At 39.8% G+C, this 72,089-nt stretch overlaps 1 protein-coding gene and 1 pseudogene across 1 annotated transcript; one reads left to right on the top strand and one right to left on the bottom strand.

The window, feature by feature from the left end:
- The first annotated feature begins 29,428 nt into the window (after positions 1-29,428).
- Positions 29,429-61,495, top strand: LOC115844898 (vomeronasal type-2 receptor 1-like). The gene is given in 10 exon segments (XM_030842396.2): positions 29,429-29,667; positions 34,247-34,538; positions 37,105-37,157; positions 37,159-37,946; positions 37,949-37,968; positions 43,936-44,163; positions 58,448-58,571; positions 60,417-60,457; positions 60,459-60,747; positions 60,750-61,495. Coding segments are annotated over 10 exon segments (2,820 nt in total).
- LOC115844894 (RNA-binding protein with serine-rich domain 1-like) lies at positions 41,976-42,986 on the bottom strand (annotated as a pseudogene).
- Positions 61,496-72,089: the final 10,594 nt, after the last annotated feature.

Raw genomic sequence — 72,089 nt, 5'->3', positions numbered from 1 at the left:
GAGAAATAACTTTTTGTTAAACTTGTTAAAATAGTTTGATTTGTTAAGAATTAATTTGATAGCATTCACAAGATTATTAGGTTTCCTACTCTGTTATTTTAAAATTCATCTATTTTGCAATTTGAATTGACCTTTGAGCCATGTATAATTTTATAACATCATGCATTGGTCATTTGGAGAATATTGGCTTGCTGTTATACAGTTCTTCTGAATGTGGCATGTTGCCATATACAATTAAAAAAATCATATTTGTTAATATCACCACTGATCTCATCAGAAAAGCCTTTGAGGGTTGGGAAGCTGTCAAGTTCGTGGTGGCCATCATAAGTTTCCAAAGATTTTAATGTCATCTTTAAAACTTGAATTTTATTATTAGCGACAAACACTGTAAGGTGTTTTCTTTGAAGTGACAGGCTCGCTTCGTTCATTTTTGAGAAAATGTCTACCAAACCCAAATATGAATAACCTAGTTTATCTGTCAGCTATCCTTTCAAGTAAAAATGGTGTTCCATGCAAAAAGCAGTTCAGCTTGCAAATGAAACAGCTGCACAAGTGCTTTCTCTGAAACAACTATCAGACGTGGGTGTGAGGCAGAAGGACTCTATGTGTATTCTCCATTTCATGCCACAAAATATGTAAGAGACATCTGCTCAAGTAAGATAAAATGCAATTGTTTTTACTGCTTCATCAAGGACATTCACAAGTGACCTGGCTCCTTCCCCCATGCCCCAGCCCCTGCAAGTGCGTGGAGGTGAAGAATGCAATAGCTACTAGCATAGTTGGTGCCACTGTCCTGATTCATGCTAAAAAGCCAACATTTTACCCACTATTGCTTTTGCACCATCAGTGCAAATGTCAACACCCTTTAAAAATGCAAAAAATGTTAGTGTTATTGTGAAAGTAGTTTTGACCTCATGAAATTCTTGAAAGGATCTTGGTCCTCCCAGGGATCTGCAAACCACATTTTGAGAACTATTCTTCTAGTGGAGAAAGCAAAAACCAGAGTGAGCCTCTATCAAACAATATGTTTTCAAATCAGTAACACACAAATGATGGGCTACAGTGCTATATAAAGTAGATATATTGAAATCTTCTGAACACACAAAACGGAAAAAGTCTACAAAAGTCACCTTATAGCCATGAAAATATCAACTTAAGTAGAATTTTTAAAGAAAAAATCAAAACTTCTTGCCTTATCAGTAGATTGCAACACATTCAGCAATCAGAATTACAGATGGCACATGACATGTCTTATATAGGACGTGTTTTAGAGTTAAGCCTCTCAAGACATGTTGAGTCTTAAAGAATCATGTAGTAAAAGACTAAGGAGCTGCCCTGTTTCATGAGGATATTTCAGAACTCAACTTCAGCCTGAATTTTCCTGGGTCCAGGCTACTGCCAACCAAAAATCAGGTTAGTATTTAAAATTTTTTTAAATTATTTAATATTTTATTTATATACAAATGTATACAACACAGATGTAAGTTATAAGGCGTAATAATGAAATGAACGCTGATGAATTCACAACCTAATTTAAGAGTTAGAGCTTTGCCAATGCCATTTAACCCGTCGGTTCTCCTCCTCTTTTCTATCCCTTGCCTACCAGAGGTAGATGTTATCCTACATTTCATTTTTTTAAGTAAATAGTTTTATCACATATATCACTAAATCATATTTTATTTTTGTGCTTTATAAAATTGTTTTTAAACTGCATGTAGTCTTTTAAAACATGGCTTTTTTTCAGTCAGCTTTATATTTCTAAGATTCATTCATGTTGCATGTAGCTGTCATCCATTAATTTTTATCTCTGTATAGCTTTCCATCGTATGAATACACCATAATTTACTCATCCATTCTCTTGTCAGTGGTCCTTTGGGTGTTCCAAGTGCTTTTCTATCTTGAACAATGCTTGTGTAAAAATAGTTGTACATGTCTCCTGGTTCATATGTGTAAGAGTTTCTCATGGGTGTATAACAAGGTGTGGGATTGCTGGGTTGTAAGAGTCACACATACTTACCTTTACATGATAATGTCAAATTATCTTCTAAAGTTTCTGTACCAGTTTATAGTTCCATATAGGGTTTAGGAGTGTGGGTATGTGTGAATATATATATATATATATATATCCACTGATCTATTCCTTTCCAATACTTGCTATTGTCAGACAATGTAGTGAGTATACAATGGTGTCTTATTTATTTTCTATTTCCTTGAGAAGATTGAACATCTTTCTATATTTATATTCACCATTCTTGCTTCCTCATCCTTGAAGTACCTGCTGATGTCTTTTGCACATTTTTCTATTGTATCCTTTTTTATTGATTTGTAGGAGTTCTTATATTCTTGGTATTGATTCTTTGTTAGATATATGTGTTGCTAATATCTTCTCTCAGGTTGTGGCTTGTCTTTTCAGTTTCAAAGTTATCAATGTTTTGTTTTACGGGCAGCACTTTTTTGTATTGCTTACATCCCTATCCTGAAGTCATAGAGTGTTCTCCTGTTAATCCATCTGGCTGAGGCCTGCAATTCAGAGTTGAATTGAAACAACTATTGAGGAGTGTCTTAGTCTGCTGGGGCTGCCATAACAAAATACCACAGACTGGGTGGCTTAAACAACAGAAATTAATTTTCTTACAGTTCTGGAGGCTGGAATTCTCAGGTAGAGATGCCAGCAGGTTTGTTTTCTGATGAGGCCTCCTTTCCTGGCTTTCAGATGGCCATCTTCTTGCTGTGTCGTCACATGGTCTCTTCTCTGTGCATGATGATGTTTATAAGAGCAGCATCAGTTCTGTCAGATTAGGGCCCTAACCTTATAGCATCACTTAACTTTTATTACATCCTTACAGGCCTTATCCCCAAATGCAGTCACATTGGGGGTTAGGGCTTCAACATATGAATTCTGGGGGGGATGTAATTCATAACAGAGGGTGTCTTAATCTTTTTCTTGACTTTAAAGGGAATACTTTTATCATTGAGAATTATGTTTGCTCTTGTTCTTCAGTCTTTATGTGTATTTTATCAAGGTAAGCAAGGTTCCTTTTTTTTTAAGAGGTTTGGGGTTTTTTTGGCCACACTGTGTGGCTTGTGGGATGTTCCCTGACCAGGGATTGAACTTTGGCCACCACAGTGAAAGCCTGGAATCCTAACCACTGGGCCACTAGGGAACTCAGCAAGGTTCCTTTGATTCCTAGTTTGGTAAGAGGGTTTTGTTGTTGTTAAATCATGATTACATATTGAATCTTATAAAATGTTTTTTATGCATCTATTGAAATGATTATATGTATGGTTTTTCTTTTTTAATCTATTAACATGATAAATGCATTTACAGATTTTATACAGTTTAACTATCCTTGCATTTCTGGTATTAACCCAACTTGGTCAAGATGTACAGTTGACCCTTGAACAACATGGGTTTGAACTGCACAGGTCCACTTATAAACAGATTTTTTTCAGTAAATATATTAGAGTACTACACAATCCAAGGTTGGTTGAATTCACAGATGTATAATGGTAGATACATAGGGCTGACTATAAAGTTATACACAGAATTTTTATTTCTGAGGAGGTGGACAACATCCCAACCCCCAAATTGTTCAAAGGTCAACTATATTATCATTTTTATGGGTATGTTTTGTTAATGCTTTGTTTAAGATTTTTGCATTTATGTTCATGAGTGGTTTTATGTTCATGAGTGGGTAATAATACTTTCCCATGTGCTACTTGTCTGATTTGATCTTGAGTTTATACTTACTTCATAGAATGGATTGGAGAAGTGCATCCTCTTTTTCTGTTCTCTAGAAGAGGCACTGTAGTGAAGTGGTAAAGGACATGGATTCCTCAGGTGCCAGACTATGTGTGGATGAGTTACGTAGCTGTCATTGCCAGGTACTGTGAGAATAACTTGGTGATGAGGCCAGTGGGACTGTTAATACCCAAACTCAAATTCCTTTTCAGAAATCCCCAAGTGATAAGGTCTATTAAGTTAAAAGCTAGAAAAAATAATATGCTTATAAGCCTTAAAAAAAAAAAGCAGGTGCTACTTACTGTTGAGTGATGTTACTGGCTATCATCCTAAAGTCCTACATTTTCTCAGTGTTTCCACTTTAATCACAAGTTTAGAATATTATAAATGTTAGAAATGTCAGTGTCAAACTGTAGACATGATTCAGTATCCTTATAAAATGGCTATGGAATGTTAAAATACTTACTGTAGCAACTGGATGCCCACAGGGTACTCTTTCTTTCCAGGAAGCCAGGTGGGATGTAAAGAAGAATTTTCAGAGATACAAATAAAAGAAAGAAACCCATAGATATTCACGTGGATTTCCCTTGTGTGTGCTCTGTATTTCTCTAGCTGTCTAAGAGTAACCAAACCTTTGTTTGTTGGCGAGACTGTCTTCAGAGCTTTAGGACAAAACAGATGCTAGGGAGAGTATTGTAAGATAAGTTACTAGTGTTCTAGTGCTTTGTTTTCACTATGCCGCTGGTCCTCTATTTCAGCTCAGAAGGTGACAAATGCAACAGCAAGGGGAAACCTCACTTCTCTGCTGGCAGGAACAGATGTTGGAGTGTTCAGAGCTGTAATTGGCAGTTGTTTTTTCAGATTCTTCCATCTCATAATTTTGAATGCTGCTCAAAGGGAAGCTGCCCTATAACGATGACATTTGGAAACTCAAGGATTCCAAATGGAGAGTTTTCTGTTCTTAAAATTTACATTATTTAAATTAAAGCCTCCAATAATAAAACTCTTGCCATACTTCAAGCACGGAGATTCTTTCCTCAGCTGTGCTCAGCCTACTACTAATAAGCCCATCGGAGGCATTCTTTATTCTGTTACAGTGGTTTTCATCTCTAGCATTTCTTTTGGATTCTCTTAGAATTTCCATCTCTCTGCTTACTTTACCCATCTGTTCTTGCATGTCGTCTGTTTTTCCCATTAAGGTCCTTAGCATATTCATCACAGACGTTTCAAATTCATGGTCTGGCAATTCTAACATCCCTGCCATATCTGAGTCTGGTTTTGATTCTCGCTCTGTCTCTTCAAACTGAGTTTTTTGCCTTTTGGTGCATCTTGTAATTTTGTTGAAAGCCAGACAGGATGCACTGAGTGAAAGGAACTCCAACAGATGAGGCTTTGGCGGTGTGCTGGTGAAGAACCTAGGGAAGTGCTCCTAGTCTGTGATTGACTAGGTCTCCGTCTGTTAGTGAGCCTGTGGCCCAGGCCTGTGACATTCTCAAGTGCCACTCAGCCCACCGCCAACTCCCCACCCCCTTAGGTGGGATGGAATGGCTATCTGTGAGCTGGAGTTGCTATTTCCCTTCCCCCAGGCTAGTTAGCCTCTGATAAAACCGCAGTAGAGAATGGACTTGAGGATATGGGGAGGGGGAAGGGTAAGCTGGGACAAAGTGAGAGAGTGGCATGGACATATATACACTACCAAACATAAAGTAGATAGCTAGTGGGAAGCGGCTGGGAGTGGGAGATCAGCTGGGTGCTTTGTGACCACCTAGAGGGGTGGGATAGGGAGGGTGGGAGGGAGGGAGACGCAAGAGGGAGGGGATATGGGGATATATGTATACATATAGCCGATTCACTTTGTGATAGAGCAGAAACATACCATTGTAAAGCAATTATACTCCATTAAAGATGTTAACATAAAAATAAAATAAAATAAATTTTAAAAAAAACCTAGTAGATAAGGCTGTGGTAAAATTGTTTCTCTGGAGGGCTGGCCTTGTTGCAAAGAATAGAATGTTCGGCTGCATTTCCAAATGGTTGCATCTCTCTTCCCCCTGCTGGAATCATAAGAGGGTTTTCCTCTGATATGCGCTGTGAGAACCTGGTTTAGCGCCAGGAGGTGAAACTCACAAAAGCGTGGGGAACCCCCGCACCCCCTGGGGTTTTAACTCTCAGAGTTGTCCACACGGAGCCTCCAGCTGTGCATCAGTTACAGTTCTGGTTCTTCCCACCTTGGCACTGGTTCCTGCGGAGGTGTCTGCTCTCCTGCTTCCGCTCTGGTAAGTTGTGATTCTCTGTATCTGCCTGTCTATCTCTACAATTTGGGGGGTAGCAGTTTACCCTGTGACCTCTCTTTTCTGATGGCTCTAAGAAAAATTGTTGATTTTTCCATTTGTTCAGCGTTTTTTTTTAAAGTTTAACTGATTTTATTAAGAGCAGTCTTTTTTAAAAAAAAATTTAATCAATTAATTTATTTTTTATTTTATTTATTTTTGGCCGCTTTGGGTCTTAGTTGTGGCATGCAGGATCTTTCATTGCAGCGTGCAGGCTTCTCTCTCTCTAGTTGGGGTGCGGGGGCACCAGAGCACGTGGGCTCTGTAGTTTGTGGCACAGCAGGCGCTCTAGTTGAGGTGCGCGGGCTTAGTTGCCCCACGGCATGTGGGATCTTAGTTCCCCGACCAGGGATCGAACCCATGTCCCCTGCATTGGAAGGTGGATTCTTTACCACTGGACCACCAAGGAAGTTTAGTTCAGCTTTTTATTTGTTAGCAAAAAGTGGTGACTTCTAAGCACCTTACATGCCACACTGGAAAGTAGAAGCTGGTACATGAGAGAACTCTTTAAAATTAAAACTTTTAATTTAACTTACTCCTAAATTCTCAAAGTGCTTTTCAGGGACATTAAGTGGTATGCTTAGTAGGCTGGGGAAAAGATTACTTGGTGTTAGGAGACAGAGGTAACATAATAGTAATTGTATTTATTAAAAGATAATTTCAAAACCACAAAACAAAAAATCACTGACTGCTTTTAAGACAATTAGTGAGAAAATATAAAGCATTCTGAATTGTTTGGAAGAAAAATGTCTAAAATGCAAGTATCATGAATTTGTTGTAGTAAATTTTATCTGTCAGCTTAGGCTCCGTTATGCTGTGGCGGCAAGCAGCCCCAAGATCTCAGTGGCTTATGACAAAGACCTGTTTTTCACTCATGCTGCATTTCCGTTGCTGAGGCTTCGCTCCATGTCATTTTTACTGTGTGACTGAGGTTGAAGGAGCAGGCTCTTCCTGTGACATGCCAGTCAAAGGAAAAGAGGATTTTGTTCCAAAGAGGCACACAGCACCTCTCTTCACACGTCTTTGCCAAAGCAAGTCACGTGGCTACTCCTGCATTCAAAAAGGTGGGCTCCAGCAAAGGGTACTACAAGTCACATGGCCACGTATGATATCAGCACAGTGGAAGGTGTAATCTTCCTACAGAAAGGGTGTCAGATATTTTGAATATTAATGCAATTTACCCTAGTTTCTACCAAGTTCTTCTCTAGTTTATTGTGAGTTAGCCAACTAGAATTCTCTTATCCAAGTTGTTCCAGGACTGTGCTTTTTGCTACTGTGCAAAATTTCAATTGGCCATCTCCATACCTACTTTGAAGTTGAGTTGTTTGGTTTTTTTTTTTTTACGTTCACTTGCTAGAGGATGAGGGGACAAAGGAATCCTCAGTTAAACACTTCTGTGAGGAGCTCCTGGGCATTGAGTGGGAGTAAAGACACAGCACTTGTTTTCAAGTGCTGTTATTTACAAAACAGTTCTCTCCAGCCAGTCCTTGGTGTAGGCACATATGTTCCTGCAATCTGCATTGTGAGACAGATGGTAGAAAGCTCCTCTTTTATGCCACATCAGAGTTTGGTTCTTGAGAAGCATGTGGCTACCCCTGTTGCCATCATGTTGCATTTGTGTACTGATAAGGAAATAAGTTGAGTGATGGTTGGTTATTTCTTCTATACAGAGATGGGGATAAAAACTACTAAATTGGGAGAATTAGGAACAGGTTAGGAATAGGTAAGCTCTGTTAAATAAATGGGTAGAGAAAATGCAAAGCAGTGAAAACAAAAATTGCTTGTTCTGACAATAACTAGAGTACAAAGCTACAAAGGTCAGGTCAAAGTATTAAAGAGAAAATCTGTGACTCAAAGGTCACAAACTGGCAGCTCACAAGGATGAGTCTGGGCTCCTATATATGTTTGGGGGAGGCCACAGTATGTTTTAAATATCAGGCAATATTACATAGAAAGAATACAGATTTATGGCTTCTCTTGAAAGTGAAAATATTTTCCATTTTTGTTGATATTCCTGGACTTGGTAAAGTTGGCTAGAGCTGCATTGCTATCATCCCCTTGGGAGCTAGCATGAATCTCCAGTTCTCCACATGGAATCTAGGTGGATTAAAGACCTTAATATGAAAAGTAAAACTTTAAGGTGTAGGAAAGAAAATGCAAGAGAATATTTTTGTCATGTTGTTTGAGAACAGATTCCATAAATAAGACTCCAGATAGTCTACAGTATACATTAAAAATTATTTTTTATCAAAATTAAGGATTCCTATTCAACAATGGCCATCATAGACAAGCAACCTGTAGGAAAAGAGATTGGAAAAGCTATTTTCAATGTATAATACCAACAAAGAATTAATATCTAGAATATTCAAGGAATTCTTGAACATAATTTTAACTCATAGCAAGTAAAGTCAGAAAACAAAGACTGCTAATAAGTAATTAATAGAGAAGGAAACGTATAATCATTAAATATCTTAAGTGAATATAATCAGAAAAATGCAATTTAAAATAAAATAACTCTATTTTCCAACAATGCAGTTGGCAAGAATTATGAAATCAGGTATCATCAAATACTGACCAAAGATGTGGGGACATGAGAATCCTCCTATGTTGCTGGTGGAAATATAAACAGCTGTTCCAGTGAGCTATCATGGCAGTGCAGAGTGAAATTAAGGATATGTATGTACTATGCTTAGAAATTCCATGCCTAGAGAAACTTCAGCATCCAGAGAACCACTTGCATGGTTTTACAAAAAAGATGTCCTCAGAAAAACATATGAGAATGTTCATGGCAGTATTACGTGTTCTAACAAAGGTCAGAAATCACATAGGTGTCTATCTACGTCTAAATGTCTAAATGAAATGTGATACATGAATTTAATGGATACTATGCAACAGGCAAAGACTTGATATAAACAAGATTTACATATCATAATATAGATATACATATATCTAAATAAATCTGTATGAAAGATAGCTCGAAAGACCAAACTTTAAATGTACCAGAGTGGTTGTTTATACTACCTGGGAAGAGATTGGGACTGGGAATGGGAAATAAAGAGATTTAAAATAAAACAAACTGAAATAGAATATAATAGCCTTGTCGGTGCCACTGATGATAGCATACTGTGAATTGAGGAATATGGTCCATTCAATTCTGTAAAACCTGAAGTTATAAAAGACATCAACAAAAAAGAGTTACTATTCCTTTATGTTTCAGTCAAAGATAATTCTTTTATTATTTTTTTTGAATTTGTAAAGGTGGAATAAATTCTGTGGTTTGTCCTGACTTAAGCAGCTCCACTGCCAAACATTAATCTAGTTGTTGCAATTTCTTATTATCCAGGCATACATTTGTGATCTTCCTATTTTGTTGTTTTCTGTGTGTTTGTTCATTTACCTGCACTCAATAAAGTCCTCCATGGGACTTCCCTGGTGGCGCAGTGGTTAAGAATCTGCCTGCCAATGCAGGGGACCCAGGTTTGAGCCTTGGTCCAGGAAGATCCCACATGCCACAGAGCAGCTAAGCCTGTGCACTGCAACTACTGAGCCTGTGCCCTAGAGCCCACAAGACATAAGTACTGAGCCTGGGTGCCACAACTACTGAAGCCCTCAGGCCTAGAGCCCGTGCTCTGCAACAAAAAGAAGCCACTGCAATGAAGAGTAGCCCCTGCTCGCCGCAACTAGAAAAAGCCCCCGCGCAGCAACAGACCCCACACAGCCAAAAATAAATAAATAATTTATATTAAAAAAAAATAAAAGTCCTCCTGTGTATAACTGCCAGGTGACCTACTCCACCTTTGCCTAAGCAGTGTTTTTCTAGAAACCAGAAGGAAAATTTCTGCAAATTAAAATACCTTAGTGCTGCTGGATTTGAAGTGGCAGATGGTGGTTGGATTTTACAAGTCCCCTTTGCCCTCTTCCTTCATTTTCTGCCTGCTTTTATATTAATCCTCCCTGTGTAGATCTGGCTAAGTGTGTGAAGCACACTCCAAGGAACTCTGTTAATGATTAAGCCCAAAGCTAGGTCTCCAAAAAGCCATACGGCCTTTCATTTGCAGGGTCTGGGAAGCCCCTTCCGGCCCTTACCATATTAAATTTTGCAGCAACTGTGATATTTAGAGAGAACACACATGCAGGATGGGGTTGGAGGGTATGCCCATCTTCTCAGCACAGGGCCTCCCAGCAGACTGGATTTATTGGATTTCTCACTTTCTTTCACCATTTGGATTTCCAAATACTTTTTATTAGTTCAGTCTTTAAAGTTGAGAAATTAAGCCAAATTGTAATGAAACACTGTAGCCTTAGTCCCCTGGGGCCTAAGAACAACTGATGAACTCTTCCAACTTGGCTGCACAGCAGCCTCCTGTGCTTGCCTCCTCAACCAAAGGGACACATCACACTTGCCGTGCCAGGATTTATGATTTATGAATCTTATACATCAGTTTTTTCAAAATCCTATACTTCAAGTTAATGTTTCTAGTTTAGGAGTAACTGAAGTGATTCCACAATGCTTACCAGAGCAAGATTTGTTCCTTAGTTTTGAGTCCTTCATTCATTCAATACGTATTTTCCGAGTATATGTGTAAAGTATATGGCTCTAACACTCACCAGGTAATGGTTAGGTTGTCCTTTTCCTTTGGTGATGAGCTGTTGTATTATTTTTTTTGGACTACTCTGATCATACTTCTGTGAGATGAGTAAATGCTGGAAATTAAGTTTCCATTCTCTTGTTAATTTGCTACATGGGTCTTCAAATTATTAAATAAGGAGTTGAAGTTCTTGGAAGCAGAAGGAAGAAATGGGGTGCCTTACACCTCTGACTTAAATTCTCACTCAGCAGTAATCTTTACTGTTAGGTTTTAGTAAACATCAGCTACTTTCCACACTGTGCTGGAGTGAGACATAGTATGGTATGGTATAGTATTTTATAGTATAGTACATTACAGTACAGTATGGTGGGTAGACCTCAGATTCACATAATATCTCAAGCATCAACTTTGCTATTATCTAGCCTTGTGATCTGGGTAAGTGTCTTAAATTTCTGTGCCTCACTTTACTTAAAATTATAGGAGTGTTTGTGCTTGGAGTTATTGAAAAAAATTAGGTGAGGAACTGTAGGCTCACAGCACATAGTAGATGCTCATTAAACGTCAGCCTCTCCTACAGCCATCTAAGAGGAACATAAAGGAGGTAGAAGGCCCAGACCTAGTTCTCAGGGACTAAGAGTCTAGTCAGGAAGATGAGACGTAGACTCTATGTAAAACCACCAGGGAAAATGCCTCTCAGAAGAAACCTAAATAGCTTAAGTTAATTAACTCTGTCCCCTCATTACCACCAATTCTGGAAATGAAAGACAGACTTTTCTCATCAAAGCGTGTTTACACTTGATGTGTATAATTGTTGTCCAGAAAGCTTTCTATAAACTAACAACCCTTCTTCTTGGGGGAAATGAAGCACTTGGGTTTTAAATTTGACTCAAACACACACTCACACACTCGCATGAACATTATAGTGACTTAGGGTTCCATCAGGACTTTCATCTGAAAGTTGTGCAAATGTTTCATCCATCTGGTGACTGCTCATAGAACATGTTATTTCTAGTGTTTGCAAATAATTATCTAAATAGATGTCTGCTTGAAAAGGTTCTATTCAATGTGTATATTCTGAAAAATAATTTCCTTTGCCATTTTATATATTAAAAGAATTGAAAACCTTCCTTACATTTACATGTCCTCATGCTGTTTGAGGTGCAGGTCATGGCTGTAGAGTTTGAATGTGTCATTTGATAGTGCTAGGTCCATGTGGGTGTGCCTCTATCCGGGGCCTCTTTCTGAAGTGGTTGTTTAAAATCCTCAGTGGTCTTATGCCAGCAGGTTCCATGGAAAAAGCAAGGGCCTTGAAGCTAATGAGACTTAGGTTCTATCCCACGTCCCTTGGAATGAGGTATTCAAAATTTGCAGGGATGGTGGTAGTCACATTTGTATAGGAGGTGCATGGAACCTTCTGGAATCAAGGATTGATGCTTTTCCTTTTCATGTTAACTGCTATTAAAAGATCTCTGATGATTAGAATCGTTCCAAGTGGTGAGCAGTGTAAGAAAGGCCACACGGGATCTCCCCAAGGGGCACTTCCTAGGAAGGTGAACTCCAGCCCCATGACAGTGCCTCAGTTATCTTGGGGAAGGAGATGGTTCTGGACATAGTTTGTGTCTGAAGTTGGAACTTGAATGCTTACTCTTTGACAGTGAGCTTAGCAACACTGGAGGAACTCTTAATAACCTGCTGCATGTCTACTGACTTTACATCTCACAAAGTTGCTGGTGTCACATGCAGGGGCAGTGTAGCTGCAGGTTCTTCAGTGATCAGTTTCTGGAGGTGACTGTGCTATTCTGAAGCCTCGAGGTGGCGCCTGTGAGCTTCAGTTGCATTAGTGAACTTGTAGGATGGGGGGTGTCGTGGAGGTACAAGGGTGGAGGGTTGGGAATAAAGTAACTCTGGGTGTGGTGACAGCCAGGGAAGGGGACTGACTGACTCCTGTAGGGTTAGGGACTGGGCGCACCTAATTACTCCCCCTTGGAGAAGTAACTAACGAATTAAGAGCAGAGCTGGGACTTGAATGCAGGTCTTGTTCAGCCTCCCGTCCTCATTGTCTCTCCAGTCTGGCCATCCTTAATGAAATGATGTAGGGATCTAGAGGAGACAGGAGTAGCTTATTTGGCTAAACCTTTTCCTTGATGCAGGAATGCCCAGGGCTCAGGCGTCAGTGGCCACTATTCCTGAACCCATGCACAACTTAATTGGGGGTGCTTCTACATCCCCCAGTGCATTTTTTTTTTTTTTTTTTTTTTTTTTGTGGTACGCGGGCCTCTCACTGTTGTGGCCTCTCCCATTGCGGAGCGCAGGCTCCGGACGTGCAGGCTCAGCGGCCATGGCTCACGGGCCCAGCCGCTCCGCAGCATGTGGGATCTTCCCGGACCGGGGCACGAACCCGTGTCGCCTGCATCGGCAGGCAGACTCTCAACCACTGCGCCACCAGGGAAGCCCCCCCAGTGCTTTTTTTGACGGGGTAAATTTAAGCTTCTGGCTCTTTCCTTGACTACTTTTCCTGTGTTATTCTCAGGAGTGAAGAATTCAGAGCTCTACATAGCATTGTTCACAACTCCTTGAATGAACTTGCACAAGCCTCAACCTCAGTGAGTGTTGGGGACAAAAACACTTATCTTACTTGCTTTACATGTTTGATGCTAGATTAAAGAGAAAAAATGTGTATGCAGTGCATTGCAACAAGACTGTATTAGAAATGGAAGAATACAAAGCATGCAACAAGAAGCATTTTTAAGGGTTCCTAGAAGATCAGAATGAAATTTAATATTCCCTTAAAGGAAATAAGTTTTTCCCTGTTAAAGCCCATCAACAAAAGATCATTAGGAACACACTTATTAGAGTAAAAAGAAATTCAGTTTATTTTTCTCGCTGTAACAAGACTGAAGCACTCCAAAGGAACCATGAGGAGTTGGGAGATGCTTCTTACAGGATATGGGTTTGTGCTGGATGATTCAAGGTGAGTTTAAGGGAGTGGAGGCCAATTCTGGATGACATATTTCAGGCGGCAGGAGCAATTTTGTGATTGTGTATCTTAACAATATTTATTGATCAGATAGGAGAAACACAGTGGGATGGGCCTCTCCTTGGTGAGGTAAAGGAGCAGCAGTCATTCCTGTTAGGCAGAAGAGAGGGATGCTTCACCGTTTTTGTGGTTGCAGAGTGGCCTTATTCTGTCTCGTTCTAAATATTGTCATGGAGTGGCCTGGTTTAGACATTGTTTCTGTTCTGTGAGTATGGTTTATATTCAACTGGGAACATCGTGGCCTAGCTGCCAGCAGGACTGCTTTCTCACCTGGTTTTAGGTGTATTTATTTGTTCCCTTTTCTGGAAGGCAAAGAAGGAAGTCATATTCTAGAGGGGTGCCAAGGCTTAACACTAGGGTAGAGGGTCTCCAACTGGCTGTATAAAGAACAATTAAGTTACAGAACCAAAACGGGGAACAAAATCACCACCAAAAACCAAGGAGCAGGGCATATCAAGGAGGGTGAATGGATGTGGGGTGGTCTTGAAGCAATTCCAGAGGTGGAATGCAGCTTCTCCTTTAAGTATGTGTCCCCTCATGGCTACAAGTGAGGAGTTGGGCGGGATTCCTGTTTCCTGACTTGACATCCAGGGACCAGAATCCCTCCCCAACACCAAGGCAATGTTTTCCGTTTTACCTCCCTCTTACCGTCTTGTGATCTCCTTTCTGTAAGGTCTGGGTCTATATACGTAATCTTCACTTCAGGTAAAAATGGGAGTGGTCAGCTATTAACACTGGTTACTTCTGGGAAGTGATACCTAAGGCTTTAGGGAGAAGTCATCACTCTTTGCTTAATACACTCATGTATTATTGAAATTTTATGAGTCAACTTATTTTTCAATTAAATTATTAAGAACAAAAATGAAACAATATAAGAAATGGCAGTGGTGGTGGAACATGTGTTTTGCCACTGGGGATTCTCCCTGAGGGATGATTTTAGAATTAATATTTCCCTTGTTTTGAAAGGAAATTCAAAATTCACTTTTGTGAAGGGGATAGTATTGGTGTCTTGGACCTGTTCAAAAGATAATTTTGATTAAAAGCTAAAAAATCATGATTCTTATACAAATATAAAATGAAAGGTATCAATGCTTTTAATTGATTCATTAATTAATGGGAGAACCAGTAAGATGTATAACCAGTTCAAGAGAATTCAAAGAGCAGACACACATAGACAACTAGGAATGCTGAACTGAATTTACTTAATAAATGTAAAACCGGTTTCTTGGAGAGAGGGAAATCAATTTGCACCTCTACCTGAGATAATTCATTTACAGTCTATGAATGAGAGACATTTGCTTGCTACCAGTAATCTACATTAACCGAAATAGTTCAAAGACAACGAAAGGCAGACACACCCATAATTATTCACTGGACAGGACACTACTCATCTTACTTGCCTGTTTTAAAGTTTTCACATTTTTTCTTGCCAGCTCAGAATAACATTTGTTAAAAGTCAGGTGTTTCTGCCCAAGACCTGTACTTATGATTATGTGTCTTAAAAGAGAAAAGGGAATTTGTCATAAGTTTATTTTGATATTTATATTTTGGGTGATAAATGACCAACCCAAAAGGACTGTAAAAAATAATTCACTGATTTCAGGAACATGTTAATGACATAATTATCAGTGAATGGTTTTAAATTTGCTTTTATTTTCCATTTTATCTTCTGGAGTGGAGCAGAGAGCAAGTATCTATTATGATAAACAGGATAATTTTAAAATTTCTTTCTACCCTGTATATAAGATTATCCACATCTGTTTGCTTGGGTTTTTAAAGTTGTTTCGTGCACGCACACACAGACACACACACACACACACACACACACACACACACACACACGCGCGCGTACATGGGCACACACATGCCCCATTCCCTAATGGAAGAAAGCTTTAAAAATCTGATTTAATTGTAACCAGGAGTGGGTTAGCTGTGAGTCTGATACCGACCAGGGTTCTTGGCTTTCCCCAATCAGTAGAAATTGATAAGAGGCCAGTTAAGAAATTCAGGCAAGGTTTTACTGGGGGAGGGGGCAAGCTGGTTCCTTATATGGGGTGAGGGTAGGGGTATGTCCATGGGGTCTGGCCTGAGGGGTGGCTTAGGTGTTTTGCCCACCCCTTTGGTGGTGTTGAGTGCAGGGGGCATGCGCAGTACCCTGTTTTTGCTCCTGGCTCTTCAGAAATGGTAGTTGGGTTTTTTGGTCTTTTTGTATCTTGTTGTGCAGGATTTGCCCCAACTGCACATGCACGCAGTTATTTTTAGTCCCTTATAGTTTCTTTGTTGCTCTAGGAGACATTTGTCCAGATGCACGCACTGCAGCCAAGGGGCCCAGGTCCCAGCCTGTCTCAGGAAGGGGAGTGGGACTGTTGAGGAGAAGTTAACAGGAAGGGAGTCATAAAAACATGCTTATGTTCAGCTGATCCCTTTGAACAAAATTAAGGGAGTTTATTTCTCTCACCCCCTTTTCCCATGCTTTCCTTGTCATTTCTTTGCTATTTTTCATGTCACTGCAAGGTTGTGCTTATTGGGTGCTCTAATGTTTGTGTCTATAATGAAAATTAATGGAGTTTTATTTGGAAATGAAAAATTTTAAGTTTGGGAAAAGGATGAGGAAGAGAAGAGAGTTGGAAGAGAGATTTTGTAATTTTTAAAGGGAATAGCACTAGTTACTCTTCTTTCATACCAAACCAAACAAATTTATTACCAAAACAGGGAAAGGAAATTCAGAATTCCTCCTGATTATGGAAATAAGATGAAAATTTAAAATAAAGTAAGAGGGACATTTTGGAGGTAGTATCAGTCAGATTCTTCCCTGTATTTATTTGCTGCACTGGGACAGTATCCTTATGTCCCAGTGGTAGGGGGAGTTGCTATGACTCAAGGAGGGGCAGTAAAGTGTTTTCTGGTCCTCTCCTTTGTTTTGAAAGAATTACCCCCAAAATTTCAAAACATTTTTCTTAGCATATTGTTCACATTTCCTCAAATATAGACTCTGCAAAACCAAAGAAGTAGACTGTGTTAATTATGAAGACAGATACCCTCCAGGGGAGCAGTTCTGCCTCTGGTTCTAAATGCTATAGCATCTCCTTGCTTTAGGCTCCACACATTCTTAATTCCGTAGGGACTAGTCTGAGGTTTGCTTAGCAAGCCCTTTCTTCACAGATGGTGAAAATTAATACTATAAATAAGACTCTGATAGTGTCTAGGGTGGTAGTAATTTATATTCATAAGAGCAGCTATATTCCAGGCAACCTAGAAATATCAATTGGATATTTAGTTAAGTTAAACACATATTTATTATTTAGACTGCTAGGTTTAGAGGAAAATGGAAAAATTATGCTTTCTGGTGTGAGTTATTGAAATTACAAATCTGGCTTATTTTGAAGAGCTCTCTCAACCACAGTTTGGATGAATGAACCAATGAACAAAGGACTATCATATCCCAATTTAAGTTATTATATGTATCTCACTAAATTAAAATATTTTTTGTTCCCCACATCTCTCCATAATGGTAGTTTCTAAAGAATTGCATTTGGTTCAAGGCAGTTATGGGATAACATTTTGTGATTAAATAAAGTTTAATTAGAGAGCATGACTGTGAGCCTAGGAATGTATTAGCTTGTTTCACTGACCTGCATTTGAACAATGAGATAAATGATTTTAGCCAGGTTTCAAAATGCTTCTAGTGCATTCAGAAGTGACTTTGACAATTAAACCACAATAATCAGATATTACTGAACACTTAACAATTGTACACAGAAAACTATGTGCCGATAATAACATTTATTAAAGTATAAAAAGAAACATTTTCAATGCTATAAAATATATAGTATTAAATAGATCATTTAAAATGTGCAAACATCTTTTCTGGTTGGTTTTAATGTGCATGTGTGTGACACACCCTACATTTTCACCTAAGATTTTGTTGGGTTGATTTGAACTACGCCCTTTCTCAGAAAGCCAGAATCTACCACTTTTCAAGGTCTTAATGAATTCTACCCAATGCAACATTGCCATCTAAGGTTAGTCAGGCAGCTCAGCAATGACCTCCTGCAAGGAAATCTAAAACACAGGTAGAATTTTATGGATGTTGTAGGAAATGAAAATAATGGGTATCCTTTGTTTGTTTAGGGTCCCTTTTCTGCTGTTCACAATGTGAATAGTGTTTATGTTGAATTTCTTATATGAAATTTAATAACCTGAGTGAATAACTACCTTAATACCTAAGGGACAGAGAAACATTGTTAATTTCTGATGTTACCTAGGCACTTCGTTGTGTGCCAGTGCCTGTGTTGAGTGCCACACCTGCTATTTCACAGTCATGCTTAATCCTCATAACAAGCTTAGTATTGTCTCTGTTTTTACCCATGAGAAGACAAATATAGAATAGTTAAGTGACTTGCCTAAGGTTATGCATTTAGAGCCAGGCTTCTAAATCCTGGAGAAAGAGCTTCACACTTAACCATTGCTATTGTAAAGAAATAGATTTTTTTGACTTAAACAACAGACATTTATTTCTCACAGTTCCTGAGGCTGGAAGTCCAAGATCAGGGTACCACTGTGATTCAGTTCTGGTGAGGGCCCTTTTCTCACTGTGTGTCCTTACACAGTAGAAGAGGAGAGAGAACAAGTTCTCTGGTGTCTTTTCTTTAAAAGGCACTAATCCTATCATGAAGGCCCCAGCCTCATGACCTCATCTATCCCTAATTACCTCACAAAGGCCCCATCTCCATATATCATCACATTGGGCATCAGGCTTCAACATATGAATTGAGGGGGACACAATTCAGTGGATGGGAAGAGAAGACTTCTCTAAGGAGGAGCCCTTGGAGCAGCTTCCTGGGTAAAATGAGGGAAAAGGGATAAGAAATGGCTATTTAAAAAATAATTCCTAATATACTTGCCTCTTGGTAATTAGTTTTTTTTTCTGAGGTCCTTCTACCATCAGGGCCACATCATAAGGCTTTTTATGCCAAGAAACGGAAAAGATATTCACCTGTAAAAAGAAGCTCATGAGATTGGTAAGAAGGAGGCTATGACATAAAGAAAGTTGTTTCCAGAAGGGAAAGTAAGTAGGAAGTCCTTCTGGTACTAGGAGAAGAGGGGGGCTGAAAAAAAGAGGAGGGCCAGATAAGAGTTTCTTTGCTCTTCCTGTTCTTAGGGTTGAACATGGGTTGGGTGTGGTTAAACATGTAAACAGGTTTGGGTCTGTCAGAGAGTGTCTCGATTAGAGAGACTAAGCTGTGGAGGGAAGCCTGGGTTTGTGATGGTACCTTGTTCAGTGTGGCACCACTGCATGGGCTCAATTCAGAAGTGAATGTTACATGGAGGTGTTTCCATGGATGGGCCTAAAATAGTGTCTCTATTCCCTGTGGCCTGTACCATCACACACTGGAGAGTCACAAGTAGTTGCAGACTGTGTGAAGTGGAGAGGAATTTGGAAGCTGAGAGGACGAATAGATTAGAAGCAGCCTGGAGTCATGGAAAGGAGGTCACAGAGTACAGGGCCTTGTGAATGGAGGCATGACTAGAGGTCTACAACGTTGTTGGTGGGTACCAATATGAAAGCCACAACAATGACAAGTGGGGTGAGGCCCACAAAGACCCAGAAGACGGCACATGGACCAGAGGCTCTTCCCCACCTTGTCGTGAACTTCACTTCAACCAAGAGGGAAGAAGATTTGGTCAGGGAGACTCCTTAAGAGGAAAGGAACCACCATAATGAAGATTCTAAATCTGAAATACACTGGTTCTTTACCTTAACAGAGCATTAAAAATGGAAAGAGATGCTCTTACCTTTATTTGGCAGAGTCAAGTGTTCCTCCCCAACATTATCCCAACTCTATCTCAATGACCATCAGCAGAAATGGAACCAGAGCAAGCTGGAGCACGATGGGAGCAGTTGTGGAAAATAAAGTTATATTTAGTGCACACTTGAATTATTATAAATTCTGATTCTGCTATCATACTGATGTATGACATAAATATTAGAAGTCACTTCTGGCAAGTTGAGCAGTAACCTACTTCCCTTAAAAATAAACTGATCGGCATGACCCCTCAGGCACTAGAAATTCCTTGAGCCTTGAGCAGATGTCATGTCAGTCAGCAATCTCTGGTCACATTTTCATCCTCATTGGAAATCCCCAATGGAGTGGGGGAGCTACTGGTAATGCCTCCCACTTTTTTTTCTTAAAGACAGATAGGCAGTTGGGATATGTGTAATCCCCTGGGCAGGTCACTGACTAGAAAATTCATTGACACTGCTAAGGACTTTGGGACCTTGAGAATATTGGTTAACTTTTCTGAGCTCCAGGTTCTTATGTACAAAATGGAAATAATAGTAAAACAGTATTTGTTGCATATAGTTTTTGCAAGGGTTGGTGAGCAATGAGACAAATATACTGTGGAATATAAAACTATTATTGCTATTGTTAACATTATTACCATTGCTATTACTGTTGTTATTACCTGGTATATTTTGAACTGATAGTTGGGAGATGCTGATGTGGATAAATACCTAAGCACATGCAAAGCTGGGTGTATGGTTTTATCAAATACTACCTCATTATTCTCCTAAAATTCAACATTTTATTGTGTATGATTTCATTTTAAATTTATTTTATTTAGTTTTGTTGATTCTTATCATCTAAATGACCATTTCTAGGCAGGCACTGTATCTTATGGCACATAAATACCCATTTCTGTAACAGAGGTTCTAATATGATATGTCTAGTACATACAAAAGCTATATAAAATATGAACTGGAGGTTAGAAGTACTCATTTTCAACCGATTTATAAGATAGAAAAGTTCTTGAAAACAATGTTGAACAAATAATATAGGAAAAGCTGGATGCATATAAATTAAAAATTAAGAAATCAAATCCAGTAAAGCTCTTAAAATTTCCAAATCCTTCCCTTTATTTTCTTGTTTCATTCATTGCTTAAGATTATTTTATTGCCTTTCTCCCTTATTATTACAAAAATAATGCAGCCTTAGGCTCATTGCGGATAAAAAAATTAGCATAAAGAATACCCATTATCTGTTCGTGTCCACCCAGGAACACCAAAAAACAAACAAACAAAAACCCCACAATAAAAACCCAGAACAAAAAAAAACCAACAAAACAAAGAGTACTCATTATTCTATGCACTTTAATAACTGGATGGATAGCCTTCTAGAGCACCTTTAATTTATTAAAAAATTGATCAAATCACACTTAATCTTTTGAAAATTATCAGAAGTTATATAACCAGTTCCATCCTGTGGACATTTAGGTTGTTTCCAACTAACCCTTCTTATTGGATATCCAGGTTGTTTCCAACGTTCTTTCGTTGCGTATTAGGTTATTTCTAACTCATTACTATTACCTATTGCTGCTGTAACAGATTACCACACATTTTGTGGCTTAAAACAACACAAATTTATTCTGTTCCAGTTCTGGAGATCAGAAATCTGAAACCAGCCTCACTGGGCTAAAGTCAAGATGTCAGCAGGGCTGGTCTTTTTTGGAGGTTCTGAGTGAAGAATCTATTTCCTTGCATTTGTCAGCTTCCAGAGGCTGCCAGCATTCTAACCTCTGCTTCTGTCACTTTGCCTTCTCTTCAGCATATATCTCCCCCTATTTTCCCCTTATGAGGACACTTGTGATTACATTATTGGGCCTGCCTGGATAATGCAGGATAATCTCCTCATCTCAAGATCCTTAACTTTATCACATCTGCAGAGTCACTTTTGCTCTATAATGTAACCTATTTGCAGGTCCTAGGAATTAAGACATGCACATCTTGAGGGGCAATCATCCAGCCAATAACAAAATATATAAATAGTATAAGCTGGTAGAATAGTCTGGGGAAAATACTAGGAAAAAGAAACCCTGAAAATTTTATGAAAAGTGATAAAAATGTTTAGAGACATACAAACAGTTGTAAAATTGCCAAAATTCCCAATACTGCCTGAAATAGGGACCAGTGTCCATTGGTATCCATGTCAACCAAGATATTTCAACCAGTTTGAAGTCTTGATCAACCTGTTTTCTATCAAGTAACCTAAAGTCCACCATGTAAGTAAAAGGAAAGATAAGTGAGGTAGACTGTGGGGCCTGTGTATCTCAGGATACAAGTCTCAGAGAAGTGAAAAATGAGCTAAGATCTGAAGGAATAGTCATGAATTAGGTGATGGGACATACGGGAAAAAGCTCCTAAAAACACAGGGAAGGAGGTGTGTATATGAGTGAAGAAAGACCTGAAGATAAAAGAGAACATTATGCTTTTAGGGAACTGAAAGCAGGCTTATGTGGCTAGTGGTGTATTTGGAGTTGGCAGTGGGAGGGGATTGCTGCAAACGAGGAATCTGTTTAGTTAACTAGGGGCTGGATCAAGGTGGACCTCGTAAAGCCTGTTGTTTATGGATTTTTATCTTAAGCCAGATGCAGGGCCCTTGAAGATGAGCTGAGTCCCCAGATAACAATATCATTAATATGGCAACATTCCCCAACTTGATCTGCAAATTTAACACAATCCTTATCAAATTTCCACTTTTTTCCCCCAGAAACTGATGAGCTGACTCTAAAATGCATATGGAAATGGAAAGGACCCCAGAATTGTTAAAACAATCTTGAAAAAGAAAAAGTCGGGGGACTTACATTTCCTGATTTCTTATTACAGTAATGAAGATACTAAAATGATGAAGATAGTACAACATTGACATAAGGATAGACACATAGACCAATGGAATAAAAACCCTCACATTTATAGTCAGTTGATTTTTGACATGGGGTCATGACAATTCAATGGGGAAATAATAGTCTTTCCAACAAATGGTGGAGAAATAGTTATTTACAATTAAAAAAAGTAACATGAACTTAGAGCTTACCTTATACCATACACAAAAATCAACTGAAAATGGATCATAAACATACATGTAAGAGTTAACATTTGAAAGTATCTAGAAGAACACATAGCTTTCTTTGAGTCATTAGCTATTAGGGACGTGCAAATCAAAACCACATTGAGATACCACTTTATTTCCACTAGAATGGCTATAATAAAAAAGGACTGGTAATAAGAAGTAGTGGCAAGGATGTGGAGATATCCGAACCATCATACGTTACTAGAGGGAATGTAAAATGATACAACCACTTTAGAAGAGAGCTTGGCACTTTCTCAAAATGTTAAGTATATAATTACCATATCAGCAATTCCACTTCTAGATATCTACCCAAAAGAATTAAAAATATGTCCACACAAAGACTTGTACAAGAATGTTCATGGCAGTACTGCTCATAACAGCCAAAGAATGGCAACAACCCAAATTTCCATCAGCTGTTGAATGGACAAATAAAATGTGGTATATCCATACAACAGAATTTTATTTGGCAATAAAAAGTAAACAAAAGGAATAAAGCACTGATAACATGCTAAAACATGGATGAACCTTGAAAAAACTATGCTAACTGAAAGAAGTTAGTAAAATGATCACATATGATTCTATTTATGTAAATGCCCAGAATAGAGACATCTTTAGCAGCAGAAATATAGATTAGTGGTTGTCTGGGGATAGGGATGATGGTGGGGGAGACTGAGGAATGACTACTGATGTGTATGAGTTTCTTTTTGCGGTGATGAAAATGTTCTAAAATTAGATTTTGCTGATGGTTGCACAACTCTGTAAGGATAATAAAACCCATTGAATTGTACATTATAAATGGGTGAATTTTATGATGTGTAAATTATATCTTAATAATGATATTTTAAAAATGAAATCTAATACAAAGTACAGCATGAATAAACCTCCCGACATTATGCTTTGTCAAAGAAGCCAGACACAAAAGACCACATATTGTAAGATTCCATTTAAATGGAATGTCCAGAATAGGCAAATCTGTACAGACAGGAAGTAGATTTAAGTGGTTGCCTAGAGCTTGGCGTGACGGAAGACTGGGAGTTGAGGTTTCCTTTTTTTTTTTTTAATATATATTTATTTTATTATTTATTTGGCTGCGTTGGGTCTTCGTTGCTGCACACAGGCTTTCTCTAGTTGTGGCGAGTGAGGGCTACTCTTCCTTGTGGTGCACAGGCTTCTCATTGCGGTGGCTTCTCTTGTTGCGGAGCACGGGCTCTAGGTGCGCCGGCTTCAGTAGTTGTGACACACTGGCTCAGTAGTTGTGGCTCATGGGCTCTAGGTGCGCCGGCTTCAGTAGTTGTGGCACGCTGGCTCAGTAGCTGTGGCTCGCAGGCTCTAGAGTGCAGGCTCAGTAGCTGTGGAGCACGGGCTTAGTTACTCCGTGGCATGTGGGATCTTCCCGGACCAGGGCTCGAACCCGTGTCCCCTGCATTGGCAGGCGGATTCTTAACCATCGCACAACCAGGGAAGTCCTGGAATTGAGGATTCCTTTAGGATAATGGAAATGTTCCAAAATTAGATTGTAATGATGGCTGCTCAAGTCTGTACTATGGTAAAAACTATTGAATTGTGCCATTCTACATAGATAAATTTTATGGTATATAAATTATATCTCAGTAAAGCTGTAAACATTTTTTTAGTGGCTTTAGGGTTGACATGGTCAGTTTCCTTCAGTGTGGGGATGGATTAGAAAGGGGCCAAAGTGGAGGGCAGGAAGGCATGCTAAATTTTTTAAATGAGAGTTAAAGCTGGTCAGGATTTTTCAGTTTCAGATTTTATTAAAAGTAGATGTTTGTTCTCTAGAAGACTGTGATGATAATGGTTTCCCAGCTCTAGTCAGTTGCTTACCATCTTCACCATTTTTGTTGCAGCCACAGCTCACTATAGCTATGTAACAGGTGATGCATCCTGGGAGAAAGCATGCGTTGTTTCTGAATGTTAATAGTTTGCTGCTTATTGAGTCAGCTGATTCAGAGGCAGGGCATTAATCAGGCTGTCAGAGTTATTTCCCTGAAAATAGAAGGAGCAGAAGAGATAGTAACCTGTGGCTTTCTTAAATCAGCAAGGCAGCCGTTTAAAACTTTGTATGCCTGTGGTGTCTGAGTGTCTCTCTCCTTGGCTATAATTGAAGGCTTTCTCTATTGAGACACACAGGAGACTCTTCTGCAACAAGTGGTTAGTACTGACGTGTTAAAAAAAAAAAAGCAAAAGCCTGCTTCTTATACATCTCCAGGCCTCTCATCAATAACTTGCACCTCATATAACAATACACTTATGAAAACTGATTTATTTTTAGTCTTCTTTCAGGTAAGCCATAATGTCATAATATCACAAAATTCAATACAGGTAATAATTTTTAACTGTTGGAAACATACATTTAAAAAACTAGTATGGGGCTTCCCTGGTGGCGCAGTGGTTGAGAGTCCGCCTACCGATGCAGGGGACACGGGTTCGTGCCCCGGTCCGGGAAGATCCCACATGTCGCTGAGCGGCTGGGCCCGTGAGCCATGGCCGCTGAGCCTGCGCGTCCGGAGCCTGTGCTCCGCAACGGGAGAGGCCACAATAGTGAGAGGCCCGCGTACCGCAAAAAAACCCACAAAAAGACCCAACTGGTATGTGTATCGTAAAGACAGCAATTTAAACACATGTAACTGAGTGTTGGTTCATTCCTTGACTGTTTAGAAGGACAGCTCTGCATGGGAAATAAGAAAATGGAGTAGATTAGTGTATCCATTCATCTGATGCTGTGGCATGAGTATTACCCAGGATTCTAAATGATTATAAAGGTAAGGGAATGACAGAGAGGAATATAAAAGCCAAGTGATATCTAACAAGCTGAGCCTGACTACGAGACTGAAATCCACAGTAAACTCACTGTGGTTGCTGTCGTGCTGGGGCTTTGCTGAAACTTGCAGCAGTGTTCCCCTGCAGTTGATATGGAGTTTGAGCTTTTCCTGGAAACCATGTAAACAGCTTTTAAATACTTTTATAGGCTTTGTTATTAAGATGGTTCTCATAACCTTTAGGGGCTCAGGTGTTTTCCTTTGCTTGAAGGCAGAGACAAGCCTGGGCAGAATGTGTTATTGTTCTTGGAAGGGAACCTGACCTTCGCCAGGGCCCTGGGAGAACAGCAAGGATCAAACAAGTCTGCGAGAGGGTGGTGAAAACATGCAGCGCACAGACTCAGACCTAAGAGTCTGCGTGTAACACGTGGGACTAAATACCCGTGGCCATTTGCAGCAACATTCTAATGTCTTTTGCTTTGATCAGGGGTTCTTGAAATCAGAGCCCCATGGAAATAAAAATTAGGTTCAAAGTATTATTGAGTAAACAATCTCACCTTGATAGTTAATAAAACAACTTGCTACTGCTTCCTCTGACAGCATATTATTAGGCTATCACTGAACAGAGCCTCGAAAGGCTCACCCCCAAACCAGAACATTGCTGATTCCTTTAGCACCATAGACCCTGGGAAAGGCCGGTTAGTCCAGAGAGATGGAGAGGGCTGGGCCGCGAAGAAGCTGGACCTAGGGCCCACCCTCCCGGACTCGGTCTGTGTCTTGTCTCTCTACTACAAGGCCTCAGAAAGGACATAGGCTTTGGTATCTGCATGTTTGCACGTACTAGCCATGTGAACTCATTTGTAAAGTGAACAGAAGAAAACCAGTCCCATAGGGTGTCATGAGGGCAAGGTGAGGTGTTGAACATCCATCACTGTGCATTTAATAAAAATGCTCTGCCTAAGAGCACAGATGATGTTTTTCCTCTTCTCTGCCTCATCTTTGATGAATTCTACTACATTTGGAGGATGTAGTCATGTGGCCCCAGCAAAATATGCTATCATCCTGGGAATTATTGGATACCAGATGCAGCTACACAAATCAGAAGCCTCATCAACACTGAATCCAGTTCCTGACCTAGAGGAAGAACGATGCATGTGGAAACAATTTGTACAGTATAAAATGCTAATTTTTGTTATTTGTATAAATTAATCAATTTTAATGATTTTTATGGCACCTAGTGCAGCTTTTGCCCAGAGGATTAAGACAAAACAACTTTGGTAATAAACATATCTTTGTGCAAGGGTAGCCCTTGGCAACAAGAAGGGTAATTGCTTAGAAACAGCTGCCTTCTGGTAAAAAGGAAGAGCAAACATGAGTGAGGAGTAGATCCAGATAGTTCTGAGAAAGCCCTGGACCAAACCTTTTCAGCTCAAGAGAGGGGTTCTCAGGCTATTGGTGAGGAATGGTCTGTCACCCAGAGTGCCATTTTGTTTGGATGAAGCCAGACTCTGGAGCCTATCTGGGAAGAGATTTTCCTGGTAATCCATCTTTTTCTTTAAGTCATTTCAGTATCTTTTTTTTTTTTTTTTTTTGCAGTACGCGGGCCTCTCACTGTTGTGGCCTCTCCCGTTGCGGAGCACAGGCTCCAGACGCGCAGGCTCAGCGACCATGGCTCACGGGCCCAGCCGCTCCACGGCATGTGGGATCTTCCCGGACTGGGGCACGAACCCGTGTCCCCTGCATCTGCAGGTGGACTCTCAACCACGGTGACACCAGGGAAACCCCAGTATCATTTTTAAAGACTGAGGGTGGAATCTGTGGACCATGCTCATATTAGAAAACTAAGACTAGTCAAATAATTGACAGACAGATGTCAATCAGGGGCCAAGGGCATGCCACCCACTAGCTCGCTTGTGAAGGTCTAGTCAGCTATGGGGGACTGTGGTGTGGGCCTGCAATTCCACCAGTGAAGTGGTAATGGGAGGCACTCTTTTGGGATTCCCCAGAGTCAGGTAGAGATTATACTTAACCAACAAATATGTACTGGAAATTCTTCAGTGGAGAAGTAAAGGAAATGACTTTGTGTGGAAGGGTCGGTGGGACCCAGGTGACTGATAATGATGATATTAGGGGAGTAACTGTGTGTGTTCGTGTGTAGAGGGGATTGCAGTGGAATGTGCATGTGTGGAGGAGTTGTAAAACAGAGGGGGGGATTTTTCTTACAGTAGTATTTTTTCTGTTTATCAAAGAAGTACAAGAATATTGTAGAACATGTGGGAAAATACGGAAAAGTATAATGAAGAAAATTAAAATCACCCATAATCTACCACCAAAAACTAACTAAAAGTACTGCATGGGTGTCAGTCTGGGCTGGCAATGAACATGGAAGCATGAAAAACATTGGTTCATTAAAACAGTAGGAAAAGGGATTTTTTTTCTTCTTTTTTCTTTTTATTTCAGTTTGCAGTGGTTTCTTCTAGTGCTTTTAATGGAAATATGTGTAGGAAAGAGAGCTGTAATATATTGGTAAAGTTTAGAAATTTAGATTGTATACACTGGTTTGTTAGCTCTTATCTTTGTGTTAAGCACATTGAAATATTTTTTTAAACTTTATTTATTTATTTGGCTGCATTGGGTCTTAGTTGCGGCATGTGGGATCTTTCCTTGGGGCGCACAGGCTTCTCTCTAGTTGTGGCGCGCAGGCTGTAGAGTGTGTGGGCTTAGTTGCCCCGCGGAATGTGGCATCTTAGTTCCCTGACCAGGGATCGAACCCGTGTCCCCTGCATTGGAAGGCAAATTCTTAACCACTGGACCACCAGGGAAGTCCCAAGCATATTGAAATTTTATGTTGTGAATAAATATTTTTCTAAAACATGATTCAAATGGCTCCTTTGTTTTCTGTCACGTGAATAGATTGTAATTGATTTTAGAAACTCCCTACTGTGTACATTTAGTTCGTCCAATTTTTTCACTATTATAAATAAAACTGTACTCAATATTCTTATGCATTATGTTTATGTGGATCTCTATTGCTTCCTTGGGATAAATACTTTGAAGTAAAATCAGATGATCAAAGGGTATACACATTTTTCACGTTCCTGATACATATTGCTGGACTGCATTCTGAAAATACTCTATGAATTTATACTCCCAGGGGGGATGTTTGAGAAGGGCCAAAGAAGGTGACTGGGAATCTATGATGAATTGACCTGGAGAGAGAGGTTGGAAGACGTCTCTGAGAGGGGCCAAGCAAGAAGGCACAAGAGGGGATTCTGAGGAAGGAGCCCAGAAATTCTCAGGGATTTGTGCCTGAACCAGTGACAAGGTCAGCCACGTGAGCTGAGGGCGACACTTCACCTTGAAGAGGAGATGAAAGAAAATGATGCATATGAAAAATATTCCTTGAACGCTTACGGGCTTTACAGAATTTTTCTAGGCAGCTTATTATCATCCTAGTCACTAATAAGAAACTTGAGGCATAGAAATTAAGTGACTTTCCCACCATCACACTAATACAAGTGGCAGAACACAGATTCAAAATGATGTCTTCTAGTCCAAATCCCCCATGGTTTTCCATTCAACTTTTTCTATACCCCTAAGGAAAGAGCTTGACCTGAAGTCTCCTGTTTTTATACTTCGTGATGAATCAGAATGCCCTTCTGCACTTTTGGGGCAAGTGCAGCTCCCACAGGGCTGGCTGAAGTGAGAATGAATGAGGCTGATAAACAAGAAAGGGACAATTTCTACAAAGTGAAAGACTCTAAACTCAGAATCTGCTATTCTGTCATGATATATTATTGCTAAGCCTAAAAGAGATTTTTATGAGGCTCTTTTCAAAAGGATTACTCAGCTCCTAGTGCAGATGCATAAATTGCAGGTGAGTGTGAGGCTCTGTGATTGATTGAGGCATGACAATTAGGTAGCAAGTAGTGGCAAGCTGAGTCCCCTGTGATGGGGCATGCACATGCTCACTGGAACGCTCTGTCAAGGTACCTCGTTAAAACTTTTAACACTGGTCATTTCTCCCAAACTCTCCTTATTAAAATGGCTAGCAGAAAGAAATGCTTGGTTCTAGGACTGATTGCCTTTTTATGGGCTGAATTGGGCATTGAAGGCAAAGAAGAGGAAGGACAGACCTGTCAGCTGCTGGGCTAGTTTGATATGAATGGGTATGTAGGTGCCAGAAACCCTTCACTTGTTATTGGAGGACTGTTTCCTATTCATTCCAGGACCACTGCAGCAAACGAGTCTATTTTGGAGCCAGTATCAGCGAAATGTGAAGGGTAAGACATTCTTTTTACATCAGTTGTAGGAGGTGGGGGTAAATGAGTGGTGGGTGTGGGAATCAGAGTCTGGAACTGGAGCCATGATGCCAGCCCTGACTTTGACACTATTTATTTGACTCAGGATCGGTACTTGCTGTTTCTGTGCCTCAATTTCTCGAAGGTAGACATTCTAGGATTGCTTAGAAACAAGAAAGAAAAAAGACAGGTTTTATATGATATAGAACATTGCTCATCAGAGGGTGGTCTGTGGACCACCAGCATCCGCATCATCTAAGAGCTTGTTAGAAATGTAGAATCTCAGGCTGCATCCCACATCTGCTGAATCAGAATCTGCATTCTGACAAGACCTCCTGATGATTCATGTACACATTAAGGTTTGAGAAGCATGATGTAGAGTTGTGCAGTGTTGCAGATTTACTTTGAATTGTCATTAGACTGAAGTCTCCCCAGGTGAAAATGCACAGTGCTGGAATGCTGATTTATTTATGAGCTAGTGTTCATAGCAAGATTCCTCCAGTTGGAAGGCTTCTACCCTACTCCCCTCATCCCAGAAATTGTCATGTCAAGAAATGGGATCCATGACTGATAATCTGAATTTGCAAGGAATCCATTGTAAGAAAAGCAAACATGGGTTATATTTCTGGGTGTGAAACACACACACACTTTTGATATGAAAAGAATGCCAGAAATTAAAGGAAAATTACTGTCCACACTGTTCTACTACCATAACAAAGCAGCTCTTTCCTTTCATTTCCATATATTCTTTCTCAGCCCTTTATATAAATGCAACTGTAATTTTTTCATAATGTGGCAATAGCATGGACACAGTTTTATATTGGGCATTTTACATCATATCTTAATCACTTCCATGATGCTGCATGGTAATTATAATTACAAACGCATGCTGTAAAAATTTTGGCAACTTCTTATACAACTAAGTCTTTACTGATCATAACTCCTTCCCTTTGGTCATATTTCATGCTACATATTTGAAATAGCACTAAAGGGGTGGATAAACTGTATGTTGGCAAAAGGAAAGGATTGCAGTCAGTCTGTACTTAGCTCTTTCCTGGACCTTCTAATTCTTTTCCATTCTTACAGTGAAGCAAAGGGAAGTGGGAAAGAAGCACTTTTGCTCATGGCTACATTATTTAGAGTCAGTTCATTATTTATCAGAGAAGTTTTCACTGATTCAATCTTTAATAACATAAAATGAAAACCAGAGTTTGTCACAGTATAGTACACTCATATTTCATCAGTGGAATCACTTAACTTGTTCTTCACCCTTCATTGGAGCTTCTGAAGGTTATCTTCCTAGCAAGGTAAAATAGAAAGGCCAATATACATATTTTTAGTAAAAATCTACCCCCTCATTAAAAAATAGTTTGGTATATCTACTGTGATTGACACAGTGGTGAGAAGTAAGTATGTCCCATTTAAAAAATAATTCACTGTATCAGGGATATTTTGGGTTTTTTAAAAAAATAAATTATTTATTTATTTTGGGCTGTGTTGGGTCTTCGTTGCTGTGCATAGGCTTTCTCTAGTTGCAGCAAGTGGGGGCTACTCTTCGTTGCGGAGCGCGGGCTCTAGGCACGTGGGTTTCAGTAGTTGTGGCACATGGACTCAGTAGTTGTGGCACACGGGCTTAGTTGCTCCACAGCACGTGGAATCTTCCTGGACCAGGGCTCGAACCTGTGTCCCCTGCATTAGCAGGCAGATTCTTAACCACTGCACCACCAGGGAAGTCCCCAGGGATATTTTGATTTCCATCTCTAGTCCACTGTTCTTATTTAATTTTCAGAGTAGTCTGATAGTTGCTTTATATGTTCAGTCCAGGGATCTTAATTGTAATTGGTGAGAGAGAGTGGGTGGTGTGTGCTTACTCCATCTTGACTTTCACTCAAAGCCTAAGGATCCTTGAAAAGATTACTTCAGCATCTTCTGACTGCCAGTGTTGCTGCTGAGAAGTCTGATGACATTCTGATTCTTCATATTTTGTATGAAACTTGTTTCACATGATCCAGGGCATCTAAAAAGCCAGTTCCTTGTCCTGAATGTGGATCAGTAATGTAAGGCATCATTGCGGGGATTCTGCTTGTCTCCCGGCTTGTTGACTGAAACCCAAATTGCTCATCTTCACACCATACAAGCCTAAAACTTTCCCAGCACTTAAATCCATCCTAAACATATCTATTGCATATTAATAACATTCCATATTTACATTTTTTGATATATTTTCTTCAAAATTAGAGCTATATAATGACTTTTCACCAATAAACATCAACAGTTTCTATCTGTACCCAATTCTAATGTTCTCCTAGCCTCCCTCCCAATGGGAGAGCCCTCATGGGAGGCCTGGATAGCTGGCACTCAGGAGCTGGGCGTAATCGGATAACAATTTCATTTTGGCGTCATTAACGTTTACCTATAACTGATCTAGATATGCAAGTTGGAGTTTGGAGAAGTCTCATTCTGAAACCCACAATTTTAACGGGATACTAGTTTTGGTTGGCCATCAGCCAAAGTGAACAGAAGAGGAAGACTTTTATTTTGAAAATGTTGTTCAGAGCAGAGAAGACAGTGAAATGGAGGGAAGAACGGAGTATTTTAATTCTTGTTTTGGTTGATCTAAACAAAGGTAGGATTTAGAGAAATTTTCTGCGGAACAAAAGGTATACATTGTATAAGGATACTGTGAGTATCATAATGGAAATCAACAAATGAAAGAAAAATCATCCCAAATCCCACCCTTTCAGTAATTATCCTGTACCCATTTAAAATCTTTACCTGTTGATAGTTATCCAAATGTTCACATAATTTATGTGTAGTTTTAATTATAGTATAGAAACAACGTTGCATACAGACTGTTTTACCTACTATTATATGCATGCTGCAGTGTAATTTCTCTAATTATAGTTTTTTAATGATGGAAAATGTTCCTATCAAGTCAATGTACCATAATGAGCATGTAAATTCTTTCCAATTTTTCAATATTTTAAATAATTCTAAAATGAACAGTTTGGAACGTACCTAGTTTTTTGTTTTGGGAAGAACAGTACCTTCAGATAAATTCTCTGGGGTGTAATTACTGATTCAAAGCAGGTGAACATTTTCTAGCTCTTGAAGTGTATTACTCTCTCACCTTAAAAAAGATATTGCTATATTTATTTCAAAAATGTGTATGCCAATTTGTATGGCCATCCATGTAAATTTAGAGGCCAGTTGTCTTAGGACGATAAAGCCCTCATGTTCAGACTCCTGATTCTCCAGTCTCCTCTACCCATGCCATACCTATTCCTACCCTGTTCTCCAAGTGTCCTGATCTTCCCATTCCTAGAATGTTAGGTTCTTTTGTTGTCATGCCTTCACACATACCGTGCCCTCTACTTGCGGCATTCGTCCCCTGTTTTTATGTTACCCTTCAAGACTTAGCTTGGCTGTTAAGTCCCCCAGGGCAAGGTTCCCCACCCCTTTAACTGCTGGTCCCTATGTCTACCCCTATCGCTGTGTTTATCGTTTTGTGCATGGCTATTTTTCTGTTTCTTTGCCTAGACACTGCAGTGCCTATCTTTTTCACTGTTGCATTTATAGTGTCTCACACCAGTGCAACTCAGTAACTACGTGTTGAATAAAAGGCAAAGCTAAACTAAACTAAAAAACCCAGTTAAAGAGACATGGAGGAAAAATCTAATCTGCCAACAGAGCTATTTGCTATTAGATATTTAATTCAAAAATATTTATTGAGTAGAAGATAGGTAGTTAGATGCTAGAGCTACAGAGGACATTAAGAGAAAACATCCTTGAGGTCCTTGCTTTCAGATAGGTTAAAGTTTGCTTAAAACTGGGAAGAAAGAAAGAGAGTTGGAAATAGAATATTTATTTTTAATGGAGAAGAAATTGAAAAAAATGTGCTGATGGACTAAAGGGAAGTACTTTTCCTTTTTGTGGCTAGGGAATGGAAAGGAGGAGGCATCTCATTCATGGTTAAATGTAAGAGTGATAGGAAAGAGACGTTTCTTAATTAAAAAATCTCAACACTAACAATCAAATCATGGCAGGAAAAATTATCTATTGGAGTCATAATATATATCGTATATATAAATATTATGTACTGCTTTTATATAGTCCTATCATAAGTATTTTTATGTATTTACAAAACTTTTATTATTATAATTAACAACTAGAAGAAACCAGGAGAAACCTATAGGAACGTAAGGAAGAGGGAAAGGAGACTCATAGGGTACCGGGGACTTCCAATGAATGGGAAAAAATGTATTGAGGAATTATTGCGTGGTGGAGAGAATTGCGAATATAAGAATATTTTTGTGAAAAGAGATAATCAGCTGTCCAAAAAGATGCTTCCCAGCCCAAACCAATCAATAATGAATATGATTCATACTTGAACCCTTTAAATTGCAATATCTTTTTAGGAAATATTAACATGCTCACACAAGGCAGGTGCCCCCTGACGTTTTGGCAAAATGCTCTCAGCACCAATCCCAGTTAAAAGCTGCTTTCCCCTCCACAGATCCACCCACTGACTAAGGCCTTACAAAAACTATTTCCTTTTCAGTTTCAACTTCCGGGGATTCCGCTGGATGAAAACCATGATCCACACCATCAGGGAGATTAATGAAAGGAAGGATATTTTGCCCAACATCACTTTGGGCTGTCAGATCTTTGATACCTGTTTCACCATCTCCAAATCCATGGAAGCGGCATTGGTATTCCTCACAGGGCAGGAAGAAAACAAGCCCAGTTTCAGAAGCAGCACCGGGGCAGTGTTGGCAGGAATTGTTGGAGCAGGTGGATCATCCTTACCAGTTGCTGCTTCAAGAATTCTAGGGTTGTATTACCTACCTCAGGTATTTCAGAATATGGTCCTGGGTACTAACTTATAAAGAAACACAAGGTATGTGAAAATTGCTGCAAAGAGTACGTTAGGTGCTCAGGTGAGGCTGGGATAAGTTACACAGACAAAGAGGATGGTGGTAATGCTGATGCCCCTAATTTCTCTGTTCAGTCTGGCCTCAGCAAGTGTGACTAGTGATTTCAGACTGTTCTACATCCCTTAGGATCCTGCCTTAGGTTTGAGCTTGAGATTGTGACCTAGTGATTTGTATGTTGACATCTCCGTAGGCAGTACACTCGAAATCACTGGGTGAAGCACAGAGTAGGTGATTGAGAAATACTTGTTGGTTGATTGATAGATGGTATAAGGAACTCATTTTGTTTCTGGCCTGTATTAATAGTTATTAATCATGACCCTTTTTGTTCATACGCTAACATACTGAAATGAGCTGGGATGCTAATTTACAGATTATTTTAAATTCAGGGACAGTGACACATTTCAACCTAAGAATAGATGATATTAGGAAGAATGGATGAGGACACAGGGAGAGGGAAGGGTAAGCTGGGACGAAGTGAGAGAGTGGCATGGACATATATACACTACCAAACGTAAAATAGATAGCTAGTGGGAAGCAGCCGCACAGCACAGGGAGGTCAGCGCGGTGCTTTGTGACCACCTAGAGGGGTGGGATAGGGAGGGTGGGAGGGAGATGGAAGAGGGAGAGGATATGGGGATATATGTATACATATAGCTGATTCACTTTGTTATACAGCAGAAACTAACACACCATTGTAAAGCAATTATACTCCAATAAATATGTTTAAAAAAAGAAAAGAAAAGAAAATATAAGTAAAGTTCTATATTTATTTCCAGGGGTGGTTCACAAAAATATCAAGTCAGGACTTATTAGTGTGAAGGATGATTAAGCTTATTTGTGTTACTGAAGTAATGGGAGAAGTTAAAATAATTGTTAAAAAGTGGCATTTACAAAGTGTGTCTTATAAAGCTGCAAATACAAATGTAGGGGGAACAGGGTAATACTGAAGAACAGAACCAAGAGGAGGGGTCAGGTGACACAGCCGACACCTTCAGTGTGGGCTTCATGCAGCTTAGACAAATTGCTGCTGCTGTGAGCTCTGCTTTCCACCAAATACCGACTGTGGTCCAGGTACCTACTAGAAACCTCTAGATAGATCTTCTCATTTAAGTCTTGTAGTAAATCTGCAAAGAGGGTAAAAGAAATCTTACATACAACAGACACTTTTATGTGTGTTGTCTCATTTAATATGCTGAGCAACCTTAAAATGTAGATGTCATAACCCTGATTTCACTCATGGGGAAACTGATTTCAGCAGGTTTTAGTATCCACAATCTTACACTGATTATGTAGCCGGAATTAGAAATCAGGTGTCTCTGCTTCGTAAATGAGATTCTTTCCTACATATGGCTTCCATGATGTTGGTGCTTGGGAGGTTCCAAAGAAGAATGTAAACTTTAGCCAGTGGAGTAAGGATAGGACAAAGGATAAAGAGAAAAATAGGAATAATCTGTCACTTATGAAAGAATTGGCAGTCATGGAGCTATGTAATTATAATATAGGAGGTCTTATTGGAAGTGATGCAGTAATAACATGGGATGGCAATGGGATGGGATAGGAGAGAATGTGACATATCTTCTTAACTGCAGAGTCACTGAGGCTGAGAGTAAGGTACAGCAGAAAAGTATGTAAGATTGTCAGAAATTCACGTTACTGGCCATTCTACTTTCATTCTTAAGTTCTCACTGACAGAAAATAGGCACAAGGACCACTGGCAAGATGAGAAAAATACCTCTTCGTTTATCTAGCAAGTGCCTATAAAATGAGGGCCTCTAGTAACTCTTTTGGAGAATAAGACATAAACCTGAGGTGGAAGTGGAGTTTCCTACCGTCTTTCTCAGTCTAAGTCTTAGGACTTAAATACCCAGAAGGCCCGGCAGAGAGAAACAAGGAAAGAGAAGAGGAGAAAAAGAGAGAAAGCAGTGGAGAGAGAGAGAGAGAGAGGGAGGGAGGGAGGGAGGGAGGGAGAGAGAGAGAGAGAAAGGGAGAAAGAGAGAGGAAAGAAAAGAAAAGAAAAGAAACAGGAACTGGGCCTGACAAATAGATTATGAGTCTGCTTACTCCATCATCTGTATGGATGACGAGTTAGATCAGAGAAAGAGCCTGGATGGCTTGAATCACACACCTAGTCTCAAGAAAACATAGATGAAAGGACTGGTCACCTCCCTTTCCGAGTATGTGACCCTGAGTATGAAAAGTGGTGCATTGAATGTCATCACCTTAATAATTAGCTCCTCCAGCTACCTTGGGGTGGAGTGAGGTGGGAATAGGGTGGATAGGGAGGCCCAAAGTGCTCCCCCTAACAGTCCCCACCACCCACGGAGCAGGGAGAGGAGTAGAAGTCCTTTTGTCTCTGGAAGGGTGTGAGAATAAAGGGAGAACTGTTAAGTTCCCTCCTTCTCCAATACAGATACTCAGAGGTTGTGTAATTTGAGGTTTGGCTATTGCTTTCTAATAACTGCATGAATATTTTCAGTTGCAGGTGGGTTACGCCTCTACCTCCTCACTTCTTAGTGACAAATTTCCATCTTATCTTCACAGTAGCCAGTGATAAGATCCAGTCGGAGGCCATGGTACAACTTATCCAACATTTTGGTTGGGTCTGGATAGGCACCATAGCAGCTGATGATGATTATGGAAAATATGGAGTAAAGATTTTTAAGGAGAAAATGGAGAGTGTCACCCTTTCTGTTGCATTCTCCGAAACCATTCCCAAAGTCCATTCTAATGAGAAAATGCAAAAAGCTATTGATGCTATCACGAACTCCAATGCCAGAGTCATTGTGCTCTATGCATCTGATATTGACCTAAGTCCTTTCATGCTGGAAATGGTTTACCATAACATAACTGACAGAACATGGATAGCGAGTGAAGCCTGGATCGCCTTCGCTCTCATTGCAAAGCCTGAATATTTCTTGTATTTTGGTGGAAGTATTGGATTTTCAATACCAAGAGCTGATATACTGGGATTAAAAGAACTTCTTTATGATGTAAATCCTGGCAAGGATCCAAATGATGTCCTGACCATTGAATTTTGGCAAACTGCTTTTAACTGTACTTGGCCCAAGAGTAGTGTTCCATACAACACTGACCATAGAGTGAATATGACTGGTAAAGAGGACAGATTACACGCCATGTCTGATAAATTCTATACTGGAAAGGAGAAGTTGGAAGATCTTAAAAATACCTATCTGGATGTGTCTTAGCTAAAAATTACACACAATGTCAACCAAGTTGTGTATTCTATGGCATATGCCCTGGATCATCTAAGTAGATGTGAGGAAGGACACTGGCCATATATTCCAGGAAACACCTGTGCATATATACTGATTTTGAACCTTGGCAGGTAAGTTATGGTTTGTTTTACTTCATGATATAGTTTGACATAAAAAGCATTCATACAATTAAAACCATTGATCTGCTTTTGTACTTCATAGACATGATTTTATCACATGCCCCCTAAAAGAATGGCTTGCTTATGTTACCTAAATGGGCATTTTAGAGTTTCCATTTGTTAACAGAGTTATTATTAGGTTTGCTGTGAATGATAGAAAACCCCCCCCATACAGTGCTTTAAACAAGATAGGTTTTTTTCCTTCACATAAATGAAGTTTGGAGGTTAGCATTCTGGGACTGAAAGAGTGGCTTAGGGATTGAGGTTCCTTCTACCTTGTCATTTCATCACTCTGAATCTGTGCGTTCACCTCATAATTCCATATGGCTACTTGGGCTTCAACCATCATGTCCACACTCTAACCAGCAGGAAGGAGAAAGGACAAAGATGCGTATATGGCTCCATTTAAGGACATTTCCTGGAAATTACGTACAATTCTCTTTACATCCCATTAGCCGGGATCTAGTTATATGGTCACATGTAGCTGCAAGGGAAACTGGAAGATGTAGTCTTTGTGCAGTGTCAGAGGGGCCATGCTAGGGTGTGAAGGCCAGGAGGTGAAGATTGTTAGGACCACCTTGGAGATTGGCTCTCACATCTCCTGTCTCAGGTCTGACGTCCCAGCAATTCATGTTGGGACACAGAAACCCTAATGGTCTCACCAAGATGCACACCTAATCAGAGGGCTCCTCTGCTTACATCCTTCAGTACCTCCCCTCTCCTATAAAGGATAAAGCATGAGCATCCCTGGTCTGACACTGTCAGCCCTCTACGATCTATGCCATCAGCATCTCTGACTCCATTGCTCTTTCCATGACCCTCACCACTTTATTTTCCAGCAACACCAAATTGCTTGTCCCAACAGGGTCCACAGTGGCTGGAGCCACTGCATCTTCACTTTATTTTGATTTTCAAATTGATCCCACGATGCACTTAGTTTTGTATCTCTTTAGCCTCCACCAATCTGTGGCAGTTCTTCATTCTTTTCTTTTTTTTTTTAATGAATGTGATACTTTTCATAAGTACAGGACAGCTATTTATGTTTTTCAATTTATGTTTGTCTAATTTTTTTCCTCATGATTACATTTAGGTTATGCATTTATGGCTATAATACTGCAAAGGTGATATGTATCCTTTTCTATGTCTCATATCAGGAGGTACATGATGTCACTATGTCTCATTAATGGTGATATTAACTTTGATTACTTAGTAGAGTGATGTCACCATGTTTTTCCATTATAAAGTTACTATGTTTCCCTTTGTAATTAATAATTATATTGTGAGGCAATATTTTGAAGCTCTGAAAATATTGTTTTACGTAATGCTTTGATCCACAAAGTTTAGCATCCTTTGATGACGATTATTGCCTGAAACAACTATTACTGTGTTATTTTTAAAATGGTGATTTTTTTTTCTATTTCCCTCATTCCTTCTACATTTATTAAATGGAATTATACTTTTCCCTCACTAATTTATTTGCATCACATGGACTCATGGATATACTGTTCTATGAGTATAATAATTCATAGCTATCATTATGCATTTTGTTGCTCAAAATTCTCCAGGTTGGACAATTTGTATTGTATTGTGTTGTATTTCTCTGCCCCAGTCTTGAAGTAGCCATTTCTCCAGAGTCCTATTTCCATTTACTGGAGAATGGAATTTAGAAAGCAAGATCTGAGTACTAAGTTGTTCATCGGTACTAGGGAAATTGTGGTAAATTCAAAATGAGAAATTAAGTTATGCTATAGGTGAGTTCTTTCATTTTAAAAGAAATCCTCTGAGTACTCTTTTACCAAAAAGGATCTTTTTATATGGTAAACAACAATCTCTAATTTGTTATTTGAAGATTTCAATATTACAATTTAAATTTGCTCAAAAAGCAACAAATATGTGTTAGGATTGCAGAGAAAAGAGTTTTTAGGGAGGGTCAAGGGACCACATAGTGTTAGGGTGAATGGTGGTGGTGTAGTCCAAGGGAGAATTCATGCTCATCACACTCCCGGAATGATGTAAGTAAAAACTGAAAAGTAAGACCTCACAGTAGAGAGAGTTAATAGGCACATTTAAGGATGCTTCATAAATGCATCAAAAAGTAAAAAATTGTGATTTATTTAAAACCAAAATGATAATGCACTCCATAATCATTTTTCTCAGCTTATCTCATTAGCAGACTTGGTCAGAACATACATATATATATATATATATATATATATATATGTAAAACCGTTTTACTCTTGTGGTTTATTTGGACATTTCTAAATTCTTTTTCATGCCTCGTGGTAGGGAACTGTCCTACCATCCAATGATGATAAACAGATGGAATTATGGAAAGGCTGTAAGGTTGCAGCCTTTGAAAATTTCCTTGCTTGAGTCTTCTGAAGACTGGGAAAGAAAAACATGCCTCTCCCCAGTGGACTTGGCAGTAAAAGTCACCCTGTTGTGAACTCTGATGTAGATTTCATGTTGACTGAGAATAGCATACAGTAAAAGAGGGAGAGATAAAAGAGCAAGTGACCTGGAGTAGCCCTACTGGTAGATGGTGATTATTATAATACTTACCTTTGTATACTGACTTACTAAAAGCTTCTAGCTATATTACCTTAATCTCTACGACAGAGGAAGGGCAGGGATGATTTCCCTTCTTTTACAGACTGGGAAACTAATGCTTAGTTAGGATATATGACTTGCCTAAGGTTATGTCATTTGACAGAGCCAAAATATGACTCCAAATCATCATACACCATAATTCAGGCTCTTTCTGCTATGTTGTTTCTCTGGTTTGTGGAGGGTTAGGGATTGGACTGGGCCCTCTGGTTGGGAGACATAAGTCTAGCATGTGGTGCTGACAAAGACCAAGGACACAGGATATATCTCAGTGCAGACTGGTTACCTTCATACTAAAGAACGTATGCTCTTACCCCAGCTAAGGTTGACTGGGTAAAGCAAGAGTACTAGAGGTATTATTGTGTTAGGGGGTTCCTATTTATGTCTATGAAGTTATTCTGTAGGTGTACAATCAGCTCCATCCACTTTCGTACTCATAGCAATGGCCTCTTTGGCACACCCTTGTCTCACATATTATTCCCTTGGCTTAGAATCTCTTTGATTCCAGTATTTGTCAGGCAACTTGCTACTATTTTTTTTTCTTTTTCTGAGCTGCACTCTAATCCTAGGTTTATCAACACAATTCTTTTCTCTACACAACAAAGTACAAACACAATGTTATCTAAAATGCCACAAAGTTACAAAACTCAAAACAGAAACTGTATAGTACTGACTGTACAATAAAAGCCAAAAAAGCAATGTACACATTGCCAAGGTAACTTGCCGGACCACCATGAATACCAACACAACGTGGGGGGGGGGGTGCTTCTGTGGTGACCCGACAGAGCTGGCTCTCAACTTACGAGTTTCAGAGAGAAAGGGAGATGTGTGTGTGCATGCACATGAGTACATGTGAAAAGAACCATTTGGGGTATTATGCCCTAGAGGTCAGAAGAGGACTCAAGCAGAGGAGCAGGGCCAGGCTAACTGGAACGGCAGCTGCGTAAAATCACACCCTTTCCTGTGGGACCCTGCAGGCCAACAGGTTAGGGCACGAGCAGGCCACCAGATCGGCCCCAGGTCACCTGTGGAACGGGAAAACATGCTCCCAGGCTGGGGCTGTACCACCTCTTGGAGCCCCCTGTTCATCCCTGCTGGCTTTGTCACTAAACTGACTCTCAGGAACTGTGGAAGCTTTCTAGCCAGAAAACTGGAGGGCATCTTTATAAGCACGACCCCAAACCAACAACACTCCTGCAGCCGGAACTCTGCCGCCAGGGGAAATGTAGCAGTTACTGCCTTCACCTTCGAAGCCTGCCTCTGAGTGAGGGATTTCTTTCCTACCGATCCTCCTTCGTCTAGAAAAGTGACAAAAGTGAGTTGGATGGGAGTCCAAGTCACAGGGCAGAGCTTCAGTGGCCCTGCGTATCGGGAGGAGTTGAAGCTGGAGCGGCTCCTGCGGCTGCGGCGGCGGGGGGACCGCGCCAAGGGGAACGCGACCTTCTCCTCATCCGTGGGGGTGACCTGCGCCACATGGGAGGCGGTGGCGGCATTCTCCTGGGAGGGCTGAATCGCCGGGGGGCGGGGGAGGTGGCCGAGGCCAGGGGTCCAGCAGAGCGGTGGCAGTGATCTCCTGGCCATCGATGTGTCCTCCGTCCATGTGCTTCAGCGCCTTCTCGGGCTCATCTGGATTTTCAAACTACACATATACGTAGCCTTTAGACAGATGCGGGTGCATCCTTTCTACAGGCACGTCAATCATTTTAATTTTCCCATAGGTGGAGAATATCTCCATGATATGATCCTTGGTCACATTCCTGGTGAGCCTTCCAATGTGCACTGTGGTAGGTTTAGGCGAAGGGCTCCGCCTTTTCCTTTCCTTTTCATCTCTTTTGGGTGGTTTGGATTTGGAGCGGGAACGTCGCCTGTTGTCCTGCCTGCGCCGACAAGGACTGGGAGAGCCAGGCGAGCTGCCGGAGCTGGAGCTGCGGGATGTGCTGGAACTTCCTGAGCGGCTCGATGCTGAAGGTGAGCTGGAGCCGCGGCTGGAGCCCATGCTGGTGCTCGAGCCCGAGCTGCAGTTCGAGCTGGACCGAGACCTGGTGCTGCTGCTACCACTGGAAGCGCTGCGCCTCTTTCGAGTTTTATCCCTGTCACGATCCTTCTCGCTCGACTCCTTGGTGGCCCCCATATCTTCAGAGCGATTCTTGGACTTCTCATCAGAGCCGTCTTTGCGCTTGGTAGGAGAAGGAGCCCCAGTGCTGCACTTTTGTATTATTTTCTTTGACTCCTAGCAAGCTCTTCTTTTTCACTCCTGATAAATCCATTTTCCCCTTCTGAGGTGTTCAAAGCAGCAATGGCGGCCTCACTTATCTGAACTCTCCCTTCTAACTTGAGTCTGAGAAACGATCCTTAATCGATAGCAATTTACGCCAAAGTGCAGCATCTTCCAGCCGCCGTGATCTCCTCCCCGTCTCCTCAGCCTCTGAGGCCGGCGCCGCTCTGACGTCAGGATTAGGGAGCGGGAAGGCCTAAGTTTTCTTAAAACCCAGCTCAGATGGCTACTTCCTGGGGAAACCTCCTTCAGTTTTCCTAAGGCAGTTAGTTAGCCACTCCTTCATCTATGCCCTCTCAACACTCTTTCCACATCAGCAACACAGAGTACATTGAATTTACCATTAGTACCTCTTTATTTGTCTAGCCCTTCTACTGGACTGTGAACTTTGGAAGGGTGGGGAATGGGTCTTGATCTCCCCGTCTCTAGCACCTGACATGCAGGGAAGGGAATGATGGTAGTAGGGTAGACTGGTACCTATTAGTGAAGAAATCTAAGAGGGAATATCCTCTCTTCCCTAGGTTTGTAGGTATTAGGAAATATTAGGCATCACTTTACCTTGGTATAGATCAGTACTGTCTAATAGAAATTTAAAAGCCACACAGGTAATTAAAATTTTTATAGTAGCCAAATTAAAAAATAAAAAGGAACAGATGAAGTTAAATTTAATATACTTTATTTAACCCCAAATAATACTTTAACATTTAGTCATAATCAGGATAACTTAATATAAAAACAATTACATGAAATTATTAAGGAGAGAGTTTACATTTTTTTGAACTAACTTTTGCAACCCAGTGTGTATTTTACCCTTATAGCCCATCGCAATTTGGCCAGCCACTTTTCAAATTTCAATTGTCATATGTGGCTAGGAGCTGTTGTATTAGACAGCAAAGGTATAGAGGAATAGGAAAAAATTCAGTCCCATGAATTAGATAGGAGTTTTGAGATTATTTTCTTTATAAACCCTGTTTTCTAGGCAATCAAATTTTTAAAAATTGTTTTTTTCCCTGTTGTTTTCCCCCCTTTTTTTCTAGTTAATGTATTATTTGAAGACACTTAAATTTACAACCCATAATGGAATGAGAATAGAAGTTGATGATAATGGAGATGTGGCTGGATACTATGATATTCTAAATTGGCAATTAGATGATAATGGAGAGATAGCCTTTGTGAAGGTTGGAGAATATATATTCACAAACTCTAAATTTGAACTAGTGATGATTAAGAATGTGACAATATTTTGGAACAACGAATCATCAGAAGTTAGTTACTCTGACATCTTATTTTGTTTATATATAGAGAGAATTGCATTTCTATACTCTTTTAGGTGCTATGGAATATCAGAAACCTAGAGCTGGCTATTCCAAGTTAATTTTCCCGAATAAAATACATATCTTTTCTATATATAGGTTCAGATCTTTTGTTTTTGGAACTTTTTTTGATTATAGTTTTAAATATTAGTTCTATGATTTTGTTTTCCTTCTTCAAGTACTCCAAAATGTTTGACTTCCTTTGTCTCTTCCTTTTATTCACTTTCTTTCTGATAATTTTTGCTTTATTCTTTATCTCATCCTTATTCTCTTTATTGTTTTCCTGCCTTTATTCAATGCCCCTTATTAACTTTTTACTCAAGTATATATATTTTGAACACCTTGTGACTTTTATCTTAATTTTTGAAATAGTTTCTTTCCTGAGATAAATGAACTTTTTTCATTTCTTCCAGTCTTATATCCATTGATGTTTTAAATTTTAAAATACCTGGTTCGAGATATTTTTGACATCTACAAGTGCTTTTCTGAGAATACTTAATTGAAGTGCTAGGATATCTATTTAAAGTGTTACAGTATTCTTCTGCTTAATGGTTGTGTGTGTATGTTTTAGAGGGGAATTTTAACTTACTGGAATATTTTTTAAAAAATTTTATTGAAGTATTGTTGATTTACAATGTTGTGTTAATTTCTGCTGTACAGCAAAGTGATTCAGTTATATATATATATACTTTTCTTTTCCATTATGGTTTATCACAAGATATTGAATATAGTTCCGTGTGCTACACAGTAGGACCTTGTTGTTTATCCATCCTATATACAATAGTTAGCATCTGCTAATCCCAAACTCCCAATCCTTCCCTCCCCCACCCCCCTCCCTCTTGGCAACCACAAGTCTGTACTCTGTATCTGTGAGTCTGTTTCTGTTTCATAGATATGTTCATTTGTATCGTATTTCAGATTCCACATATAAGTGATATCATATGGTATTTGTCTTTCTCTTTCTGCAATGAACATTGGGGTGAAAGTATCTTTTTGAATTATGGTTTTCTCTGGATATATGCCCAGGAGTGGGATTGCAGGATCATGTGGTAGCTCTATTTTAAGCTTTCTAAAAAAAAAATTTATTGGAGTATAGTTGCTTTACAATGTTGTGTTAGTTTCAGGTGTACAGCGGAGTAAATCAGTTATACATATACATATATCCACTCTTTTAGATTCCTTTCCCATATAGGCCATTACAGAGTATTGAGTAGAGTTACCTGTGCTATACAATAGGTCCTTATTAGTTATCTATTTTATATATAGTAGTATGTATATGTCAATCCCAACCTCCCAATTGAGCCCTCCCCCCCCCATTACCCCCTGGTAACCGTTAAGTTTGTTTTCTACATCTGTAATTCTATCTCTGTTTTGTAGATAAGTTAATTTGTATCCTTTTTTAGATTCCCCATATAAGTGATATCATATGATATTTGCCTTTCTCTGTTTGACTTACTTTGCTCAGTATGACAATCTCTAGGTCCATCCATGTTGCTGCAAATGCATTATTATTATTATTATTTAAGGCTAAGTAGTATTCCATTGTATATATGTACCATATCTTTTTTTTTTTTAACATCTTTATCGGAGTATAATTGCTTTACAATGGTGTGCTAGTTTCTGCTTAACAACAAAATGAATCAGTTATATATATACATATGTTCCCATATCTCTTCCCTCTTGCATCTCCCTCCCTCCCACCCTCCCTATCCCACCCCTCCAGGCAGTCACAAAGCACCGAGCTGATATCCCTGTGCTATGCGGCTGCTTCCCACTAGCTATCTACTTTACGTTTGGTAGTGTATATATGTCCATGCCTCTCTCTCGCTTTGTCACAGCTTACCCTTCCCCCTCCCCATATCCTCAAGTCCATTCTCTAGTAGGACTGTGTCTTTATTCCTGTCTTACCCCTAGGTTCTTCATGATATTTTTCTTCTTAAATTCCATATATATGTGTTAGCATATGGTATTTCTCTCTCTCTTTCTAACTTACTTCACTCTGTATGACAGACTGTAGGTCTATCCACCTCATTACAAATAGCTCAATTTCGTTTCTTTTTATGGCTGAGTAATATTCCATTGTATATGTGTGCCACATCTTCTTTATCCATTCATCCGATGACGGGCACTTAGGTTGTTTCCATCTCCGGGCTATTGTAAATAGAGCTGCAATGAACATTTTGGTACATGACTCTTTTTGAATTTTGGTTTTCTCAGGGTATATGCCCAGTAGTGGGATTGCTGGGTCATATGGTAGTTCTATTTGTAGTTTTTTAAGGAACCTCCATACTGTTCTCCATAGTGGCTGAACCAATTCACATTCCCACCAGCAGTGCAAGAGTGTTCCCTTTTCTCCACACCCTCTCCAGCATTTATTGTTTCTAGATTTTTTGATGATGGCCATTCTGACTGGTGTGCGATGATATCTCATTGTAGTTTTGATTTGCATTTCTCTAATGATTAATGATGTTGAGCATTCTTTCATGTGTTTGTTGGCAGTCTGTATATCTTCTTTGGAGAAATGTCTATTTAGGTCTTCTGCCCATTTTTGGATTGGGTTGTTTGTTTTCTTGTTATTGAGCTGCATGAGCTGCTTGTAAATTTTGGAGATTAATCCTTTGTCGGTTGCTTCATTTGCAAATATTTTCTCCCATTCTGAGGGTTGTCTTTTGGTCTTGTTTACGGTTTCCTTTGCTGTGCAAAAGCTTTGAAGTTTCATTAGGTCCCATTTGTTTATTTTTGTTTTTATTTCCATTACTCTAGGAGGTGGGTCAGAAAGGATCTTGCTTTGATTTATGTCATAGAGTGTTCTGCCTATGTTTTCCTCTAAGAGTTTGATAGTTTCTGTCCTTACATTTAGGTCTTTAATCCATTTTGAGCTTATTTTTGTGTATGGTGTTAGGGAGTGATCTAATCTCATACTTTTACATGTACCTGTCCAGTTTTCCCAGCACCACTTATTGAAGAGGCTGTCCTTTCTCCATTGTACATTACTGCCACCTTTATCAAAGATAAGGTGTCCATATGTGCGTGGGGTTATCTCTGGGCTTTCTATCCTGTTGCATTGATGTATCTTTCTGTTTTTGTGCCAGGACTACACTGTCTTGATTACTGTAGCTTTGTAGTATAGTCTGAAGTCAGGGAGCCTGATTCCTCCAGCTCTGTTTTTCGTTCTCAAGATTGCTTTGGCTATTCGGGGTCTTTTGTGTTTCCATGCAAATTGTGAAATTTTTTGTTCTAGTTCTGTGAAAAATGGCAGTGGTAGTTTGATAAGGATTGCATTGAATCTGTAGATTGCTTTCAGTAGTAGAGTCGTTTTCACAATGTTGATTCTTCCAATCCAAGAACATGGTATATCTCTCCATCTATTTGTATCATCTTTAATTTCTTCCATCAGTGTCTTATAATTTTCTGCATACAGGTCTTTTGTCTCCTTAGGTAGGTTTATTCCTAGATATTTTATTCTTTTTGTTGCAATGGTAAATGGGAGTGTTTTCTTGATTTCACTTTCAGATTTTTCATCATTAGTGTATAGGAATGCCAGAGATTTTTGTGCATTAATTTTGTATCCTGCTACTTTACCAAATTCACTGATTAGCCCTAGTAGTTTTCTGGTAGCATCTTTAGGATTCTCTATGTATAGTATCATGTCATCTGCAAACAGTGACAGCTTTACTTCTTCTTTTCCGATTTGGATTGCTTTTATTTCCTTTTCTCCTCTGATTGCTGTGGCTAAAATTTCCAAACTTACGTTGAATAAGAGTGGTGAGAGTGGGCAACCTTGTCTTGTTCCTGATCTTAGTGGAAATGGTTTCAGTTTTTCACCATTGAGGACGATGTTGGCTGTGGGTTTGTCATATATGGCCTTTATTATGTTGAGGAAATTTCCCTCTATGCCTACTTTCTGCAGGGTTTTTATCATAAATGGGTGTTGATTTTGTCGAAAGCTTTCTCTGCATCTATTGAGATGATCATATGGTTTTTCTCCTTCAATTTGTAAATATGGTGTATCACGTTGATTGATTTGCGTATATTGAAGAATCCTTGCATTCCTGGAATAAACCCCACTTGATCATGGTGTATGATCCATTTAATGTGCTGTTGGATTCTGTTTGCTAGTATTTTGTTGAGGATTTTTGCATCTATGTTCATCAGTGATACTGGCCTGTAGTTTTCTTTCTTTGTGACATCCCTGTCTGGTTTTGGTATCAGGGTGATGGTGGCCTCGTAGAAAGAGTTTGGGAGTGTTCCTCCCTCTGCTATATTTTGGAAGAGTTTGAGAAGGATAGGTGTTAGCTCTTCTCTAAATGTTTGATAGAATTCGCCTGTGAAGCTGTCTGGTCCTGAGCTTTTGTTTGTTGGAAGATTTTTAATCACAGTTTCAATTTCAGTGCTGTGATTGGTCTGTTCATATTTTCTATTTCTTCCTGATTCAGTCTTGGCAGGTTGTGCATTTCTAAGAATTTGTCCATTTCTTCCAGGTTGTCCATTTTATTGGCATAGTGTTGCTTGTAGTAATCTCTCATGATCTTTTGTATTTCTGCAGTGTCAGTTGTTACTTCTCCTTTTTCATTTCTAATTCTATTGATTTGAGTCTTCTCCCATTTTTTCTTGATGAGTCTAGCTAATGGTTTGTCAATTTTGTTTATCTTCTCAAAGAACCAGCTTTTAGTTTTACTGATCTTTGCAATCATTTCCTTCATTTCTTTTTCATTTATTTCTGGTCTGATTTTTATGATTTATTTCCTTCTGCTAACTTTGGGGTTTTTTGGTTCTTCTTTCTCTAATTGATTTAGGTGCAAGGTTAGGTTGTTTATTCGAGACGTTTCCTGCTTCTTAAGGTAGGATTGTATTGCTATAAACTTCCTCTTAGAACTGCTTTTGCTGCATCCCATAGATTTTGGGTCGTCGTGTCTCCATTGTCATTTGTTTCTAGGTATTTTTTGATTTCCTCTTTGATTTCTTTAGTGATCACTTCGTTATTAAGTAGTGTATTGTTTAGCCTCCACGTGTTTGTATTTTTTACAATTCTTTTCCTGTAATTGATATCTAGTCTCATAGTGCTGTGGTCGGAAAAGATACTTGATACAGTTTCAATTTTCTTAAATTTACCAGGGTTTGATTTGTGACCCAAGATATGATCTATCCTGAAGAATATTCCATGAGCACTTGAGAAAAATGTGTATTCTGTTGTTTTTGGATGGAATGTCCTATAAATATCAATTAAGTCCATCTTGTTTAATGTATCATTTAAAGCTTGTGTTTCCTTATTTATTTTCATTTTGGATGATGTGTCCATTGGTGAAAGTGGGGTGTTAAAGTCCCCTATTATGAATGTGTTACTGTTGATTTCCCCTTTTATGGCTGTTAGTATTTGCCTTATGTATTGAGGTACTCCTATGTTGGGTGCATAAATATTTACAATTGTTATATCTTCTTCTTGGATCGATCCCTTGATCATTATGTAGTGTTCTTTTTTTTCTCTTCTAATAGTCTTTATTTTAAAGTCTATTTTGTCTGATATGAGAATTGCTACTCCAGCTTTCTTTTGGTTTCCATTTGCATGAAATATCTTTTTCTATCCCCTTACTTTCAGTCTGTATTTGTCTCTAGGTCTGAAGTGGGTCTCTTGTAGACAGCAAATATATGGGTCTTGTTTTTGTATCCATTCAGCCAATCTGTGTGTTTTGTGGGAGCATTTAGTCCATTTACATTTAAGGTAATTATTGATATGTATGTTCCTATTCCCATTTTCTTAATTGTTTTGGGTTCGTTATTGTAGGTCCTCTCATTCTCTTGTGGTTCTTGCCTAGAGAAGTTCCTTTAGCAGTTGTTGTAGAGCTGGTTTGGTGGTGCTCAACTCTCTCAGCTTTTGCTTGTCTGTAAAGGTTTTCATTTCTCCATCAAATCTGAATGAGATCCTTGCTGGGTAGAGTAATCTTGGTTGTAGGTTTTTCTCCTTCATCACTTTAAATATGTCCTGACACTCCCTTCTGGCTTGCAGAGTTTCTGCTGAAAGATCAGCTGTTAACCTTAAGGGGATTCCCTTGTGTGTTATTTGTTGTTTTTCCCTTGCTGCTTTTAATATGTTTTCTTTGTATTTAACCTTTGACAGTTTGATTAATATATGTCTTGGTGTATTTCTCCTTGGATTTAACCTGTATGGGACTCTCTGTGCTTTCTGGACTTGATTAACTATTTCCTTTCCCGTATTAAGGATGTTTTCAACTATAATCTCTTGAAATATTTTCTCAGTCCCTTTCTTTTTCTCTTCTTCTTCTGGAACCCCTATAATTCGAATGTTGGTGCATTTAATGTTGTCCCAGAGGTCTCTGAGACTCTCCTCAGTTCTTTTCATTCTTTTTTCTTTATTCTGCTCTGCAGTAGTTATTTCCACTATTTTATCTTCCAGGTCACTTATCCGTTCTTCTGCCTCAGTTATTCTGCTATTGATCCCATCTAGAGTATTTTTCATTACATTTATTGTGTTGTTTTTCATTGTTTGTTTCATCTTTAGTTCTTCTAGGTCCTTGTTAAATGTTTCTTGCATTTTGTCTATTCTATTTCCAAGATTTTGGATCATGTTTACTGTCATTATTCTGAATTCTTTTTCAGGTAGACTGCCTATTTCCTCTTCATTTGTTAGGTCTGGTGGGTTTTTATCTTGCTCCTTCATCTGCTGTGTGTTTCTCTGTCTTCTCATTTTGCTTATCTTACTGTGTTTGGGGTCTCCTTTTTGCAGGCTGTGGGTTTGTAGTTCCCGTTGTTTTTGGTGTCTGTCCCCAGTGGCTAAAGTTGGTTCAGTGGGTTGTGTAGGCTTCCTGGTGGAGGGGACTAGTGCCTGTGTTCTGGTGGATGTGGCTGGATCTTGCCTTTCTGGTGGGCAGGTCCACATCTGGTGGTGTGTTTTGGGGTGTCTGTGGACTTATTATGATTTCAGACAGTCTCTCTGCTAATGAGTCGGGTTGTATTCCTGTCTTGCCAGTTGTTTGGCATAGGATGTCCAGCACTGTAGCTTGTTGGTCGTTGAGTGAAGCTGGGTGCTGGTGTCGAGATGGAGATCTCTGGGAGATTTTCGCCATTTGATATTATGTGGAGCTGGGAGGTGTCTTGTGGACCAGTGTTCTGAAGTTGGCTCTCCCACCGCACAGGCACAGCAGTGACTCCTGGCTGCAGCACCAAGAGCCTTTCATCCACACGGCTCAGAATAAAAGGGAGAAAAAGTAGAAAGAAAGAATTAGTAGAAGTAGAAAGAAAGAAAGAAAGGTGGGAGGGAGGGAGGGAGGAAGGAAGGAGGGAAGGAAAGAAAAAAAGAAAGAAAGAATATAAAGTAAAATAAAATAAAGAAAGATAAAATATAATAGTTATTAAAATAAAAAAATTATTATTAAGAGAAAAAACAAAAACAAACAAACAAACAAAAAAAACGGACGGATAGAACCCTAGGACAAATGGTGGAAGCAAAGCTATACCGACAAAATCTCACACAGAAGCATACACATACACCCTCACAAAAAGAAGAAAAGGGGAAGAAATCATAAATCTTGCTCTCAAAGTCCACCTCCTGAATTTGGGATGATTCGTTGTCTATTCAGGTATTCCATAGATGCAGGGTACATCAAGTTGATTGTGGAGCTTTTATCTGCTGCTTCTGAGGCTGCTGGGAGAGATTTCCCTTTCTCTTCTTTGTTCTCACAGCTCCCAGGGACTCAGCTTTGGATTTGGTCCCTCCTCTGCGTGTAGGTGGCCGGAGGGCGTCTGTTCTTCGCTCAGACAGGATGGGGTTAAAGGAGCAGGTGATTCGGGGCCTCTGGCTCACTCAGGCCGGGGGGAGGGAGGGGCATGGAGTGCGGGGCGAGCCTGCGGGCGGCAGAGGCTGGCGTGACGTTGCACCAGCCTGAGGCGCACTGTGTGTTCTCCCGGGGGAGTTGTCCCTGGATCCCGGGACCCTGGCAGTGGCGGGCTGCACAGGCTCCCCGGAAGAGGGGTGTGGATAGTGACCTGTGCTCGCACACAGGCTTCTTGGTGGCGGCAGCAGCAGCCTTAGGGTCTCATGCCCGTCTCTGGGGTCCGCGCTTTTTGCCGCGGCTCGCGCCGGTCTCTGGAGCTCCTTAAAGCAGCGTTCTTAATCCCCTCTCCTCTTGCACCAGGAAACAAAGAGGGAAGAAAAAGTCTCTTGCCTCTTCGGCAGCTCCAGACTTTTCCCCGGACTCCCTCCCGGCTAGCCGTGGCGCACTACCCCCTGCAGGCTGTGTTCTCGCCGCCAACCCCAGTCCTCTCCCTGCGCTCCAACCGAAGCCCAAGCCTCAGCTCCCAGCCCTGCCCGCCCCGGCGGGTGAGCAGACAAGCCTCTCGGGCTGGTGGGTGCTGGTCACCACCGATCCTCTGTGCGGGAATCTCTCCGCTTTGCCCTCCGCACCCCTGTTGCTGCGCTCTCGCCCGCGGCTCCGAAGCTTTCCCCCTCCACCACCCAGAGTCTCCGCCCGCGAAGGGGCTTCCTAGTGTGTGGAAACCTCTCCTCCTTCACAGCTCCCTCCCGCTGGTGCAGGTACCGTCCCTATCCTTTTGTCTCTGTTTATTCTTTTTTCTTTTGCCCTACCCAGATACGTGGGGAGTTTCTTGCCTTTTGGGGGGTCTGAGGTCTTCTGCCAGCATTCAGTAGGTGTTCTGTAGGAGTTGTTCCACGTGTAGATGTATTTCTGGTGTATCTGTGGGGAGGAAGGTGATCTCCGTGTCTTACTCTTCCGCCATCTTCCCCACATCTTCTTTATCTATTCATCTGTCAATGGACTTTTAGGTTGCTTCCATTTGCTGGCTATTGCAAATAGAGCTGCAATGAACATTGGTGTGCATGTGTCTTTTTGAATTATGGTTTTCTCTGGGAATATGCCCAGGATTGGGATTGCTGGGTCATATGGTAGTTCTATTTTTAGTTTTTTAAGGAACCTCCATACTGTTCTCCACAGTGGCTGTATCAATTTACATTCCCACCAACAGTGTAGGAGGGTTCCCTTTTCTCCACATCCTCTTCTGCTGGAATGTTTCGATTTTCATTTTTTGTTTTCTTCCTATAGTAATCTTATATGGAGACACAATTCTATCTTTAGTTGTTTCTATGGACAAGGATGTGGGTTTTAGGTGGATCACAAGTCTCTATTTCAAGACTGCCTTCTTTTGTTAGTAGAGTGCAGAGCAATTTATTTAAGAGATGACTTTTGTGTGGAAAGGGAAGGCTTAACTTGTCTTTTGATTTTATGGTTCACTCTTGTTTCTATGGAGTTCTTAATTTTCCTTTCTTACTTTTTACCCTTTCTATCACTTCTCCCTCTGTATACTTTCTGGTCTCACTGCAGGGGTGAAACCATCGCTTTGAGTCCCACCTTCAAGACCTTGCCCTATAGCCTGACATTTTCTTTCTAAGAATGTTGTGTCTACTCTCCAATAACCTTAGCTTGTCTGCTCCCTCTTACTCTTTTCTGCACAGTTTCCCCAGAGTTCCATCATTTCCCATACACCTAGGGATGAGGAGGGAGCTATAGAGGTGGCCTTGCTGGAATTTATTGGCTATTTCTCTAGTTATAATTACTTTGAAATTTATAATATTTTCAGGCTCTTTATGATGCTGAAGTTGTGGTCATGTGTGGTTTTATTTACTCTTTTTTTCTTTTAAATCTGTATGGTGTTTTTCAGAGACTGTGTGGAAAGATTCACAGTTTAGTAGTTACCATGACCCTGGGACAACCCAGAAGTCCTTCCCTTCCCTCTCTGACCATAGTTCTGGAGGAACTTTATTTCTTCCTCCTTATTTTTGTCTTATTTATTCCCAGGGTCAAAGAATGCGAAGTAGGATTTACAAGTTCATAATATAATTTGATGTAAGGAACATTAGCTTCCAGTATATATATATATATATATATATACATATATACATATATATACATATATATACATATATATATATATATATACACACACACATGGGTGCATAGACATGTCAATAAGTTTTAATATATCATTCAAAAAATCCTTTATTGAGAAATTATAGGAGAAAAGGGTGAGTTTCATAACTTTCAAAATTCTTTAAAAAAATTGTTTTCAAAATCGTTCTGGAAAGCAGTGGATATGAGGTTTGAAGATTTGGTTGTAAAGTACTTACTCCAGATAAAAAGCTGTTATTTTCGTTATTACTGTTATTAATACTGAATTATTATTCATTATTCATTATTATTACAATTTTAATTCCTCCACTTCCTATAGCAACAGGTGGGCTTTGCTCTGCAGAACTGCAGGTCTGAACATTTTAGAAGAGAAGCTAGAGACAGGGTGCCCTGGTTACACAATGTAAAGATAACACCTAGAGAAGCACTGGGGAAACCTCATCACTTACCAGACTGCTGAACTTTTTACCCTTAATGAAATATCAGTTCTAGGAGAGAAGAACTGTAGGGCTTTTGATATTCCAGTTTAGTGTTTATCTGTAGTGTTACAGTAAACCGATAGGGTGGTGGAAGAACATTGGCAATTTAATCTTCCATGTGAATCTTCTGGAGGAAGCAGCAGGAGTGAGAGAGAGCTATAAGTGGGTGTCAGGACAGCCAGCAGTTTTTCTTTGCTTCTTCAAGACATTTTTTGGGGGAGGATGTCTTTCTTCATCTTGTTTCTTATTCATGTATCTTCCTTCTTCTTGTGTGGCCCTTTTGAGCTGGGATCTGAGATCCCCAAATAGTCTTCTGAATCATACTGGGAAAGGACATAAGAATACAAGAAAATTAAGATTTCCAAGCTCCTAGGCTGTGCCAGATAGCAAGGGGATCTTTTTATCTCTTTTTTTAGTCCTTGGTTTTCCATGGGTATCAATAAACATATACAGACTCATGTATACTCATAGATACATACACACATACATACAGGCATACACGCTAGTTCCTCCCTTTCTTAACCGACCTTAAGCAGCTCTTGAATACATTTTGGCAGGATAAAAATCAAAACTGAGTGTTTGCCACTGTAGGGGCCATAGTTCTTCTGCATTTTATTTCTTTGGCTTAGAGCTGCTCTTTCCAATACAGTTGTCCCTAGCCACATGTAGCTTTTAAAATTAAAATTAACTAAAATTAAAAATTTGCTTCCTTAGTCACATTAACTACATTCCAAGTACTCAATCGCCACATGTGGCTAGGGGCTACCATACTGGACAATACAGATATATAACACTTCCATCATTGCAGAAAGACAGAGCTGCCCTAGGCTTAGCATATAAACCACCTTCTGTGGCCCAGAGACCTCTCCCTGAATGGGGCCTGAGACTCTTCCCTTTTGTATTCCTGGTGCTAGCCATAGAGCAGGTGCTCAGTATAATGTTTTGCATGAAACAAGAGAAGATGGTATTGCTTGTATAAGCAAAGTTCATAGAATGCTCATTCTACTAAAAATTGATAGAAAAATAGTAAAATGTACTAGTAGATTTCTATTTTAATAATGTTTCATTAGAGAATAGTAATTTTATTTTTCTCATCTTTATTAAAATTAGGGTTATTTTTGTTTTTTTAAATAAATTTTATTTTATTTTTTCCCCCCGGCCATGCTGTGCGGCTTGTGGGATTTTAGTTCCCTGACCAGGGATTGAACCCGTGCCATCCTCAGTGAACGTTCGGAATCCTAACCACTGGACCACTAGGGTATTCCCAAGGTTATATTTGTATAATGAAATTGGTTCAAATGTAATTCAGTACAAATTCACTAAGCATGTGCTATGAGTCGACCTCTGTGTTAAGCACTGCAAAAAGACCACTGCCCTTGCAGCACTTAAAATCTAATCATTAATTAATTGAACAGATATTTATTGAACACAATATTATATGTGCTAGACACTGTTCTAGGAACTGGGAATGTGTTCGTGTACAAAACAGAACAAATCCCTGCCTAATGGGACTAACATTTCAGTGGGAAGAGACAGGCAATATACAAGATAAATAAATAAGTTATATAGTATTTTAATGGATGATAATGTTAGGGAGAGAAAAATAGCAGGAATTGAGATAGAGGGTGCTGGCGGGAGTGTTGTAATCTCACATAGTGTGGTCAGGGAAGGCCTCACTGGGGTGACATTTGAAGGAAAACTGAAAAGACAGTGAATCCATGCATCATCTAGGGGGAGAGAATTCCAAGCAGAGGAAACAGCAACTTTTAAACCCTGAGGTAAGGGTACTTTTGGCATTTTAGAAGAACAGGAAAGAGTTCAGTGTGGCTGGAAAGAGTGAGAGAGAGAGGGTAGTGGGAGAGGAGGTAAGAGGGGTGAGAGAGGGTCAGATCACATAGAGCCTTGTGGGCTGTTGAAGGACTTTGGCTTTTACTCTGAGTGAAATGGGGAGCCACAGAAGAGTTTTGACAGAGGAGAGTCATGATCCAACTTAGAGTTTACAGAATTATTCTATCTGCCATGTTGCAAATAGACTGAAGGGGACAAGAGTAAAATCCACTGGATTTGCTGATGGACTGGCCTTGGAAGTGTCCTGCACCAACAATTAGTAGATGGTATGAGGCATGATTTAACTCATGATAATAAACTGAATCTGGAGGTTGGTAAGCAGATGGGCCTGAGTGAAGGTATGTGTAGGCAAGTAATAGAAGATATGGTTGGAGATGATGGGTGAGACTGGTGGTGTCAGTGACAGAACTAGGGAATTCGGGAGGGGGAATAGGGTAAATGGGGGTAGTTTTGGACATGTTGAATTTGAGGTGATGGTGGAATCTCAGAGTAGGGACATGTTGGGAGTTTAGGATATGGAATTAGAGGTCAGGTGGGAAAAGTTGGTGCTACAGTCAAGTTTTGGATGTTCTTAGGTAGAGGTGCTGGTTGAAGACAAGAGAATGAATGAGCTGCTTTATATTGAGAGATAAAAGCAGAGAATCAAGGACTAGAGCCAAAAAAACAACAAACAAACAACACCCACAGTGATGAGGTAGGTAGAGGAAGTAGAACCAACAGAAGAAATAAAAGGACCCAGTGGAAGCCAAGGGAGCCTGCATCTCAAGGAGGAGTTGATCAAGAGTGCCAGATGTCCAAGAGAGAGAAAGGAGAACGGTACTAGAGGAAGAGCTGTCAGACTTGGCAAGAAACATTTTAGTGAGGTGAGTGAGCTGGAAGCTAGATCATGAGGGTTGAGAAGGGAAGGGATACTGAGAAACAGAACAAAAAGACATCAGCTTACTGTGATGATTTTCAAAGAAAGGTATATGGAGAGCCCTTTTCAGAACACTGGGTCAGGAGAGAGGAAATATAGTCATTCTGTGGTGATACACACACACACGCACGCATGCACGCACGCATGCGCGCGCACACAACCCTTTTAAGAAGCCTGTCTATTGTGTTTAGCAGTACATACTTAAGTAATCTTACATACCATAACTGAGCTCATAGATTTCTGATATTTTCCATTGTTATCTAATTCAGATTTATCTTGGGAAACTCAACATAGGAAAATTCTGATTTCCAAAATAAATCTTTTCACTTTCCAAAATGAATCTCTGCTTAATGGAGAAATACAGCTTCTCTCCTTTTTAAATAGGAAGCTCCTCATTTACATTTAGATATAAACCGATTTACAAACATTGCATTTATGGTGGGTTTCAATGTGCACAACCATGTAGAATGTAAAGGGAGACCTATGGTTACCACTGGGTTTTCTAAACTCTTTTTGTGAGAAAATATTCCAGTGCTGTGCCTTGTCCACTTTTCCTTTTTGCCATACAATTTTCCACGTGGAATAGACCTTTCATTGTTGTTTTCTACTGATTCTGTATGACATATCTTCAGACTGTGTTGGGATGACTTTGCTGAGAAGAAGTCTTTCTCAGGCACTCAAGATGATTCTTGGGATCCCCCCTCAAGCAGAAACAGACTTGACAAATTATCCTCTCCTCAGAGCTCCGTGGACATGAAGCCTGGTCTGAGTCTTCAAGATTAGAAAGAGTTAGGTTTGGGATTAGCTTTGATAATTTCTAGAATCAACCACAGGACTTTTCTAGAATCCCATTTCTAGAATCAACTATAGGACTTTTAGCAAAATTCCTCTAGGCTTTCCATGTTATTTTTCTCTTTGTCTGTTATTCTTGCCCAGCTATCCTGGGTTTCCCAAGATATTGCAAAACTTCCACAGAAATCCAGGTGGAAACTTTCTTAGCCTGGCAAGGTAGAGACAAAGGGCTTTGTTACATGCATTGTATTTATCTTTGCTAGCTTCCCCATTCAGTGTGTACTGACCTGTGTTAGCCTGGGACCCGCAAGGGAATTCGTCATGGGGAACCAATATGTTGCTTTGACTGTATCCTGTGTGTTGATGGGCATGCGTCACAGGAACCAGGTAGAGATGGTCATTTTTTCACTGGTATTAAAATGGAAGGATATTAAACATGTTCGGGCAGAGAGGGCCTTGGGAGCCTTCTTTATAAATAGATGTGAACAACTTATGACAAAAATTATAATCCATCAAACTATTGGATGTTCTGTGCAGTGCAAAAAATTATAACATTACTTTTTTTTAATATAAATTTATTTGTTTTTATTTATTTATTTATTTTTGGGTCTTCATTGCTATGCGTGGTCTTTCTCTAGTTGCAGCAAGCGGGGCTACTCTTCATTGTGGTGCGCAGGCTTCTCATTGTGGTGGCTTCTCTTGTTGCGGAGTATGGGCTCTAGGTGCGCGGTCTTCAGTAGTTGTGGCATGTGGGCTCAGTAGTTGTGCCTCGCGGGCTCTAGAGCGCAGGCTCAGTAGTTGTGGCGCACAGGATTAGTTGCTCCATGGCATGTGGGATCTTCCTGGACCAGGGCAGTGTTAGTTCCAAAGCTGCTACATTTGGGAAAAAGACCAACATCCATGAATTTAAGAGGGGAAAAATTTTTTTAAATGATATGTAAAATATGAATACATGGGTTTGCAAAAAAAAGTGTTTAGAATTATTTCAATTTCTGAAATAGATTAAATATTAGTTATGGAAAAATGTGAATGAGTAGTAAATAAGTGAATTACAGTTCTATGTTTTACAGAATTATCTCTAATTTAGAAATATAAGATTTAGAAGTACACCCCTAAAGGCAAAGACCATAATTACTCAAAGTCTGTAGGACAAGTGAATTCTATATCTACTGCTCTATGAATTTTTCACTACAACCTGTTGAATTGCTGTTCTTGACCAGAATTTTACTTGGGCTTGGTATGCTTAGCCCTATGGAGCATGTTGCAGCAGGTTTATTTTTGTCTCTACTTTCTGTTCAAGATAACAAATTGTATGTCTCTTGCCAAAAGGCCCTCTATAGCAATTTAGTTAAAAGAGGATTTTAAAAATGTAAAATTTTCCACAAATGGAAAACAAGCACAAGGTAATCTGAACAACTCTTTGGACCCCATGTGGCCCAGTCTCTGCACAGAAACAACAAGAGGAGTCCAATCCAGCAGTTGGACGTGATTGAAAGGGAATTCCAGTCTTTACCTGCATCTCTCATAGGACAGTGAAGAGATCCATTTCATAATCTACCACAAATTCATCTCAGATTTTTTCTTACGTTGCAATATTCTCCTTTAGAGCCTCTGCCCAGCTAAATGCCCCAAAAGTTTTTTCAACCTTAGTCAATGTGGTTGTTGTTTTTGTTTCCTTTCTTCTAATTCGCAACCTTTCTTTACCTCTTCTCTCAAATCTGCATCTGGAGGGTGAGGAGAGGAAAGCTGAGTGGGCAAAGACAAAATTCTCTTCAGTAGGTGGAGGAGAAGCTGAATGAAAGATTGAAAACCCTTGTATTTTATCAACCATATCCCTGTCACAGTACTCTTAATTGTTTCACCTTAGTAGCTTTAATGTTCCCATATATTTGTGGATTGTTCTTGGGCTTATGAGGGTACACACCTCCCTTCTCAATTAGATAATTGGAAGAAAAAGAAAAGGCATCTTACTGAAAAAGGCCCATGCAGGAAGAGCTGAAACCAAGACGGGAGACTGAATTTCCAAAATTGAAATCAATTCTCAATCTGTAATGTTAGCTGCACACTCTAAAGACCATTTTATCACTGCTTTTTTTTTTTTTAGATATTATATATTCTCTATAGAAAATTTCAGTGAGTCTTGCATTAGGCTTTTGGCTCCTCTGGGCTATTCGCAGCTGAAGAGGACAAGTGGATTTCTTTGCAGTCAGTCCTCTGTTCTTTGTTCATTAGGTCAAAGGGAGTGTGAACAATGTGGTGAAGACTATTGGTCCAAATGCACAAAAGAGCGAGTGTGTGCTGAAAGAGGTGGAATTCCTTGCTTATGATGAGGTCCTGGGATTCACTCTTGTCATTCTCTCCATCTTTGGGGTGTTTGTGGTTTCGGCAGTCACAGTTGTGTATGTGATATACAGACACACTCCGTTCGTGACTGCCAATGACCGGGAGCTGAGCTTTCTCATTCAGGTTTCTCTTGTCATCACGTTGCTGTCTTCCATGTTCTTCATTGGCAAGCCATACATCTGGTCCTGTATGGCCCGTCAGGTCACTCTGGCACTGGGCTTTTACTTTGCCTGTCTTGCATTCTTGGAAAGACTATTTCACTGTTTTTAGCCTACAGAATTTCCAAATCCAAAACCAGACTTATATCCATTCACTCTCTTTATTGGAAAATCATTGTGCTAATCTCTGTTCTAGTCAAAATTGGCATATGTACAGCCTACTTAGTATTAGAACCCCCAAGGGTGTACAAGAACATGGAATCTCAAAATATAAAGATTATTCTGGAATGTTATGAAAGTTCTGTAGAATTTTTGTGCTCTGTATTTGGGATGGATGTCTTCTTGGCCTTGCTGTGCTTTCTTACAACCCTTGCGGCTCGCCAGTTGCTGGATAATTACTATGAAGGAAAATGCGTCACCTTTGGGATGCTGGTCTTTTTTATTGTCTGCATCTCTTTTGTCCCTGCTTATTTGAGCACCAAAGGCAAGTTTAAAGTGGCCATGGAAATATTTGCAATCTTGGCATCCAGCTATGGTTTATTGGGTTGTATATTTGCTGCCAAGTGCTTCATTATTTTGCTGAGGCCAAAGAGGAACACGGATGAAATTGTTGGTGGAAGAGTTCCCACTGTAGATAAGAACATCCAACTGACTTCAGCCTCTGTGAGCAGTGAGAACAATACCATGGTGTCAGCTGTTCGGATGAGTAGAGTCATGGGTTGCATGTGTCCCTCAGAGCTGCAGTGGTGGTATGGTTCAACATTCCCTTTCAGGTGGTTCCCACAGCAGCTGCCTGATGTTCTGGGGTAATTCTGAGGATTTGGGTTCTGGTAGTTTAGTCAAAGCATGGCATATGAAGTCTCATACCATTTATCAAGAATTCGAATAACTGTTACTATTTTTTTTAACATCTTTATTGGAGTATAATTGCTTTACAATGGTGTGCTAGTTTCTGCTGTATAACAAAGTGAATCAGCTATACATATACATGTATCCTCATATCTCCTACCTCTTGCGTCTCTCTCCCACCCTCCCTATCCCACGCCTCTAGGTGGTCACAAAGTACCGAGCTGATTTCCCTGTGCTATGCAGCTGCTTCCCACTAGCTATCTGTTTTACATTTGGTAGTGTATATATGTCCATGCCACTCTCTCACTTTGTCCCAGCTTACCCTTCCCCCTCCCCATGTCCTCAAGTCCATTCTCTACGTCTGTGTCTTTAGTATTGAAATTGTAAACCACTTCATTAAAACCTTTCATAATACTTTGGTATAAGGAGTGCATGGCAGGGAATATAATAGGCACAAGTAACCTAACATGGTGGATATAAATATTTGGGTCTTGAATATGCTTTTTCCCCCTATATCATGGGTGTCTGATCTAGAAATTTACATTAGACAAAGTCACCTTGTGGGGACCGAAACAGACATCTTGTTCTACATCCTGTTAATGCCTCTACGGAATAGACAGCTTTGCACTGACTGAGGTAAGAATTACATACAGCTCATAAACTTTCCCTTGGAGCAGAGCATTTGGTAAGAGAATTTTTGTTTCAAAGGACTCTGCATCATACAGAGAATATTGAAGGAATTGAGATGTGAACAAAACTCAGTTCTTTCTTGAATTCATAATGAAAATCGACAAGTTTCTCCCAGAGGGAAGGCAAGGCCTACCTGCTCCAGATTTTCCTGGAGAGTAAGTAGTAAAGTATTTAAGTTTCAAAACAGTCTTCTTAAAAAATAAAAATGAAGGGAATTAAGTGTCAGCAAAGCAGTTATTAAGTTGATTATATAGTGAATATCCAGCTGGCAAAAAAAAGCAAATGTTTACCTACAGCAGGTATTAGAATGAAAGATTTTTCAAGATAAATTAAGTGATAAATATTTGCCCTCTGGTTATCCAGAGTTAACTGGACTATTATCAAAATGTTTTCAATCTTCCTTCAGCTATGAAAGTTTTAAAATGACCTATATATATTTATGTGCATATGAATTAAGTGTGTAGAAAAACAGAACTTGTAGAAATGCTGATCAGCAATGGGTTTGGGAAACTAGAGAAAATAAATGTTATTAAAAACAAAATATGAACTGAACTTGCCTGTTTAATGTTTACTGGTATAACCTTACAATGTTAAGATGCAAATTTTATCTAAAGTGGTCTGAAGATATCACTTGATGATTTGGTACACATGCATTGTTATAGAAACTGGCTTATGGCAGATAAATTGAACAATATGTGATTGTCAAAGGATGATGGTCTAATTTTTATTATTGATTTATTCTTTGTAATTAGTTACCTATCAAGTATTAAAATGTTTCTCATAACATTCCAAGATAATATCTCTTTAGATGAATGTGTCATTTAAAAATTATTTCTTGTGAAAAAATGACTGTATTCTCTATTAGCACCCGTTGCCTCCGAAGAGAATCTCATATAGAAGTCACTAGTGATACTCCCTGCTGTGGGTGAGCATTTTCTGGTAACCACATGCTAGGCCTTGGGGAGCAGCTCAAAATTAATTTCAGAGTGTTGCATCAAAATAATGTGGTTATCGGCTTAGGGAGTAACATAAAGACTAATTGCTTGAAAGAAAAAAATTGCAAATCAACACTTTACTCAAGGCTGACTTAGACACATGCAGGTCTGAGCTCTTTTGTTTTTTTGTTTTTTTTTTGTGGGACGCGGGCCTCTCACTGTTGTGGCCTCTCCCGTTGCGGAGCACAGGCTCCGGACGCGCAGGCTCAGCGGCCATGGCTCACGGGCCCAGCCGCTCCGCGGCATGTGGGATCTTCCCGGACCGGGGCACGAACCCGTGTCCCCTGCATCGGCAGGCGGACTCTCAACCACTGCGCCACCAGGGAAGCCCCCTGAGCTCTTTTGAAAAATGTTTATCAGGGCTGCTCAAGTCCACAGTATAATATTAATTCCTTTGGGTTAAGCAAAGAAAATTCTTGATGAAAAGTAAACATATTATTGAAAAAGGAAAAATATTCCAACTGCCAGATTAATTGCCTTAAAACACGGCTCTGATCTTATTACTTCCTGGCTTGTCAACTCCCAGTGGCTCTCCACTCTCTACTGCATGAATCCAGCTGCCTTAGCTTGGCGTTCAAGACACTACAAACTGTTTTCCATCTTCTATTTCAACATTTGTCACCTGCCACCTTCCTGCCCACATTCTTATAACACAATCCAACTGGACTCCTGCAATTGCTAGAAGCTACCTGTTTTCCTGTTATCATGTTGCTCACACAATCCCCCTTTTCCTCTAATGCTTTAATAGTACTTCAGTCATCCGTCCATCCGTCTGTCCATCCATCCATCCATCCATCACTGAAAGCTTGGTGTGCATCAGATTCAGAGTTAGACACTGAAAATGTACAAAGACAAGGCATTGTTCCCCACTTCCAGGTACTTACCATCATTTGGGATGATAGATAATAAATTAACAATTATCCAGTCATTTGATAAAGCTTTGATTGTGGGAGCATAGAGGAAAGGCTGGGTGAGTCAGGTCAAGAAAGTCTTCCTGGGTGAGGTGACACGTGAATGAATTCCTGAAGGACAAGAAGGAATTAGCCATATGAGAGAAAGATACACTAATGTGTGCATTCTACCTAGCCTAGTGCTTGGAGCATGGTACATGCCAGCTTTCTTTTCCTTTTCTCTAAAGGACTTTAGAGAAACTAAACTAGGACTTTATCTGTGCCTCTTTTATGTCACTAGCCATTTTCTGCCTTATGCTGTGGTTATCTGCTTCTCTGTCATATCTCTATTGCAATGTTATAATTTATTTTGTGAAGAGACCTTGCCATATATATATATATATATATATATATATATATACACATATGTATGTATATATATATGTGTCATTCTATCTATCTATCATCTATTTCTCTTTGTAGACTTAACATCTAGAATATACCTTGTACTTAATTGGTGTCCAATGATTTTATTTAAAAAAAATGAATGAATGGATGAATAAAGTTATCAAGATAGCTAACCACTCACCTCACAAGGCCCAGGGGCAATGTTTCAATGTAAGTTAAGGAAGCCTGGAGCACAGAGAGGTGGAAGAGGTAGAAAGAGCCTATTGGGGGAAACACAGTGCATTTCCAAGACAGCAGGGACCAGTTTGAGAGCAAGAGGCACTTCAGTTTGGGAAGGGAGAGGGAACACAGGACTGAAAGGAAAGGTGAGTAGAATGGGAGTGGACAGTCTTGAAAAGAATTTTTCTATGGTATTCATTTGACTATCGTCCCATGGTATTTTCTCCTTCTTATAGTCTCATTTTTGAAGAATAAATGCAGTGTTTTATCCTCCCTCACAATTTCTTCCCTTTTGAGCTGTCATTATAAAAAGCAGAAGTTTGGAACATCTGAAGGCAGAGTAATTATTTATAACCTCAAGGTAGACTTATTTACAAAATATGTAAAAAATCTCTGTGAAATAGACTTGCTTACATTTTTAGAGGATTGTTATACATTTCCCCTGATAGTTTTGGAAAAGCAGTTTGGCTATAAAAGGCATAATGTGAAAATACAAATAGCCCATATATATTAGTTAGGGTAGGTTAACTGCTGGAACAAACAACCCCTAAATCTTAGAGGTTTAACAGATTAACACTTAACACACACTAAGACTAATGTATGGGTTCTTTATCAGACTGCTCTCCTGGATGGCTCCCTTCCAAGCAATGATTCAGGGATGCTGCTGGATAATCTATATTTGTCCCACCAGACCCATTCTCTGCCCCTATAGACTGCATCACATTAACTCCCTTGCCCTATGGCTTCCAGTGGGTTTTACTTATGAGAAGCGCCAATGGGAGACTGCAGAGTGAGAGGAGAGATCTGGGTCTTTGTTGTTTCAACCATGGCTCATTCTTCTACTTGTAGTCCTCTCCCATGACTATGGCTCTCACCAGATGCTATGTTTAATGATCTGTCCCATTCTCCTTTTCCACCTGAGTGTAAGAACAGCTTCCCATTGTTCCTAGTCCAAAGTGCTTTGCCATCCTTTGTTAGATCCTTTAACTTTGCCCACTCATGTCAATAGTCCTTCTTTAAACTCTCTTCCCTTCTGAGTGTATCAGCTGTTTCCTGCTGGGACCTTGACTCATACAGTGACCAAGTTTCTTTCATTTTATCATGCTGCATTTTTCAATGCAAGCTTTGCAGACTCCAATTCATTGATGAATGTAAATAGGCTGTGGGAAGGTCTGATGGTGACTAGTCTGGGTATAGGCCATATAAACCCTTGAAATATTAAACAAGAGTACAACTCAAGGACAAAGCTTCCACTGAGGAGAAAATACTAGGAGTAGGATCCGAACTGGTCAGGACAAGGACAACAGGGGCAAAGAAATAAAAGGTTCAGTCCAAGTGATCAAAGTAAACCTTACTGATTTAAAACTTTGTCATAGGGACTTCCCTGGTGGTCCATTGGTAAAGAGTCTGCCTTACAATTCAGGGGACGTGGGTTCAATCCCTGGTCAGGGAACTAAGATCCCACATGCCGCGTGGCAACTAAGCCTGCGCACCACAACTACAGAGCCCATGCATCCTGGAGCCTGTGCACCACAACTAGAGAGAAGCCCGTGCACCGCAACGAAAGATCCTGCATGCCTCAACAAAGATCCCGCGTGCTGCAACTAAGACCTGATGCAGTAAAAAATAAATAAAATAAATAAATAATATATAAATCTTAAAAAAGAACTGTCACGTTGAAATATATGATAGAGTTGGACTTAGGTCTAAAGGTTTTAGATGCTTTAGGATGATGATTATAGTCAGTTATTTTTGCTAATGGGATGAAGCAATAGTAAAGATAATCTCAAATTATTCATTAGCTATTACTGTCATATGACTAATTTTATCAATAAACGTTCCAGGACTATTTAGTGTGTTTGTTGCAAAGTGGTATGGGATGTTACTGACCATTTTCCCATCAATATAACATCACTCAGAACACTTTGGAGTGCCTCATGGAAATGCTTTGGAGTGTGGAACACATTGTTTTGAATATCCTCAATTGTGAAGAATTTATTTTTTCAGAATGATTAGATTTTTTACATATTTATTTATTGTTAAACATTGAAAGGAAAATATAAGAGAAAAACAAAAGGTATGTATAAAGCTGAATGGAATAAGAAATGGGGTAAAGCAAAACAAAAATGCAATGTTAATTACCACTTTGGGAAACTATTTGCACTATCTACTGAAGCTGAACATATACCTACCCTATGACCCAGCAAATTTACTCTCAGGAATATACTAACTAAATTATGTCTGCACGCTTACCAAAAAGATGAATTGGGTAATTTTGATTACTTAAGCAAGAAACTACCAAATGCCCATCAAAAGTATAACAGATAAATAAATTTAGATGTACTCACACATGAAATACTGTACAGCAATGAGAATAAAAGGACTGCTTTGCGGGGAAAAGACTGCAGGCAGGTGAGCTTGAGAGCTAGGAGACCAATTTAGAATGATTACTGTCATCTAGGTGACAGATCATGATGGCTTGGACAAAGAGCAGAGCTCTCAGCAGTTTGTGGCTAAGCAGACACTGTCACATCAGATTTCCTGATATAATTTAGACATTTGACAGTTGCACATTTGAAGTGCATGTTCAAAAGAAGAGGGGACACATTGGTAAGCTACCATTTACACACCTAGTATTACTTCCAAAAGTAATCCCATTATTTTGTACTGGCTTTTACTGCCTTTTGAAATTCTGTTTAATAAGGGAATCATTTAAGCTGATAAAGCCACCTGGATAGAAAATGATTTTCTCAGAGTGGTTGCCAGAGCTCTTTAGTACTTAAAAAATTGAATGAAAGATTTCCTGCTTCTTTCCCATGTTAAAGTCTAAATATCTGCAGGTAAACACAGACCTTTTTTCCATTCTATCTTTATTTTGTACAGTAATTCTTTTAGAAGTGCTGCTAAGAGAAGAGCGCATATTCTGGGTGGTGTCCAGAGAATGAAAATGGATGTAGGATGCAGATGCTGTTTCTGTTCTTTGAAAAATTGCAGGCTAACACAGAAACCATGGCTTGGTAGAAATGATGTGTGAAACAGAAAGACACAGTCTCTCTGAGTCACTTATAAATCTGATGACATGCAAAGAATTTAGAGTTATAGCCTAACTAACAAATGCCTTTTTTTCTACTCCCAAAGACATCAAAATTAAGTTCTACCCTTCTCTTTGAAGCTTCTCTCCATGTTGCTGTGCTTTTTTGGGCTGCAGTACATTGATTTATAGGTAAAGCATAAGGGTTTCTAAAGCTAAACACAAATTATTTACTACATTCTTACTGGTGGAAGTGTTTTTGGCCTTGCTTTATCAATTTCACTTTAAAAGTAAATCTCCCCACAGTGGTAAGCAGATTGACAGAGTAGCCAACATGCTTAGCTAAGGCCTTTGATTGGGGGAGACAAAGATACAAGGACTTACATGGTACCCTAGTCTCTCAGAACTGGTTGGAAACAGCAGAACAAACTGAGTAAATGCAAAGAATTTAGAATAACATGGCTTGCAATCAGTAGTATACTTTCCTGCTGTTTAAACCAAGGTGAGTTACCTTTTTTCTCTAAGTACAAGTCCTGGCACATAGTAAACATTCAATAACTTTTAGCTGGTGTCTTAGTCTGCTTGGGCTGCTATAGCAAAATGCCACAGACTGGGTGGCTTATAAACAAGAACCACTTCTTTCTCCCAGTTCTGGAGCCTGGGAAGCCCAAGATCTTGGCAGTGACAGATTTGGTGTCTGGTGAGGGCCTGCTTCCCCATGGTGGGAGGGATCTCTCTGGGACTTGTTTATAAGGGCACTAATCCCATTTATGAGGGCTCTGCCCTAATGACCCATCACCTGCCAAAGACCCCACAACCTAATACCATCACCTCAGGAGTTAGGACTTCAACATATGAATTTTGGGGGGGACATAAACTTTCAGACCATACCCTCTAGTTACATTGGTAACTAACCCTAACCCTAACCTGACCTTAACCCTAATTTTAACAGAGAGAAGTGAACTGTTACCTATTAGTATAATTATTATTAGCTAGATATCTCCTGTCTATTTAGTCCCAGCCCCATGGACTGAGCATTTTAAATTCCAGTGGGGCAGTGAGCCCTCCTTTAGTTCCTGTGATAGTCAGTGGTGTTTCAGAGTCCATAGTTCCTGAGATCAGAAATCTGGGAATCATTATAAACATTTCCTTTTCCTTTAGCTGTCACCTCCATCCACCTTCCAAGCCCCACATACAGCACGATTATCCACTAATTCCTGTCACCTCCATCCTCAATATGGCTCTCATATCAGTTCTTTCCTCTTTATTCACTTAATCCATCAGACACCCTTTGCCCCAATACTTTTTGTCCCTCTTATCCTGCTTCTCTCTGCAGCAAGTGTCCTCCTTCTAAGATGTGTATCTAATTTTGTCACCTCCTGGCTAAAATCATTTACCATTCAGTTCTTGTTCTTTGTTAATCTTTCTCTCTGGATACTCTTTCTTCTTGACCCTTTGTGGCCTCCTTTCCCTGTAGCTAAATTATTTACAATTCCTTGAATTCATCTCCTCTGAGAAAAGGTGACTTCTTCTTCCTGAATATTACGTCATTCTCTGTCCTCCTGTTGCCAGCTATCTTCCTCCAATCCTTGCAGACTCAGGTAACATGTCACTTCTCCGTGGAAGTTTTCTGAGCAACCTCTCTCCACTAAGTTGGCTTTAGGCACCTTCTCAGTGCTTTGTAGCACTCCACGCCTACTTTGATTGTAGCATTTACCATCCTGTATTGTGATGGCCTTCGGAAGGGAGCACCATGGGCTCAGGGAGCTCTGTATGTTCATCTTCATATTTCTTGTGCCTGGGAGAGGGCCTGACACATGATAGGTGCTCAATAAATGCATTCTGCATACCACCATCCAGTACCAGGTGGCTGCTGTACTGGGAGGCTGGTGTTTTGGGTCACTGTAATCAAGATACAGAAGAAACTACACATAATAAGTTGTGTTCATTTTTAAAGTTTCTAAGCAGCACTGGCATCAGGTTGTATTTTAGTCCATGATTGTGGCTATATTGGACCTTCCTCAAACATAGCCCTGCTCTGGGACTTCCCTGGCGGTCCAGTGGTTAAGACTTTGCCTTCCAATGCAGGGGGTGTGGGTTTGATCCCAGGTCAGGGAGCTAAGATCCCACATGCCTCAGTGCAAAAAACCCACAACCTAAAACAGAAGCAATATTGTAACAAATTCAATAAAGACTTTAAAAATGGTCCACATCAAAAACTGTTAAAAATAAGCCAAAAACATAGCCCTGCTCTGTTATAAATGCCATAGTAACAGGTACATAAAACACCATAACAGAATCTGAGATCACTTGCCTCTGGAGAAACAGTCTTTAGCCTATGGACAAACCACCATAAGCCATAGTCACCCATCAAGGTCAATATAACATGTTGCTGGCTTGGGGTTTTCCAGGCCACACCAGCTAAAGCTGGTTTAATATAAACCTCTGCAAACCACTAAGATCAAAATGCCGTGCCTACTCACTGAAGTTCAAGGCTCACAACCACATCTCCTGGTCCTACCAAAAGCCTATCTGCATGAGTATTTTGCCCTCCTCATTTCCATACCTTTGCTTAATTATGAAATGTTGCATTGAGAATGCACCAAGCCAATTAAACCCTCCTTTCTGGGTTTATAACAAATTAAGATATGTCAAACATTAGCACATTTGAGACCAAAATGCCATCTTTAATAGGATAAACACCTAGTTGAGGATGTAACTTATTGTGAGAGTCAAGGGGGCTTCCTGAATCTGATCCCAAGAATTAAGTCAAATTACCTCTCCAGTCACAGCAATCTGGGATTGAAACAGGCCTCCCCACAGTGAGGAACTGGCCAGGTAAGACTTGAGTTGTGGGAAAGCAAGGGAAAATTGCCACATCCTACGAACATCTCATTCCCAAAGAAAATGACAGACAGGGTGTCTGAGCTGGGCATGTCATTCCACTTCCCCTCAGGGGTGAATAAGCAGCAGAGAGATGCCAAGGGTATTAGACTAGTTGAGCTTCCTCAATATGGAAGGGGTCAGGAGTAGGGAAGAAGCATTCCTACCCAGCACTGGCTCATGATAGGGATTCAAATAACTTCTGTGATTTATCAATAAAAATGTATATATAGGAGGTGTTATTGTTCCATATCATTATTTTGTTCCTTTTAGTTCCTGTAGTTGCCTGCTGTACTGGACTAATTATGGGTAAATATATAGTAATTTTGCAGCGGTCAAGAGGAGGAGGGATGAATCATTTATGGATGGCTTACCATGACTAGTGGTGGTTACATAAAATGTCTGCCTTATTTCTTACCTGTATTTTGATGCTACCCATCACAACACAAACTGGAAAAGTTTCTAAGCCTTGAAGCATGGAAAAAATAATAGTGAACTTTTTTCCATGATTTTTTGGCATTCTTTATTTTCTACTTCAGAGGAAGTGAAATATCCCTAAGAACAAGTTGACTCAATTTATTTTCAAACTGTAACCTCTTTTCAGACTTCTAATTTAAAAGCCAGTAATGGATACATAGCTTTGACCATAACACATTAATGTTGCATTTTCAAAGCAGGGTAATATGGGGCCATGGGAAGTTTCGCAGATTTAGAAGCCTAATCACTTAATAATGTCACTGTTGCTATCATTATACCATATCAGGTGGCTGCTGAACTGGAGGCTGATGTTTTAGGTCAGTGTAACCAAGATACGGAGGGAAGTGGCAAGCATAGCTGACCTTTCAGAAAGCCTTATGATGTAAAAATGTCCCAACAAGCAGGCTTAGTGGGGCTCCCAAAGGAAGTACAAGGGTAGTAAAAAAGAAGTACTGTGCCTCTATTTGTCCATTCATGGCGATGGCATTTCCCTGGCAGATTGGGATATAAAGTCTGGGGTTGGACGAGGTGACTTATAAGCTACTTAGGGGCAGTTATTGGCAAGAGTTAGGATTCCACTGGTCAGTTTGAAAAATCACCAAGTGCTTGCTCATTTCTTGCTGTGGCTCCAACAGTGAGGTCTATTTGCCAGTGAGGGGAAGGCAAATGGAGGAGAGGAGGAGAGGCTGTGGGAGAATGATGACACAGCCCTTATCTTGGGGGTCTACATTCTAGTCAGGGAAACAAAACAGATGCACACAATCATTTGAAGAATGCCAAAAGTTTGGTCAGTAAAAGAGACAGTTTAAGGACATGTGAAATACCTTGGTCCCATCACTTAGCATCCCTGAGACTTTTATCCTTTCTGTCTAAATTTCCTCATCTGTTATAAGGCTGTCCTAATAGCATCTACCTAGTAGTGTTAAGAGAAAATTGTATGAGATGATGCTTATAAGGTGCTT

Source organism: Globicephala melas, chromosome 4 (assembly GCF_963455315.2).
Source record: "Globicephala melas chromosome 4, mGloMel1.2, whole genome shotgun sequence".
Classification (NCBI taxonomy): Eukaryota; Metazoa; Chordata; class Mammalia; order Artiodactyla; family Delphinidae; genus Globicephala; species Globicephala melas.
Note: the sequence above shows the minus strand (reverse complement) of the source record. Positions and strands in the feature narration are given on the sequence as shown.